General features: G+C 45.9%; 1 protein-coding gene across 2 annotated transcripts; it reads right to left on the bottom strand.

Annotated features, from left to right (window-relative positions):
- Positions 1-17,849: 17,849 nt before the first annotated feature.
- LOC141105085 (uncharacterized) lies at positions 17,850-59,110 on the bottom strand. 2 transcript variants are annotated; one of them, XM_073594928.1, is made up of 8 exons: positions 59,076-59,110; positions 58,924-58,986; positions 58,711-58,808; positions 32,867-33,073; positions 32,601-32,744; positions 32,416-32,490; positions 31,963-32,104; positions 17,850-21,151 (listed from the first exon to the last, which is right to left on the bottom strand). In XM_073594928.1, the coding sequence occupies exons 1-8, from the start codon at positions 59,095-59,097 to the stop codon at positions 19,752-19,754; spliced, it is 2,151 nt and encodes a 716-aa protein (XP_073451029.1). In that variant the 5' UTR covers positions 59,098-59,110; the 3' UTR covers positions 17,850-19,751. The 2 variants fall into 2 exon arrangements, with proteins under 2 accessions (XP_073451029.1, XP_073451030.1); XM_073594929.1 differs by lacking the exons at positions 58,711-58,808; positions 58,924-58,986; positions 59,076-59,110 and adding exons at positions 33,153-33,250; positions 33,367-33,563.
- Positions 59,111-59,833: the final 723 nt, after the last annotated feature.

The following is a 59,833-nucleotide window of genomic DNA, read 5'->3' on the forward strand; positions in this document are numbered from 1 at the left end:
GTTGCTCACAAGTTAAAATCAGTAATTTTTGCTTGAAAATTGCTTATGAACCCCAAATATATATATATATATATATATATATATATATATATATATATATATATATATATATGGTGTGTGGGCAGAGATAGATTGAGCTAGATTAGGCAGGCAGGTTAGTTAGTGGCGTTCAGGCAGTGTATTTGACATATGTATATATATATATATATATATATATATATATATATATATATATATATATATATATATACATACAGTATCTCACAAAAGTGAGTACACCCCTCACATTTTTGTAAATATTTTATTCTATCTTTTCATGTGACAACACTGAAGAAATGACACTTTGCTACAATGTAAAGTAGTGAGTGTACAGCTTGTATAACAGTGTAAATTTGCTGTCCCCTCAAAATAACTCAACACACAGCCATTAACATAGTTGCCAACATTGCAAAAAAAATATGTGGGACACTTTTTTGGCTGTAGGCGGAGCGTACAATAATTAGGGGGTGGGGCATTCGTTTGTAGGCGTGGCTTAGCAATAAAAATAAAACTGCGGCGCGCGAAGAGCGCTGCAGCAAAAATGGGCGTGGTTTACATAAAAAAGTGGGCGTGGCTCAAAGGGGTGTGGTTAGAGTCTGAGATGAATGAGGGATGGAGAGGGAAAGGGGGAGAGAGGAATGACGGGACAGCAGCCCCAGATCCTACACAACAATAGAAATATGTGTATTCTAGAAAGTTTAACAATCAGCAGATAAAGATACCCCCAACACTTGGTGTTAACGCTTCAATCATCCCGGCACCATGATTGTTATGGTGTCAGGATGATTGAAGCGCATTATTTCTATTATTACATTGTAATATAAAATTAAATCATTCAACTCACCATAATGCCGAATCAGTGGGATCCCTGAGCCTGTCACTAGCCACATCGCCTGCCACAAGCAGAGTCCATCCTTGCATCAGGTGCCACCAGCAGAGTCTGTCCTTGCATCAGGTGCCCCTAGCAGAGTCCGTCCTTGCATCAGGTGCCCCCAGCAGAGTCCGTCCTTGCATCAGGGGTCCCCAGCAGAGTCCATCCTTGCAGCAGGGGTCCCCAGCAGAGTCCGTCCTTGCATCAGGGGTCCCCAGCAGAGTCTGTCCTTGCATCAGGTGCCCCCAGCAGAGTCCGTCCTTGCATCAGGTGTCCCTAGCAGAGTCTGTCCTCGTATCAGGTGTCCCCAGCAGAGTCTGTCCTCGTACCAGGTGCCCCCGGCAGAGTCCCTCCTTGCATCAGGTGCCCTCAGCAGAGTCTGTCCTCGCATCAGGTGCCCCCAGCAGAGTTAGTATAGACCCCCTCAGTGCAGACCCCCTCAGTGCAGACCGCCCTCCCTCAGTGCAGACCCCCTCACTGCAGACCCCCTTAGTGCAGACCCCCTCCATCAGTGCAGACCCCCCTCCATCAGTGCAGACCCCCTCAGTGCAGACCCCCTCCATCAGTGCAGACCCCCTCAGTGCAGAACCCCCTCCATCAGTGCAGACCCCCTCAGTGCAGACCCCCCTTCATCAATGCAGATGCCCTCAGTGAAGACCCCCCTCCATCAGTGCAGACCCCCCTCCATCAATGCAGACGCCCTCAGTGCAGACCCTCCTCCATCAGTGCAGACCCCCCTCCATCAATGCAGACCCCCTCCTGTCCATTACAGCGGCAGCCGGCGCCGTGTGTTCAGTAGAGAGGGGAGGGGCCAATCCGTGCCAGAGGAGAAACCGATTCATTGGCTGCACGGATCAAGCCCCCTTCCTCTCTCTACTGAACACAAGGGGGAGCGTTCGGCGGGACCGGCCACCATTTTACTGAAGCCTGTTGCCATAAAAATGGAGAATGCAAACATTCCCGAATTACCCTGGGCAAATCCCGATTCGGGACAGCCTCTGATCGGGACGAGGGTCCCAAAATCGGGATTGTCCCGGGAAAATCGGGACTGTTGGCAACTATGCAATAATGTCTAAACCACTGGCAACAAAAGTGAGTAAACTGTGCTGCCCCAACGTGGCATAGAATTTATATGGATTGTTTTCCTAACCATTCTCTATGGACGTTTTATATTTAGTTCACATGCTGCCATCTAGTGACCTTTTGTGGTAATGCACTTGTTTTATTATGTTCTTTTTCCCTTAGGTTATGACACACTTCCTTTATATGTAATGCTCCACCCTTCTTCCTGTTATTGTACTTCCTGTGTCATGGATGCAACTACAAGCCACATGTAACATGGGCACATGTATTCTGCATTGTAAGCTACAGGCAATATCATCTTTTGACCGCATAAATACCACAACCTATTCATCTGTTTGTATCCTGTCATCTGCTGTAACCTGATGTTCGGAATAAAAGCATCTTGTGGATGGAATCAGTATTGGGTGAGTTCAAACTATCTGATGAGGATTGTCCTCAGTGATTATATCTTATACAGGCCAGGCATAGAGATCTCACAAGGGATAATCGCTTCACAACAATCAAAATCAGAATAGTCAAAATATATATAGAATTCCCACAGCCTACTGTGTATATGTGTGCGCCTGATCTGCAATCAAGCTCAGTGTCATCCGCCAACTTGTGAAGCACATGTTCGCACAAGTTTACTGCATCTCATATGAATGTTAAAAACGGTTTCTCTACATTGAACTGCGTTACCCCACCTGTCTAAGCTGCTGTTCGTCTTCTTAAAGAGACAGTACCAATTCTTGCAAAAACGTCAAAAATGTCTAGACAAGACTCTGAGCACCCTTTTGTGGCTGAACCAATGCAGATTCATCATGTCTCTGAACGCGCAGATCTACAGGGAGCAGATTCTGAAGATATTGCCAGAGTGTAAGACCCAAATGTACAATAAAACCTACACAGAAACTCAGAGAAAACTATGAAACCACTAGAGATGAGTTCTCTCCAGAAATCTGTCAGACTTATGGGACAGGACTTCACACTGCATATCAGTTTTGTCACACTTTAATGATCAACCAGCTGAACTAAGAGACTCTATAGATCGCTTATCTGCCGCTTACGAACGCTACCAGCGGTTGTTTGCAAAATACACAGCTTTCTTGCAGGACTGTAATATAGAGGACTCTTCAGCAGAACTGACCAGGGCTGATGCACTAAACCAACAAAGGGATCTCTTAGTGCAAAAAACCCAGTGTAAGGCAGAACTCCGCATTGCTCAACTGCAGGAGACCAGATCTCACAGATCCACATCAACCAAGCACACTGAACGTTCTTCTAGATCCTCTCGCGCCAGAAGTTCAACATTAAGCGACAAGCTAATAGAGGCCCGTGCTGATGCAGAATCAAAAAAAGTGCAAAGCTCCCTTGCCAGAAGGGAAGCAGAACTAGAAACACAAAAGGCAGCACAAAAGGCAAAGATGGAAGCTCAACAAGCAGAAATAGAGGCAAAGATGAAAGCTCAACAAGCAGAAATAGAAACACAAAAGGCAAAGATGAAAGCTCAACAAGCAGAAATAGAAACACAAAAGGCAAAGATGAAAGCTCCACAAGCTGAGTCAGATTCCCAATTAAAGATTCTGCAAATGGAAAGGGAGCTCTAGCAAAACTGCCCTAGCAAGGCTGAGAGTCCTCGAACAAGCGATGGGAGAAAGTGCTAACTCAGACTGGTCCATCCCAGCGGAACTGCAAGACCCAGTTGAACGCATCAGTGAATATGTACTAAAGCATAATGTTTGCAATGATACAGTTATCTCCTGTACATCTTACTAACAACACTTGTCTGACTCTCAACACAAAGACCTCTCAGCTGCAAATGCCTGAGCCTCTTCAAGTCTACAACCCAAGTGCATCTATGCAGCAAACCGCATCACCTCTTGCTGACCAGGTGACTTCCAGTGACAAGCCACAGCCAGCATAAGCCTTAGGGACTACACCACAGTTAAATGCTCTTGCAACATCATTTCATCCTGGTAAACCTCACCCTACTTCACCAGAGAACTTTCACACCCGAGGGGTTCCACAAGTTACTTTTACACCGAAGAGTGAGAGATCAGACTTGAATGACTTTGCCAGATATATGGTACGCTGTGAGCTCAAAAACACTACCCTCTCAAGGTTTGACTACTGTCCGGAGAGCTACAGGGCCTGGTGATCAACCTTCAAAGCTGCCATTGCGATCTCAACCTTACTACCAAGGAGGAACTTGATTTGCTCATAAAGTGGCTAGGGCCAGAATCTGCAGATCATGTTAAAAGACTGAGAACAGTGCATGTTGACCACCCAGATGCAGGTCTTGCTGCATGGGCAAGACTTGCGCAAGCCTATGGTAGATCTGAAGCCATAGAAAGCGCTCTATTCAAGAGACTGCAAAACTTCCCAAAAATAGGGAACAAAGACTATCGCAAGCTCCAAGATCTGAGTGATCTTCTCATGGACCTGGAGTTGGCAAAGACAGACCCACGTCTACCTGGACTAAGCTTCCTGGACACTGCTCATGGTGTCAATCCAGTGGTGTCTAAATACAGCCTTCAAGAGAAATGGGCACAACAAGGTACAAAAGAGACTATAACGTATCTTTTCCTCCATTCGCATATTTTTGCAGGTTCATCAGTAATCAAGCCTGGATGAGAAACAATCCTAGCTTCAGTGAACCCAACTTGCCTGCTTCCTCATCATCATCTTCATCAAGGTACAATAACATAGCAGCTAAACATAGAGACTTTAATAGAGCAATATCTGTTAAAAGGACAGACATCTCACCACCCGTATCCTCTCCTGCTCACCAGAGCAATTTGGGTGACAGAGATAAAGACCCTAATCGTCAGTGCCCTATTCACAAGAAGCCTCACTCCCTAAAGAAATGTCGTTGGCTTAGGGCAAAGACATTACAAGAGCGCAGGGAGATTCTTCAGAAACTTGGAATATGCTACAGGTGCTGTGCTTGTTATGGACATTTTGCTAAAGACTGTAAATTTGTCATCAAGTGCACAGAATGTAGTAGCGACAGACATGTTACAGCCATGCATCTGGGCCCACCCTCAGACAATTCACAGCAGCCTCCTACCTCTAGCCCTGCCTCAAGTCATGGCGGGGAGCAACAAGGTCATGCTCCAGCCACAGCAAACATTTCTTCTTCATGCACAGAAGTCTGTGGAGAAGGCTTAGATCACAAATGCTGTGCTAAGATATGCCTAATCAAGATATACCCAAAGGGTCAACCTGAGGAAGCTATTAGGATGTATGCCATAATAGATGAACAGAGCAACAGATCCCTGGTTAAGCCTAAATTCTTTGAGATCTTTGGTATAGAGGGACACGCATCACCGTATACTCTCAGAATCTGTTCTGGTCGTGAAGAGACCTTCGGTAGAAGGGCCAATGGGTTCATGGTCTCTCATATCAATAAGGGAGAGGGCATACTCCTACCAACATTAGTTGAGAGTGACCAGATACCTTATGGATTGCGTATCCAAAATCTTTCCAAATCTTTCCTCTGATCAATAACATCAGCCCTGATTTTAAGAAACAGTGGGAGGATAACTTGCAGGAGTGTACACGCAAGATGATGAGGATGCTCATAGAGGAATATAAGGTCCGCAGTTTGGCCCTTGACAAAGAGATTGATAGCGTATATTCAAAATTACAATCTTTTAAAAGTCTTCCCTCACTAAAGGAACATGAGGAAAGAATTAAGAATCATCTGGATCAAATCACCACTGAAACTCTCTGTAAAAAAGATAAAAAGTTCTGGCGCGACAAATTGTCCTTCCAGGAAGGGAGAGCATACAAGTGGACCCAAAATAACTATACCTCAAATCCTAAAAACAAAGGTCTAACCAAATCTATTTCGGAAAGAGGATCAGACTCCTCTATCAATTCCTCCGCTTCCGCTTCCTCCTCCTCTCGCAATCGTAATAGGAACAGGCATAACAAACCCAAACGTCCCCTATCCGGAGAAGAGGGTAATGCACACAAGAAATACATTCCCGAACATCCCACTCCCACTGCCCCAGCCACTCCACATACATCTGCATGCAATGAGGATCTCTATCCCCCTACAGGAATCTTGAGTACTAACACCGCCCCCTCCTCACTCACGACTGTCCAGCTCTCGCAATCATGTGCGAGCTCAGCATCGAAGAGGGAGGTGGGCCAAAGCCGATTTTTTCCCCAGGGCGCCTTTCCCAAACAAAAAACTTAAAAAGTATACAACCTAATACCATCAACGTGGATGATAGAAATATCATCAACCTATCCAATTACACGTTATCCGATGAAGAGAAATCCCTTTTGTCAAAAGGTCTGAGTTTCTGTCCTAGCTCCAATCTTGACACGTTTGAGGCTATCAAAGACCTAAACCTGTTTGCCCGTAAGTTGCTATTGAAGAGCATGTACTCCAAGGCAAAAACGAAACCCGAAATTATCGACGAACAATATGACAAGGACCTAGATGTCCTTTTGTCGTTACTGGAGAACGAGGACTCTCCTGACCTGATCGACACAATTGACTTAGATTCCCTTCTTCTTGATAAAACCACTGAACCGACCACTGCATCTTGTGCTAATAAGAAGCTTAAAAACAAATCTGATAAATTCCCTTCCCTGGGTTCCAACCCCAATCTGTCGTCTTTCGTTACTATGGTTACATCTGAAATTCAAAAACTCAAAATACACAAAAAGACTGGGAATGTATCCCCTTCTGAACTGCTCGCCTTAAACACCCTCAAAAAATGCCACTCCCTTGTCATCAAGCCTTCGGATAAGGGAGGCAACATTGTGATCATGTCGAACGAGCAATATAAAAACATGTGCCAAAAAGTCTTGTCCAATCTGGACTGGTATAGGCCTATTCCCAGGACCAGCATTGCCAAATTTGAGATCCAATTTTATGCCCTGGTTGATGGTGCCTTCTCACAGGGCATCATCAACCAGGACATTTGGGAATTCCTACGAATAAAATTTCCAAAAATTCCAACTTTCTATTGTCTACCGAAAGTTCATAAAAACTGTACAACACCACCAGGTAGACCCATAGTCTCCGGCAATGGGGCTATTACGGAACACTTGAGTCTTTTTGTAGATTCCTACCTTAAACCATTCGTCGAAAACCTGCCCTCATACGTGCGGGACACTATCCACCTATTACAATCCCTGGAAGGCCTACATGTCTCAGCACATTCCCTACTGGTAGCTATTGATGTCGAGGCTCTCTATAGCTCAATTCCCCATCATTTAGGGTTGACTGTGGTCAGACACTTTATCACTCAAACACACAGAGATGACAAAAAACTCTGTGAGTTTGTCATTATGGCCCTCGAATTTATCCTGCACCATAACATCTTTTCTTTTGATGGCTCTCACTTCCTCCAGGTACAGGGCGTTGCGATGGGGACCTCCTGTGCCCCGTCCTACGCAAACCTGTACCTGGGGGAGTGGGAGCAGTCCTTCCTTTCCGACGAGGCTTTTAGATCGCACACTCAACATATAGCCGCATGGTATCGTTACATAGACGACATTTTGGTGTTGTGGGAAGGCTCCGTAAGCCAACTAAACGAATGCATAGAAATGTTGCAGCATAACATTTTTAATTTAAAGTTCACTGTGACCCACAGTGCACATAGCATTACATTTTTGGATACAACCATTAGCAAGAATTCTGAGGGAACTCTCTCTAGCAGCCTCTTCCGGAAACCTACCGCGGGCAATACCATCTTGCACGCTTCCAGCTCCCACCCCCAACCGTTGATCCAAGCGATTCCCTACAGCCAATATTTAAAGCTGAGATGGAATTGCTCTGATCAACAGACATATCTGACGGAAGCTGCCACTCTTAGAGACAGACTCCTCCTGAGGGGCTACTCTTCCACGCTTTTAAAAAAAGCGTTCAAACGTGCTAACAGACATACTCAGCGGGAACTCCTCTTTGGTCCTCAAAAAAAGGTTGTGATGGATCCCACCACTAGGATCATCATGCGGTTTACAAACCAACATGAATCGATTAAAGCTATCTTCAACAAATATTGGCACCTTTTACACTCTGATTCCACCCTACGTCCACACTTACCCGCGCGGCCAGCGATCACCTATCGGCGTACCAACTCCCTGCGTGACCACTTGGTCCGCAGCGAATTTGTTAATGAATCACATGGGGACCCTTGTAAGAGGTTTGGAACATTCACATGTGGAGGATGTTCCATTTGCAGATTCATGAATACACAACAGAAAGTGACCCTTCCGAATGGGCATCCGTACAGACCATGCCACTTTGCAAACTGCAAGACAGAGGGTGTGATATACCTTCTAGTCTGCCAAAAATTCTCGTTGCGAGCCTCACGGCACATCACTGCCATGAAGAAAGCGAATCCCGAACTCCCACTGGGTAGACATGTGGTGAACGTGCATCATGGTACCTTCCCCAATATTTATTTTTTTATTTTGGATAGAGTTCACCCCAGCCCGAGGGGTGGGGATTGGAACAAGGTCTTGCTACAATGGGAAGCCCGCTGGATTGCAGACCTTGCTGCCACCTCACCTTCCTCTGGGGTTTGTGAGAAAGACTTATAAAGTGTTGATATGTAGAATGCTGTTATGTCTTTCCTGGCTGTCCTCATGTATGCAATTTTCATGCGTCACTATTTTATATTTTATATTTAATTTCTCATTTCTCCTTCCCTCATACAGGCATATCATCATTTGAGGCACACTGTCGGCGTCGCTTGGGAAACATCTCTTTACCACAGCTCTGACCCCTCTTTGTCCCGCCCGGCGCACGTGGGCCTCCCGGGAATTTTTGTCCCTTGGGGGGCCCCCCCTTGGGCACCCGGAACATACTCGCGGGGTGATTCGCGGCTTTTGGCTGCTTGTCTATGCCTGTGGATTTTGGTGCCCCCTTTTGCGTCGGTGGGCGTTTTCTGCATGACCCCCGTGGGGGGGTGCCGTGCAGTCATCGCCCAGGGTCCCACTGCCCTTGCGGTGCTTGGTCGGCGACCTTCCGAGGGCACTAATATAAGAGTTTGATACTCCACACACCATCCGAGGGCATTTATATATGAGGCTGATGACTCTATCACCAATTTATATATGAGGCTGATGACTCTATCGCCAATTCATTTAGGCGTATGTGTCTATTGATGGCCCCTGCCCCTTTAACTATTTACCCCCCCGCTAATTAATTAATTTTCTATGTGGTAATGCTCCCCTATCAGCCCCCCTGATGGATTGCTTTGCAACATTTTAGTTGGTGCACATCCTGCCTGCATATCAGCAGATGGGGCAGATCACCTTTGCGCAAGCCCCTTCCTTCCTTATGCCAGGGCTTACAATTTTCTTTTTTCTCCCCGCTATACTGAGCGGTGTCTCAGTGTGGAGCGGCTAGCGGCGCGAGATTGAGCGGCGTTGCCACGGGTCCCCCTTCTCAGCGTCATTGGCTGGATCGACGCTGTCTCCACGGCACCCTTACCATGATTGGAGCGGTAACGACGCCAAACTGAGCGGCGTCCTATTGTTGCCATGGTTTCCCTCTCCCAGCGTCCGTGAATTGACGCTGTGGGATCTCCATGGCACCCGCACCTTGATCTGAACTGCGGTATGATTGGCGGGATTCAAACGCCAATCATTACCGCACCTACCTCCTCTTCCCCTTTATATGCAGCCACCAGACGCTGTGTCGGATGTTACTGTCCGACTCGGCGGTGGTGGCTAGAGACGATTTAAACCCACTTTAGACACTGGAACACAATATTACAGACAAGGTAAGGCTTTTCTGCACCACTTGGCCAATACTGCTCCTCTTTTGGTTACCTTTGACCATGATGTGCTTTTCAGTGTGCCTGTCTTAGGAATATCCTGTTCAGGCACATTGGGCAGCACTATATACAGCTAATACCTCTCTCTTGCCTTTTTCCACAGAGTTCTTCTGTGGGAAGTCGCTATTCCTGACAATTCTCACAGCTAATCTTGCGCTCAGGGGATATCTGTTCCCCCAGCCTGCATTTTGGTGGCACCCACTTAGACCTAATCACCACATTCCTCATACACCAACACTGGGGTAAGTTACGATTTTTCAGATCATTTTTCCACACCCGGCCTGTATGCAGACCCGCATGACGTGCGGCGTTCATGCATCTTCAGCATATGGGTGCTTGCCGCTTAGACGTGCGGCTTTTATGCATTTTCAGTATTATGTAGATTCTGCTTCCTTATATTACCCCAGCAACTAAGGCTTCCTTTCCTTTGTACTTTCAGACAATTTTCCTCTTTTCCCTCCCCTCTGGTTCTTCGCTTGCTGGGCCCTCGTGGGTTAGCGCCGTCACCCTTGGGTGGCACTTTTGGACCAGTGTGGAGAAGGCGGGGCCAGAGACACGCCCGTTTCCTATTTCGGATTCCCGGCGTCCTGTGTGTTGTTGCCCCCGAGAATTTCTCCGACAGTTAGCCTCTCTTCTTGGTTATGCTTGGGTATGTGTCTTTTTTTTTTTTCAGAATAATGTCAGATGCAAAAGCATGTTCAATGCATTTGTTTCTAATTACGCTATTTCATGCTTTATTATGTAGTGTAAAGTCCGCCTACCATTTGCCCTTGATGAAGGGACCCCTGCAGTCCCGAAACGCGTAGGCTCAGGTGGAAGACTACATGAACATACATTTGGTTCGCTCACCAGCATAATCTTGTTTTTATTGTCAAATTGATCTTTCTATATGACTGTATTAGATTTTTTGTGATATGTATATTTTTGTATATTTGTGTTAATAAAACTGTTTTTGTTTTTACTCTGTTGCCTTCAAAGTCCCACCACTTCTTGAGGGGTTACTTTCTTTTCTCCAGATACCAGACAAAAGGGAAGAAATTCCTACTCCAGAGGCTGCATATCACCATCCTCACTTAAGGCACCTTGTTAATGAAATTCCTGTAATGGACATGAATGCTGAAATCTTGATCTTGCTAGGAAGAGACATTCTCAGAGTACACAAAGTACCAAGCAGTGCAATGGATCTGATGATGCCCCTTACGCACAAAAACTTGATCTAGGCTGGGTAATCGTAGGCAATGTATGCTTGGATCGAATGCGTACGTCATCCGACATCCACTCCTTCAAAACTTGCATGTTAGGAAACGGACGTGCGTCCCACTTCAAACAGTGCCCTCGCCATTATGAAGTAAAAGAGAAGCCTCTTGACATCATCCAAGTACCTGATGTCACTCCTAACCTTTGTGATGACAACCTAGGTACCACAGTGTTTTGTACTACAAGCGATGACAACAAAATGAAAGCCTTTCAACCTGGCGATCATGCCACAGGGTTTAAAGACCTGAATATGGGAATGAACATACCACCTGTACGGAGAAGTCTGGGCCTACGGTGGGACTTATTAAAAGACACCTTCGGCTTTCAAGTCAGCTTTGCAGACAAGCCATTTACCAAACGTGGTGTTCTGTCAGTAGTGAACAGCCTATACGATCCAATGGGATTCGTAGCTCCCATCGCCATACAAGGAAAATCCTTACTTAGACAGCTCTCAGAGACTATTAAAGATTGGGTTGCTCCACTACCAATAGACCAGCTTTCAAAGTTGGAATCCTGGAAACAATCTCTACATGCCTTAGATGGAATCCGTATACCACGCTGCTACACTTCTGCCTCCCTTGCCACAAATCAGAGGAAAGAGCTTCACATTTTCTCAGATGCATCTACTGAGGCCATAGCACCTGTCGCTTACCTCAAGGTAAGAGGTTCTTCTAATCAAGCCCACATAGGGTTTCTGTTTGGGAAAGCTAAGTTAGCACCTAAGCCTGAAAACATGATTCCCAGGCTTGAACTTTTTGGGACTTTACTAGCTGTAGAAATAGCAGATTTCTTACTGCGTGAGCTAGACATTCAGATAGATGACGTCAGATTCTACACAGACAGCAAAGTTGTTCTGGGTTACATATACAACCAGACTAAACATTTCTATGTCTATGTCAGCAACTGTCAGCAAATCCATCTGAAATTAACCCTGCAGATCATGCCACCAGGCCAGTGTCTGCAAGTGTCTTTGCAAAGTCTTCTTGGTTAACAGGGCCTGAATTCCTGCTGGGTCATTCAGAAGAAACCACAGCTGATGTCTTCAGTCTTCTAGAACTTGACAAGGATCCAGAGATTCGTCTTGAAGTTAAAACCCTCGTCACCAGAACTGAACAAAGACTCGTCTTGGGCTGTCAATGCTTTGAACATTTCTCGAAGTGGAGAAGGCTTGTATGCACCATCGCAAGGTTAGTTCATATTGCAGATTGTTTTCACACAAAGCTCACAGATGCTCACTGTCAAGGTTGGCACGTTTGCCAAAGGCTTCTTTCTGCAAAAGACATTTCTGAAGGTGAAGTGATCATAATATGCAGTGTACAACAGAGTGTCTTTGGCTCAGAAATTAAATGTATCCGTGATAAGAGGGACATTGCAAAAACAGTCCAATTGCCAACCTGAATCCATTCATTGACAATGATGGTATCTTAAGGGTTGGTGGACGTTTAAACAAGGCTGAGTTAAGTTAGCAAGAACAGAATCCTCTCATTATACCTGCTCGCCATCACATCGCCACTTTGCTCGTACGGCACTACCATGAAGGGGTTAAGCACCAAGGAAGACACTTCACAAAGGGTGCCATAAGAGCTGCAGGCCTTTGGATTATAGAAGCAAAAAGACAGATCACAGCTACACTGCACAGCTGTATTCAGTGCCGCAAACTGAGAGGAAAACATCAGCAACAGCAAATGTCAGATTTACAAGACTTACCCACGAGATTTTAACCACCTTCCTGGCAGAGGCATCTGCCATAATCAATTCAAGACCACTTGTTCCAGTGTCCAAAGACCCAGAGACCCCAACTATCCTTACCCCAGCTACTCTTCTTACCCAGAAGCTTGGGTCTGTTCCACCTAGAAACTTTAAAGCAGGAAATCTGTGCTATGACCAATGGAAACGAGTACAACACCTAGCCAACTGCTTCTGGAATCATTGGAAGATGGAGTATCTTTCTACTTTGCAAGGACGCAGAAAATGGCAACGGCTGAACCCTAACATACAAGTTAGAGATCTTGTTCTGCTTAAGGACCAGCAAGCTGAAAGAATCGAATGGCACATGGGACTTATTGTAAAGAGCGTTCCTAGTGATGACGGTAAGGTACGTAAGGTGGAGGTGAAGGCTTCAAGACAAGGGACTGTAAAGACTTTCATCAGACCTATCACGGAACTTATTCTGCTCTTACCCTTTGGAGAATGAACTTGTTTGCATAGGCTGATGGATCCTACCTGTGACTTCAAGAAGAAAGTCTCTTGAACTTTAGTTGACATAACTTGAAGCCTTGAATTAAGAGTTATTGTTATTGCATTATGTGAATGTTCTTTTTATGTCTTTCAGGTCATTAAGACATCTAGCAAATTACACTGTTTGTTATTTGCAGTTGCATAACTACCATTCTGATGTATATAGTGACATTTACCATGCCAGACGGGGAGTGTGTTGCCCTAACGGGGCATAGAATTTATATAAATTGTTTTCTATGGATGTTTTATATTTAGTTTTAGTTCATATGCTGCCATCTAGTGACCTTTTGTGGTAATGCACTTGTTTTATTATGTTCTTTTTCCCTTAGGTTATGACACACTTCCTTTATATGTAATGCTCCACCCTTCTTCCTGTTATTGTACTTCCTGTGTCATGGATGCAGCTACAAGCCACATGTAGCAGGGCACATGTATTCTGCATTGTAAGGTACTGACAGTATCATCTTTTGACCGCATAAATACCACAACCTATTCATCTGTTTGTATCCTGTCATCTGCTGTAACCTAATGTTCAGAATAAAAGCATCTCGTGGATGGAATCGGTATTTGGTGAGTTCAAATCTGTCTGATGAGGATTGTCCTTGGTGATTATATCGTATACAGGCCAGGCATAGAGGTCTCACAAGGGATAATCGCTTCACAACAATCAGAGTCAGAATATACACCCTAAGTGAAAATGTCCAAATTGGGCCCAATTAGCCATTTTCCCTCCCCGGTGTCATGTGACTCATTAGTGTTGCAAGGTCTCAGGTGTGAATGGGGAGCAGGTGTGTTAAATTTGGTGTTATCGCTCTCACTCTCTCATATTGGTCACTGGAATTTCAACATGGCATCTCCTGACAAAGAACTCTCTGAGGATCTGAAAAAAAGAATTGTTGCTCTACATAAAGATGGCCTAGGCTATAAGAAGATTGCCAAGATCCTGAAACTGAGCTGCAGCACGGTGGCCAAGACCATACAGCGGTTTAACAGGACAGGTTCCACTCAGAATAGGCCTCGTCATGGTCGACCAAAGAAGTTGAGTGCACGTGCTCAGCGTCATATTTAGTGGTTGTCTTTGGGACAAAAAAAAAACATATGAGTGCTGCCAGCATTGCTGCAGAGGTTGAAGGGGTGGGGGGTCAGCCTGTCAGTGCTCAGACCATAAAATTGGACTGCATGGCTGTCATCCCAGAAGGAAGCCTCTTCTAATGATGATGCACAAGAAAGCCCACAAACAGTTTGCTGAAGACAAGCAGACTAAGGACATGGATTACTGGAACCATGTCCTGTGGTCTGATGAGACCAAGATAAGCTTATTTGGTTCAGATGGTGTCAAGTGTGTGTGGCAGCAACCAGGTAAGGAGTACAAAGACAAGTGTGTCTTGCTTACAGTCAAGCATGGTGGTGGGAGTGTCATGGTCTGGGGCTGCATGAGTGCTGCCGGCACTGGGGAGCTACAGTTCATTGAGGGAACCATGAATGCCAAAATGTACTGTGACATACTGAAGCAGAGCATGATCCCCTCCCTTCAGACTGGGCTGCAGGGCAGTATTCCAACATGATAACGACCCAAAACACACCTTCAAGGACGACCACTGCCTTGCTAAAGAAGCTGAAGATAAAGGTGATGGATTGGCCAAGCATGTCTCCAGACCTAAACCCTATTGAGCATCTGTAGGGCATCCTCAAACAGAAGGTGGGGGAGCGCAAGGTCTCTAACATCCACCAGCTCCGTGATGTTATCATGGATGAGTGGAAGAGGACTCTGGTGGCAACCTGTGAAGCTCTGGTGACCTCCATGTCCAAGAGGGTTAAGACAGTGCTGGAAAATAATGGTGGCCACACAAAATATTAACAATTTGGGCACAATTTGGACATTTTCACTTAGGGGTGTACTCACTTTTGTTGCCAGTGGTTTAGACATTAATGGCTGTGTGTTGAGTTATTTTGAGGGGACAGCAAATTTACACTGTTATACAAGCTGTACACTCACTACTTTACATTGTAGCAAAGTGTCATTTCTTCAGTGTTGTCACATGAAAACATAGAATAAAATATTTACAAAAATGTGAGGGGTGTACTTACGTTTGGGAGATACTGTATTTATATATATATATATATATATATATATATATATATATATATATATATATATATTGTTGTGGAAATTTTATTAAGATGTATTTAATATGTATTATCACAGTGTCTCCCACTGTTAGTTCTCCTGCAGCGGACTGGGGCAGACTGACGATGGTTGAGACCCGTTTTGATAGCGGAAAGCTTGAGGATGCAGAGAAGTGTTTGCAGAGTGGGGATATGTCCGCCAGCGAAGGGCCCCTGTGCAATGCACAGACGATCGTCTGGGGGGATGGGTTCACTCTGCAAAGACATTATCGGTTATGGGGAATGTACGCTCGTGTGTCTCATCAACACGTAGGGAGGCTATGGCGTGTTCCTGCAGATAATCTCCCATCCTCAGGAATGGTAGTATAATCCGGGTATGGGTTGTTCTCTGAACAATGCAGAATAAGGATTCACGTCAATGGTGAAAACGGCAGTCTTTGAGTGCGTTATGGTCGGGGACAGCATCCATGATTTCAAGGCCAGCCATGCGGCTTCCTTTGTCTTACTGGAGATCATGGCTTACAGGTACAGGGGGCAGGAAATCATACACACTGCCCCTGCCCAGACACACCCATAGACTCCCCTAGTTATTGTTCATTGGTTGAGATTTGTATAACTCCTCCTGTTTGAAAGAATGCCTGTGCTTGATTGGCCGATTGTGAGGTTAACAAGCTCTATTGTTATATAAATAAAGATTTCTTCCATTATTGGCAAGTCTGCCTGTGGAGCTAAGGATGTGAGGATGGTGGTCATGTCTGTTTACTTTGAAAGATACAAGAAACAGGGTTGTACACAGATGCATTATACCAAAAGGCTGAAAGGGCGCTTTATTTGGAGACATGGATTACGCGCAGCGTATAGTGGAAGTTCCACGACAATGTATATATACTCTGCATTTAGTGTAGACTAGATATTCAGTGTAGACTCTATATTCAGTCAGTGCAGGCAGTGTAGTATATATAACACAGTGTATTGAAGTGGTTAAGGGGAACCATGGGCCAAAATGTAAAAAAAAAATGGCGCTGGGCCCCCCCAAAATCCATACCAGACCCTTCAGGTCTGGTTTGGATTTTAAGGGGAATCCTGCACCAATTTTTTTTTTAAATGGCGTGGGGGTCCCCCCAATATCCATACCAGACCCTTATCCGAGCAAGCAGCCTGGCAGGCCAGGAAAGGGGAGGTTGACGAGCGAGCGCCCCCCTACATGAACCATACCAGTCCATTTGCCCTCAACATGGGAAGGGTCCTTTGGGGTCCCCCCAAAGCACCTTGTCCTCAGGTTGATGTTGTTTGCCCTCAACAAGAGACAAACTGCTTACTGGTTGAACAGACAGTGGGGTTTACAGAGGGCAGTGACCCATCAGCCTGGGAAATGGCTCCGGTGTGAAGCAGTGCAGTGGACCATGTTTAAGATGACAGCCACGGATAATGTCAAAGCTTCTATCTGAGTGGATTGCAACAAGGGTGTCAAGAACCATGAATCAGACTGAGACAGAAAATGCAGTAAAAAAAAAATCACACCTTTAATGTAATAGAAAAAAATAGTACAGATCAGGAACATAGTTAAATAAAGTGTAAATACCGCGCTAAGACAAAAGCAAAATCAGCAAAAAAGCAGCAACAATAAACCATCTAATACCTAATGGTGCTAATAAATGTCAAAGTAAGAAAAGTTGCGCTACATTAAATATTTCTTATGTAAGAAATAGTGTGAACCAATACCATACAGAAAACCAGGACACACCCGAATCAAGAGTGCATCCTGAGCATCTTAAACTCCTTCAGGTGATGTGTACATAAATGAATTGTGAAATAAACAAAATAGCGACAGCGGAAAAAAAATCATGTGCACATCAATCAATAAATGAAAAAACAATGTCCATAAGACCATTAGTGTCCATATACAAATAAAATAAAATGAGCAGCGTTTTCTTTAGATGTGATAGAAAAAATATGTGAGTTATAATCCACAGCAGGTATCAAGGCCCAGATATTCAGCCTTAAAATGTCCACAAATGAAAGACAGCTCGATGTAAACTCTGAATGTGATAACCCTTACCGGAAACCGGTGGACCCCCTAAAGAGCAGGGTCATACGAGCAGACAGATATAGCCCTCTGCGGGGACACTTGAATCCTCTGGTATCTCGAGTTCTTTGGTTGCCTTGAGCGGACCGCTCAAGGCTGTGGATTATAACTCACATATTTTTTGTATCACATCCAAAGAAAACGCTGCTCATTTTATTTTATTTGTATTTGGACACTAATGGTCTTATGGACATTGTTTTTTCATTTGTTGATTGACGTGCACATGATTTTTTTTCAGCTGTCGCTATTTTGTTTATTTCACAATTCATTTATGTACACATCACCTGAAGGAGTTTAGGATGCTCAGGATGCACTCTTGATTCGGGTGTGTCCTGGTTTTCTGTATGGTATTGGTTCACACTATTTCTTACATAAGAAATATTTAATGTAGCGCAACTTTTCTTACTTTGAGATCAGGAACATAATCAAAACATAAGCCAGGGTTTGTAATCAGGAAGCCAGAGATCAGCGTAGTTGGAAGCCAAAGATCAGGAACCAGAAGGGACGTCAGTCGGGCAAAGTCTTTATCAGGAACTCAGAAACACTCAGGATATGTTAAATAGGGCGAAGGCACGAAAGACATGAACAAGGCAGTTTAAACAGCCAGAAGGGGTTGGCTGTAGGCTGGACTGATGAGGCAGATAATGGTAACCAGGTGAGCCACTGTGGAAACAATGAGTGGCTGGTAATTAACCGACAGCTGAGCAGCCTTGAGCACTGAGAAGAGAGCTTCTAGAAGCCCAGCCCTGACAAAGGGAAGGTCTGCCTGAGAAAGAATGGGTGGATGTACTGGCCCCTTTCCTGACTGCAGATCCTCAACTGGTGAATTGTGATTTGGTCTCAGAGTCAGCATGGGACTATACTAGGGTTGCCACCTCATCCCTTTAAACCCGAACACATATGAATTACACAGTTGCTGAGGTTAATTTAATGCAAATAAGGCACAAAGTGAGTTTAATTACCTCCTTAATTAGCCACAGAGCCTGTGTCATTAATATGTGTTCCATTTTAAAGGGATGAGGTGGCAACCCTAGATTATACATTGCTAAAGGCAGAAATACTAGCCAGGTTGGGAGTGACTGTTGCTTTGAGGGTGAGCCGAGTTCATGGCTGATGCTTTGACAGGGCTAAGCCTGCCTGTGTGCAGCTCTATCATCTAATGCAGGGGGTCTCCAAACTTTTCAAAGGGCCAGTTTTATTGTCCTACTAAGGCTAGCAAAGGGCCACATTTGTCCCTCGGACTGCAGTTTGGAGACCCCTGATCTAATGCACCTGTTCCAGCAGGACAGGACTCTGTGCAGGCCAGTAAAGTTCCTCCACCCCAAACTTGCTCATCCATGTCTTTATGGACCTTGCTTTGTGCACTGGTCCAAATCATTTGGTGGAGGGGGGATTATGGTGTTTTGTTGTTTTCCAGGGTTTGGCCCCTTAGTTCCAGTGAAGGGAACTCGGAAGACATCAGCATACCAAGACATTTTGGACAGTTTCATGCTCCCAACGTTGTGGGAACAGTTTAGGGATGGCCCCACAAGACTGCCCACCAGTGCACAAAGCAAGGTCCATAAAGACATAGATGAGGGAGTTTGGGGTGGAGGAACTTGTCTGGCCTGTGCAGAGTCCTGACCTCAACCCGATAGGACACCTTTGGGATGAATTAGAGCAGAGATTGCAAGCCAGGCCTTCTCGTCCAACATCAGTGCCTGACCTCACAAATGCTCTTTTGGAAGAATGGTCAAACATTCCCATAGACACACTCCTAAACCTTGTGGACAGCCTTCCCAGAAGAGTTGAAGCTGTTGTAACTGCAAAGGATGGGCCAACTCAATATTGAACAGACATCCACCAGCCTCTCTGACCAGCTGCTTAATAAACAAGTACCCGCCCTCTACTATTAACCCGCTCCTAAACCTGCACCAGGCTGACTCGTCTACAACAGAACTCTTCATACTATGGCCCTCCAGATGTTCAGGAACTACAATTCCCACCATGCCTGGTCATGTCTGTGAATGTCCGAGTATTACAATGCCTCATGGGACGTGTAGTTCTGCAACAGCTGGAGGACCGAAGTTTGGAGATCCCTGATCTACAACATCAATAAGGAAGCTCACTCATATGAATTCTCTGGTGTTGCAAAAGGTTTCCTTTCCTAGTGAAAGATTTCCCACACTCTGAACATGAATAAGGCTATTCACCCGTATGAATTTTCTGATGTTCAACAAGATTATTTTTCCTAATCAAAGATTTCCTACACTGAACATGATTATGGACGCTCACCTGTGTGAAAACTCTGATGTATAACAAGATGTCCTTTCCTAGTGAAAGATTTCCCGCACTCTGAACATGAATAAGGACGTTCACCTGTGTGAATTCTCTGGTGTTCATCAAGTCCTCCTTTCTGAGTGAAAGATTTCCCGCACTCTGAACATGAATAAGGACGCTCACCTGTGTGAATTCTAAGATGTTTAACTGGGCTTCTTTTTTCAGGGAAAGATTTCCCGCACTCTGAACATGAGTAAGGATGCTCACCTGTGTGAATTCTAAGATGTTTAACAAGGTCTGCTTTGTCAGTGAAAGATTTCCCGCACTCTGAACATGAATAAGGAAGCTCACCAGTGTGAATTCTCTGATGTTTACCAAAGTATGCTTTGTCAGTGAAAGATTTCCCGCACTCTGAACATGAATAAGGACGCTCACCTGTGTGAATTCTAAGATGTCTAACAAGAGGTCCTTTATGATTGAAAGATTTCCCGCACTCTGAACACGAATAAGGACGCTCACCTGTGTGAACTCTCTGGTGCTGAATAAGTTTTCCTTTCTGAGTCAAAGATTTCCCGCACTCTGAACACGAATAAGGACGTTCACCTGTGTGAATTCTCTGGTGCTGAATAAGATTTATTTTCCGAGGGAAAGATTTCCCGCACTCTGAACATGAGAAGGGACGCTCACCCGTGTGGGTTCTCTGGTGTTGAATAAGATTTCCTTTCTGAGCGAAAGATTTCCCGCACTCTGAACATGAAAAGTGATGCTCACCTGTGTGAATTTTCTGATGTGTAAAAAGGTCTGCTTTGCCAGTGAAAGATTTCCCGCACTCTGAACATGAATGGGGACGCTCACCTGTGTGAATTCTAAGATGTCTAACAAGAGGTCCTTTATGATTGAAAGATTTCCCGCACTCTGAACACGAATAAGGACGTTCACCTGTGTGAATTCTCTGGTGCTGAATAAGATTTCCCTTCAAAGTGAAAGATTTCCCGCACTCTGAACATGAGAAGGGACGCTCACCCGTGTGGGTTCTCTGGTGTTGAATAAGATTTCCCTTCAAAGTGAAAGATTTCCCGCACTCTGAACATGAGAATAGATTGTCACCTCGGTGATCTCCTTCATGGGGTGAGGAAGATTCCTCGGGATTAGAAGGATCTGTTGATCGATCTGCAGTGTGAGATCTTACATGGATATTTACAATCATAGTATGTGATTGATGAGAAGATTCCCCCTGATCAGAGGGATCCATTGATGTCTCCGGACAGGAAGGTCTGTAATGTATATTTTGTGTATTTGGATTTTCTCCTGGAGGATCCTGTGTGATGACATTATCTTCTGACTTACAATCAGCAGATAATAGAAGATGTCTCTCCGAGGAATTCCTGACATCACATCCATCTGTTGGAAAGAAGTAAAAAAATATAATAAATCTCAGTAGATGACAAATAACTGGAGTTTTAGCTCCTCCTCCCCGTCGGTGGAATAAGTGGAAATGCCGATCTCACAGCTGGGCTCCTGTTCTCCCTCCAAAATCAATCAGAAAAGTCTTCACACCGAGTCCATATATGATCTGCTAATTCTATTATAATAAATAGCTATGACTGAGGCTTCATTATCCAAAATGCGTTAGTGGATTGTTACTACATCGGATTGGCTGGATTTTATATGATGAAGAGTTTGCAGATCATATATGGACTCCAAGCTGAGTCAGCAAGAAAAAAAAGTCACGTTGGTCTAACAGTCAACACTTTCACAGAGCTCTGGCATGGAACTGGGTACAACTGTAACATCAAAATATGGAAAAAAAACCTTCCTCCAAGATTTACAATGCTGGTGTCCTGGGGTGGCTCCATCCCTTCTCCATCAGTGTGGAGACAACCTAAGCTGTTAGTGCAATGGTTTATTAAAGGGTTAGATCACCTCCACAGAAGAACTGTAAAGCTGAACTAACACCAGATCCCCTCCCCACCCTCCAGGACCCCGCTTTACATGTGATGGCTCTGACCAATCAGAATCCATCTGGTCCATCCTGGCAGCTCAGTATGGAGAAGACAGAGCAGTGGGGTATTTCATATCCCCTGACAATTGGAGTGGTATATATATATATATATACACTGTATTCAGTAGAGCTAGATCCGTTCCTCTTATTCTCTTCCTACTGACAGGCAGGCAGGTGTTTTTACAGTATTTACAGCTACCTGAAAAAAATTGCTGGTGTTCTTTTGATCCTATTAGTACCACACGCAGGCAGCTACAGTATTTACAGTTAGTGTAGTGCAGCCTCTGCACAGTGTGCACCTAAAGCTACCTAAAGACAATTGCTGTTGTTCTGATCCTATTAATACCTCAGGCAGGCAGCTGCAGTATTTACAGTTAGTGTAGTGCGTCCTCTGCACAGTGTGCACCTAAAGCTACCTGAAGACAATTGCTGTTGTTCTGATCCTATTAGTACCACAGGCAAACCGCTGCAGTATTTACAGTTAGTGTACTGTGTCCCCTGCACAGTGTGCACCTAAAGCTACCTGAAGCAAATTGGTGGTGTTCTTCTGATCCTATTACTACCACAGGCAGGCAGCTGCAGTATTTACAGTTAGTGTACTGTGTCCTCTGCACAGTGTGCACCTAAAGCTACCTGAAGACAATTGCTGTTGTTCTGATCCTATTAATACCACAGGCAGGCAGCTGCAGTATTTACAGTTAGTGTAGTGCGTCCTCTGCACAGTGTGCACCTAAAGCTACCTGAAGACAATTGTTGGTGTTCTACTAATAATATTAGAGGCAGGCAGTTGATTCTGCTAGCTGCAGTATCAGTATATATATATATATATATATATATATATATATATATATATATATATATACACACATTATTATTATTATACGAGATTTATATAGCGCCAACAGTTTACTCAGCACTTTACAATGTATAAGGGGGACAACACAATTACAGTACAGTTCAATACAAAAGGTACAGGAGGGCCCTGCTCGTAGAGCTTACATTCTAAAGGGAGGGGGTGGTGGTACAAAAGGTAATAGCTGCAGGCCATTAGTATGTCTGGAAGGCCAACAAGGAGAGGCAGACAGTCACAAACCCATAAAAGAGGGTAAGCAGGCTCTGTGTCTAGAGGCAACAGTGCTGGTCATGGAGACGGTGCATCCTCATCAGCACATGGCCGTGGGACACGCTTGTCCTTTTTTTCAGCAGCTTGCCGTGTTGAGCCGCAACATGCGGAAGACATGGTAGAGTGGATGACCAAGCCGTCCTCATCCTTCTCATCCTCTCTCACCCAGGCTCAGGGTACTTTGTCTCGCAAAGCAGCTGCCAACGCGGCCTCTTCCCTTGGCTCAATGGCATCAGTCACTCCTTCCCTAGCCCCACCATGTTCTCCTGAGGAGTCCCCCGAACTGTTTGACCACAGTGTTGGGTACATGCTAGAGGAGGATGCCCAGCGTTTTGAAGGCTCTGATGATAGTACCCAGCTAGAGGAAGGCAGTACCGTGAGCCCAGAGAGAGGGTGTGCCCAAGAAGGACAGCAATTTGGCAGTCATGTTCCCCCAGCTGCAGCATACTGCCACGTTTGCTCCAGTGATGAAGAGTGAGGGGATGATGAGGTCACTGACTCCACCTGGGTGCCTGATAGGAGAGAGGAGGAGGAGGAGGCACATCTCCAACGAGGCAGGATGCCCTCCAGTGGCCAGCTTAAGGGCAGCACACCAACTGCATCACTATGCAGAGCTCCGCATGTGCAGGGCGCTGCCGTCTCTGCACGTTATTCCAAAAGTTCTTTGGTGTGGGCCTTTTTTGAGACGAGTGCATCAGATCCTACCGCTGCTATTTGCAACATATGTCTCAAGCGTATCTCGCGTGGCAAAAACATCACCTGCTTGGGCACCACATGCTTGACCAGACATATGTTGACTTGCCATGCAGTTCGTTGGCAAGCGTACCTAAAACACCCACACCAAAGAACAAAGCGGACCTCTCCTTGCTCCTCATCAGCTGGGATCTCCAGCCCCACTATACCTTCAGTCCTCTCTGAAACCTGCACTGAGAGGAATGAAGGTATAGATTTAGGTGTGTCACAGCCAAGTACTTGCAGGCAATCTGCTATCGGTACACCGACGTCAGATTGTACCAGGCAAATTTCCCTGCCCCAGCTGCTGCACCACCAAAAGAAGTTTGCTCCCAGCCATCCACATGTCCAGCCGTTGAATGCTAGCATTTCAACTGCTGCCTTTTCAGTTGGTAGACTCTGCCCCCTTCTGTGAGTTTGTGGAATGTGCGGTTCCTCAGTGGCAGGTTCCCAAATGCCACTTTTTCTCACGGAAGGCGATTCCGGCTCTCTATCGGCATGTGGAAGGCAATGTCTTGGCCTCGCTTGACAGGGCAGTCAACAGTAAGGGGCATATTACCGCTGACTCATGGTCCAGCAGGCATGGACAGGGACGTTACCTATCTTTCACCGCGCACTGGGTGACTCTTTTGGCAGCTGGGAAGGATGCAGGACAGGGTGCAGTAGTGTTGGAGGTTGTTCCGCCTCCACGCCTCCAAAATACTACTAGTGGTGACTAGTGGGCTATGATCAGGGATGCATGCACTGTCCTGTCACCATTTGAGGAGGCCACGAGGATGGTGAGCAGTGAAAGTGCATGCATCAGTGACACTGTCCCTCTTGTCCACCTGTTGGAGCACACGCTGCGTGGAATAATGGACAGGGCACTTGAGGCAGAACAGAGGGAGGAAGAGGAGGACTTCCTTACCTCTCAAGTCCCCCTTTATCCAGACAGTGTTCCTGTGTGGCCGCCGATCACACAGGAAGAGAATGAGGAGGAGGATTGTGTCAGCATGGAGGTGGAGCCTGGCACTCAGCAGCAGTTTTCAAGGAATCATTTACAGTCTGAAGAAACCCATGGACTTGTACGTGGCTGGGAGGAGGTGGCTGCGGATCATGTCATCCTTAGTGACCCAGATGACTCTGGCCCAAATGCCTCAGCAAACCTACTCTGCATAGCCTCCCCGATCCTGCAAAGCCTGCGGAAGGATCCTCGTATTCGTGGTATCAAGGGGAGGGATGATTACTGGCTAGCAACCCTCCTTGATCCATGTTACAAGGGTAAGGTTGCGGACCTTAGCTTGCCATCGCAGAGGGAGCAGAGGATGAAACATCTTTGGGAGGCCTTGCAGAAAGGTTTGTGCAATTTCCTGGTCCTCCTGGACAACGTGTTGCTGAGGCTTCGGTCAGTCACAGAAGAAGCGGTGGAGAAGGTGGCCATCTGACCGATGCATTCTGTAGCCGTATTCCGTAACCGATTGATTTTTTTTTAATGTGAGATCCCTTCAAGACTGCCTATGCTGATGCTGAGTGACAATCCTCTTCCTCCTCAATGTTCATGCTGATAGCTTGTAAGAGCATTTTTGGTTCTGGGCACCGCCACCAGTGGCCAAGGCCCAATTTTTATGCCCTTTTTTAACAGGGGAGTGTAATTACAATTTTTGATGCAATACTTTGCAGCAGGGCTCATTCCTGCACTCCAACTAGAGTATCCATGAGGGGTTGCAGTGTTGTGGCACCAGCACCAGTGCCCAAGGGCCAATTTTTCAGCCCCTGTTTAACAGGGGCGCTTAATTACAATTTTTGATGCCATTCTTTGCAGCAGGGCTCATTCCTTCGCTCCAACTATAGCATCTGTGAGGGGTTGCAGTGTTGTGGCACCAGTGCCTAAGGCCCAATTTTTCTGCCCCTGTTCAACAAGGACATGTAATTACAATTCTTGATCTAATATTTCACAGCAGGGCCCATTCCTGCGCCCACCAAGAGTAATGCCCTTTATACACGGTCACACAAAGTTGTCAGAAAATCCAATCGTTCTGAAAGCGGTGACGTAAGACATGTACGTCGGGACTATAAACGGGGCAGTAGCCAATAGCTTTCGTCTCTTAATTTATTCTGAGCATGCGTGGCACTTTGTGCGTCGGATTTGTGTACACACGATCGGAATTTCCGACAACGGATTTTGTTGTCAGAAAATTTTATAGCAAGCTCTCAAACTTTGTGTGTCGGAAATTCCTATGGAAAATGTGTGATGAAGCCTGCACACGGTCGGAATTTCCGACAACAAGGTCCTATCACACATTTTCCATCGGAAAATCCTATTGTGTGTACATGGCATAACTGTGAGGGCTTACAGTGTTGTGGCAACACCACCACCACCAAAAGGCCCAATTTTTCTGCCCCTGTTCATCAGGTGCATGTAATTACAATTCTTGATCTAATATTTCACAGCAGGGCCCTGTGAGGGCTTACAGTGTTGTGGCAACACCAACACCTATGGCCCCAATTTCTGCAGAGTATATAGGGCAGGCCCGTACTTTCAATCATCCAACTTACAAACGACTCCTACTTGCAAACGGAAGGAGACAACAGGAAGTGAGATGAAATCTACCCCTAGGAAGGGAAATTCTCTCCTGTAAGAGTTAATATGGGAAAAACGTGTCTCCTCTTCACTGATGCTTTATCACCAATGCTTGTTTCACTAAAAACCCCAAATTTAAAAAAAACATTTGTCATTGGGACAGAAAGTGAGGTGAAATCTTCTGAAGAGGAGCCCAGACAGCAAAACAAATGTCACAGGGGTGATAAGCACGGGAGACACGTGCTACTTTACAGGCATACTATAGACACCCCCCAGTTATGATATTTAAAGGAATATTTCACTTTAAGCATCATTAAAATCACTGCTCCCGAAAAAATGGCCGTTTTTGAAACTTTTTTTTGCATTGATACATGTCCCCTGGGGCAGGACCCGGGTCCCCAAACCCTATTTAGGACAATAACTTGCATATTAGCCTTTAAAATTAGCACTTTTGATTTCGAACGTTCGAGTCCCATAGACTTTAATGGGGGTTCTAAAGTTTGCGCAAACTTTTAGTGCGTTCGCAGGTTCTGGTGCAAACCGAACTGGGGGGTGTTCGGCTCATCCCTAATGAACACTGACAGGAGCCACTAATGGGCACTGATAGGCTGCATTAATGGGCACTGATAGGTGGCACTAATGAGCATTGAGCACTGATAGGCAGCATTGATGGCCACTGATAGGCTGCACTGATGAGGAGGCACTGAGAGGTGGCATTGATGAGCAATTGTTGGTGGCACTAATAGGCGGCATTGATGAGCACTGATAGGCAGATCTCATAGGCTGCACTGGTGGACACTGATAGGTGGCATTGATGAGCACTGATAGGCAGCAATGATGAGCACTTATAGGCTGCACTAATCGGAGGCACTAATGGGCACTGATAGGTGGCATTGACAGGCAGCACTGATGGGCACTGATATGCTGCACTGATAGGCGGCACTGATGGGCATTGAGCACTGATAGGCAGCATTGATGAGGAGGCACTGATAGGTCGCATTAATGAGCAATGATTGGTGGTGCTGATAGGCGGCATTGATGAGTACTGACAGGCAGCAATCATAGACTGCACTGGTGGGCACTGATAGGCAGCATTGATGAGCAATCATAGGCGGCACTGATGGGCATTGATAGGCAGCATTGATGGGTACTGATAGACAGCACTGATAAGCTGCACTGGTAGGGGGCATTGATGAGCATGTATGTTAGCCCAACCTTGAAAGAACAATTACACGCTTTGAATCTAAGTGGTCGCCTGCAGCTGCAATGTTCAGCTAACATCTCTCTTTCTACCAAGACCTCTGGAGTGCATTCTATTCTTGAAATATATATATATAAATTGTGTTTTATAGTTTGCCCCCCTACTTTTGTCCCTGTCCCCCCATGTGCCCCCCTAAATATGAAAGCTGGAGACACCACTGCTTACAGGTACTGAAAGTGTCCAAAGGATGGAGATGGCCAGCTTGGTACGGATCACAACTCAGCACTAGGGATGAGCTTCGAGTTCGAGTCGAACTCATGTTCGACTCGAACATTGGCTGTTCGCAAGTTCGCCGAACAGCGAACAATTTGGGGTGTTCGCGGCAAATTCGAATGCTGCGGAACACCCTTTAAAAGTCTATGGGAGAAATCAAAAGTGCTAATTTTAAAGGCTAATATGCAAGTTATTGTCATAAAAAGTGTTTGGGGACCTGGGTCCTGCCCCAGGGGACATGGATCAATGCAAAAAAAAGTTTTAAAAACGGCCGTTTTTTCAGGAGCAGTGATTTTAATAATGCTTGAAGTCAATCAATAAAAGTGTAATATCCCTTTAAATTTCGTACCTGGGGGGTGTCTATAGTATGCCTGTAAAGGGGCTCATGTTTCCTGTGTTTAGAACAGTCTGACAGCAAAATGACATTTTGAAGGAAAAAACTCATTTAAAACTACCCGCGGCTATTGCATTGCCGACAATACACATAGAAGTTCATTGATAAAAACGGCATGGGAATTCCCCAAAAGGGGAACCCCGAACGAAAATAAAAAAAAAAAATGACGTGGGAGTCCCCCTAAATTCCATACCAGGCCCTTCAGGTCTGGTATGAATTTTAAGGGGAACCCCGCGCCAAAAAAAAAAAAAAAAACGGCGTGGGGTCCCCCCAAAAATCCATACCAGACCCTTATCCGAGCACGCAAACCTGGCAGGCCGCAGGAAAAGAGGGGGGACGAGAGTGCGGCCCCCCCTCCCTCCTGAACCGTACCAGGCCACATGCCCTCAACATTGGGAGGGTGCTTTGGGGTAGCCCCCCAAAACACCTTGTCCCCATGTTGATGAGGACAAGGGCCTCATCCCCACAACCCTGGCTGGTGGTTGTGGGGGTCTGCGGGCGGGGGGCTTATCGGAATCTGGAAGCCCCCTTTAACAAGGTGACCCCCAGATCCCGCCCCCCCCCGTGTGAAATGGTAAGGGGGTACTTATACCCCTACCATTTCACGAAAAAAGTGTCAAAAATGTTAAAAATGACAAGAGACAGTTTTTGACAATTCCTTTATTTAAATGCTTCTTCTTTCTTCTATCTTCCTTCATCTTCTGGTTCTTCTGGTTCTTCTGGTTCTTCTGGCTCTTCTGGTTCTTCCTCCGGCGTTCTCGTCCAGCATCTCCTCCGCGGCGTCTTCTATCTTCTTCTCCTCGGGCCGCTCCGCACCCATGGCATGGGGGGGGCTCCCGCTCTTCTCTTCTTCTTTTCTTCTCTTCTTCATTTTCTTCTCCGGGCCGCTCCGCAATCCATGCTGGCATCATGGAGGGAGGCTCCCGCTGTGTGACGGCGCTCCTCGTCTGACAGTTCTTAAATAACGGGGGGGCGAGGCCACCCGGTGACCCCGCCCCCTCTGACGCACGGGACATGACGGGACTTCCCTGTGGCATTCCCCGTGACGTCACAGGGAAGTCCCGTCAAGTCACCGTGCGTCAGAGTGGGGCGGGGTCACCGGGTGGCCCCGCCCCCCGTTATTTAAGAACTATCAGACGAGGAGCGCCGTCACACAGCGGGAGCCTCCCTCCATGCCAGCATGGATTGCGGAGCGGCCCGGAGAAGAAAATGAAGAAGAGGAGAAAAGAAGAAGAGAAGAGCGGGAGCCTCCCCCCCATGCCATGGGTGCGGAGCGGCCTGAGGAGAAGAAGATAGAAGACGCCGTGGAGGAGATGCTGGACGAGAATGCCGGAGGAAGAACCAGAAGAGCCAGAAGAATCAGACGAACCAGAAGATGAAGGAAGATAGAAGAAAGAAGAAGCATTTAAATAAAGGAATTGTCAAAAACTGTCTCTTGTCATTTTTAACATTTTTGACACTTTTTTCGTGAAATGGTAGGGGTACTTATGTACCCCCTTACCATTTCACACAGGGGGGGGCCGGGATCTGGGGGTCACCTTGTGAAAGGGGGCTTCCAGATTCCGATAAGCCCCCCGCCCGCAGACCCCCACAACCACCGGCCAGGGTTGTGGGGATGAGGCCCTTGTCCTCATCAACATGGGGACAAGGTGTTTTGGGGGGCTACCCCAAAGCACCCTCCCAATGTTGAGGGCATGTGGCCTGGTACGGTTCAGGAGGGAGGGGGGCCGCACTCTCGTCCCCCCCTCTTTTCCTGCGGCCTGCCAGGTTGCGTGCTCGGATAAGGGTCTGGTATGGATTTTTGGGGGGACCCCACGCCGTTTTTTTTTTTTTTTTGGCGCGGGGTTCCCCTTAAAATCCATACCAGACCTGAAGGGTCTGGTATGGAATTTAGGGGGAACCCCACGTCATTTTTTTTTTTTAATTTTGGCCGGGGTTCCCCTTAATATCCATACCAGACCTGAAGGGCCTGGTATGGAATTTAGGAGGACTCCCACGTCATTTTTTTTTTAAATTTTGGTTCGGGGTTCCCCTTTGGGGAATTCCCATGCCGTTTTTATCAATGAACTTCTATGTGTATTGTCGGCAATGCAATAGCCGCGGGTAGTTTTAAATGAGTTTTTTCCTTCAAAATGTCATTTTGCTGTCAGACTGTTCTAAACACAGGAAACATGCGCCCCTTTACAGGCATACTATAGACACCCCCCAGGTACGAAATTTAAAGGGATATTACACTTTTATTGTTTGACTTTAAGCATTATTAAAATCACTGCTCCTGAAAAAACGGCCGTTTTTAAAACTTTTTTTTGCATTGATCCATGTCCCCTGGGGCAGGACCCAGGTCCCCAAACACTTTTTATGACAATAACTTGCATATAAGCCTTTAAAATTAGCACTTTTGTTTATTCATGTTCGTGTCCCATAGACTTTAACGGTGTTCGCGTGTTCGAACGAACTTTTTTCCTGTTCGCATGTTCTGGTGCGAACCGAACAGGGGGGTGTTCGGCTCATCCCTACTCAGCACATGGAAAAGATAGAAACTACCACACTCACTTTGCAAGGCCTTGCACACCGTGGTTCTAAGCATAGCCCCTAGGAGGGTTCTGGTCTGCAGTGGGCCCAAACATAGGAGCCCAGCCAGGTGCCAAGCTTCCCTTATCTACAGAACCTCTGTCACCCGTCACCACCATTCTCTCTGCCCCGAACTGGAGGCTCCTTCTTATCACTTTTCACTCCATGACATCAAGACTTAATTGAATTGTACATTCTGTTCCCCAGTTCTCCCCAACAAACTGTAAAGTTTCTTCTCTTCCAAATTAACACAGACAGTTACTCTTACACAATAGGTTCTTTAATTCAATGATTCTCAACCTCAGTCCTCAAGTACCCCCAATGGGCCATGTTTGGGGAACTTCCCTTAGATAAAATAGCTCTTATCAATTCCATGTCATTGATATTGATTTAAAGCAGCTGTGCAAAGTAAACAAAAAAACCTGAAAACATGGCCCATTGGGGGTACTTGAGGACTGAGGTTGAGAACCATACATACAACATACAGGGATATACAATGTAATACTGACATAAAATCACACACATAGGTTGGACTTGTGTTTTTTTTCAACCTCGCCTACTATGTAACTATGTAAATACTGCTTTAGTGAATAAAGTTATATTTACCGTTCTGTCCAGGTTCCATAGAAGTACATTTGAGCGATATACAGAATCACAATTGCATTTCCTCTCTCTCTAATAATAATGTACCGGATTTGGCTGTGCGGCGTTGTCCAAACTTTTTATAGCTTAGTTGCATCCCAGTAAATAGCATCAAAAGTCCAGTCCTTGGAACCAGTACTGGGGCAAGGTCTTCCAGTGCCCAGGGCAAAGATGCCAAACTGCACCCACTAATCATTCATTATGTGCAAGTTTAGGGGATCCTACACTGATCAGTCACTCCCTTGTCTCACTATCACTACTCCTATCAGCCTTGTAACAGAAGGAAGGCGCCCCCATCTCTACAGTAAACCATTGCGCCCAGGGCAGCCACACCCCCTGCCCACCCCTTGTCCCGGCCCTGCTTGGAACCCATCCAGGGGTACTGCTAAGGGGAAACTTCACCACAAAGTTCAGTTCTTTACAGCGTCCTCACTGATCACCTCCCATACAGGAACAGACCACGAGGTCCGATCCGGTTCAGAATCAGGAAGTGACACATGCAGGGGAAGGAACATCACAGCACCAAGTGTTAACTCTTACCACACCACACATTAACACTTTAGTAGGCAAACAAATATTTAACCTTTTAGAACCTGCCTATAGGATGATGTGAAGATCTGATAATTATCTAACTTTTTTTTTACACTACAATCCTTATACTTAGAAGTAAAATGAGACTTTGACCTGTTTTTTTCCACAATGTCTGTTACCTACCTGTGTCAAAAGGTAGAGAAATGTCCTCCTGTTCACTTTTCGTAATCATCCCAACCTCCTCCGTGAATGGCTGATCACCCCCCACATACGTCTCTACTTCTTCTTCTTTAACCTCAGCTTTTATATTAATCCGTTCTTCACCCTACACCAAAAACAATAGAAAACATCTATTAAATTCAACTCAAGGCAGACATAAAGGACACACATTCAGTATGTAACTTCCATTGGAAGAACACAAGGATGAAGAGGACCTGCAACGTGTCTGGGCTTAAGACCCACAGAGGAAAAGAATGGGGGGTGAAAAATGTAGGCCGCTCAAAGTAGCTAGGGATGGGGGGTGTAGGTAACAAAGGCTGCACTTCAGATGTTGAAGTAAAACAAGAGACTACACAGAAGAACGTCATCTCATGGCTTAGAATATATATTTAGGTCAAGATGCCCAGCCCCACCTACCTGATGATGGTGAGGGATGGTGTGATCCTCCTGTATGGAATCCCAGGAACACAGAAGAGGGGGAAATCTCTCACCCTAAACCCCAAAGATGAACAATATATAAATAGAGAAAGAGATTTAATAGAAAAATATCATCTCGTAGCTTAGAATACTTTTATGTTGTAATTGCTCAGTCCCATCTCTACCTGATGATGGTGAGGGATGGTGTGATCCTCCTGTGTGGAATCCTGGGAATAAAGAGTATCACCCTCTACCATAGACTGCTGATCCCCGGATTTCTCTTCTTTTTCTACTTTAACCTCAACTTTGATGTCTTTCAGTTGTTCACCCTAAACCCCAAATATGATAAAACGGATTTATAAAAGGAAACAAGAGATGAAATAAAAGAATGTTATTTTGAAGCGTAGAATTCTACACTGTATTTGAGTTCTAATTGCTCAGTCCCACCTACCTGATGATGGTGAGGGATGGTGTAACCTTCCTGTGTGGAATCCCGGGAATACAGAGGACGGGGACATCTCTCTGGTGGGTTCCTGGTATTAGGTGGCTCCACCATATTCTTGTGTCCTTCTGAAAACTCCTCCATCACTCCATGCATTTCATCCTCCTCTTTATACTCTTCTTTAACATCAATATTATCATCCCCGAGGTTTCCACTCTGAATATATAATAAAACATTCATTGTAACAAACATGCTGTGTATAAATCAGAACTACCAATAATTGTCAATCATCTACCTGATGATGGTGGGGGATGGTGTGATCTTCCTGTGTGGAATCCCGGGAATACAGAGGACGGGGACATCTCTCTGGTGGGTTCCCATTACTGGATCCATCTGTAGGAAACACACACACTGACTGAATACATTGTTTCTATGTGTTTATCAGATGATGGGGGATCTAGGTGGACCCTCCGTACTGCTCTCTCCTTTACAATAAAGTCTCCTCTTACCCGGTGATGTGAGGGGCGGCTGATTCTCCAACATGACGTCCTTGTAGAGATCCTTGTGTTCTTCTAAATAAATTAATATTATTACTTCCTCTGCTGCCAGTTCCAACAATGTTTTCTTTTTACTTCCTCACCCCTCTCCCAGGAGTAAGGATGAGCTCCGGCGTGTTCGCATGGCGCACGTGCCGAGCCCGCCAGGAAGTCGGCACGGCGCAGCGCTAATCACAGGCAGGGAGACATTTCCCGATCTCTGCAGCCGCACATCGGGAAATGTCTCACTGCTTGTGATTAGCGCTGCCCCGTGCCGACTTCCTGGCGGGCTCGGCACGTGCGCCATGCGAACACGCCGGAGCTCATCCCTACCCAGGAGTAATGTCTAGTTCCTATCCTGTAGATTCACCTTGTGATGTCACAGGAAACATGTGACCAGGAAGCAGGAAATGGGGGGCGGGAAAGTGAAGTGAATAGGAGGAGCTGCAAGCAGATCACACGTTATTACCCTGAAGAGATCTCCCTCCCTCTGTCCATCTTCTTTTATATTATATCCTCTCTGTATAACTCCCTGTATACCTCTCTCTCTCTGTATATCTCCCTGTATACCCCTCTCTCTCTCTCTGTATATCTCCCTGTATACCCCTCTCTCTGTGTATCTCCCTGTATACCCCTCTCTCTGTGTATCTCCCTGTATACCCCTCTCTCTCTGTATATCGCCCTGTACACTAGTGGCGGCTGGTGCTCAAAATTTTTGGGGGGCGCAAACAAACTGAAAACATTTTGGAAAAAAAACATCAATTGCACCCACTGTGCCCATCAATTGCAGCCACTGTGCCCATCAAACGCAGCCACTGTGCCCATCAATTGCAGCCACTGTGTCATCAAATGCTGCCACTGTGCTTATCAAATGCTGCCAGTGTGCCCATTAAATGCTGCCAGTGTGCCCATCATATGCTGCCACTGTGCCAAATCCTGCCAGTGTGCCCATTAAATGCTGCCAATGTGCCCATTAAATGCTGCCAGTGTGACCCCTGCCCGCTCGCTGTTTGCCCTGCACTCACCCTGTCTTGGTGGGGCAGCGGGTGACGGCGACGAGCGGGTCCTTCATGGCTCCTGCGGGCACTTCTCGACACCGTTCTCATCTCTGACTCTCGTCCCGTCAGGCGTCCAATAGCGGCACCTGTTGTTTCAGCCAATCAGGTGACAGGTAGCCAGACCCGGTGCACCTGATTGGCTGAGAGGCGGGTCAGTGTTAGGGAAGCGATATATTCACTTTCCTAACATAACAATGAGTAATCAGCGAACGCACAGCAGTGCGCCCGCTGTTTACTCTTGTGGAAGCCTATTAGAGCCCACGGCTCTAATCAGCAAGCCTATTAGAGCCTATGGCTCTAATCAGGCGCTTCCAAAAGAAAAAAAACGCTGCTGTAATTCATATGCCCGTCGCCACATGAATAGGGGGCGGCAGCGGCGACCATAGATAGATTCCTGCAATGCAATAATCTATCTATGTGAGAGAGCAGGAGGGGGGAGGGAGGCGCTCCTGCGCCCTTTATGAACTCTCTGTATATCTTCTTGTATACCCCTCTCTCTGTATATCTCCCTGTACACCCCTCTCTCTGTATATCTCCCTGTACACCCCTCTCTCTGTATATCTCCCTGTACACCCCTCTCTCTGTATATCTCCCTGTACACCCCTCTCTCTGTATATCTCCCTGTATACCCCTCTCTCTGTATATCTCCCTGTACACCCCTCTCTCTGTATATCTCCCTGTATACCCCTCTCTCTCTGTATATCTCCCTGTATACTCCTCTCTCTCTGTATATATTCCTGTATACCCCTCTCTCTCTGTATATCTCCCTGTATACCCCTCTCTCTCTGTATATCTCCCTGTATACTCCTCTCTCTGTATATCTCCCTGTATACTCCTCTCTGTATATCTCCCTGTATACCCCTCTCTCTATATATCTCCCTGTATACCCCTCTCTCTGTATATCTCCCTGTATACCCCTCTCTCTGTATATCTCCCTGTATACTCCTCTCTCTGTGTATATCTCCCTGTATACCCCTCTCTCTCTGTATATCTCCCTGTATACCCATCTCTATCTCTCCCCTCCCCCTCTCTCTCCTCTCTCCCGCCTTCTATCTCTATCCCCTCTCTCTCCCCTCTCTCTCTCCCCCTGTCTCTCTCTCCTCTCTCTCCCCCTTTCTCTCTCTCTCCACCTTCTCTCCCCTTTCTCTCTCTCCCCTCTACCCCTCTCTCCCCTTTCTCTCTCTCCCCTTTCTCTCTCTCCCCTCTATCTCTCTCCCCCTCTCTCCCCTTTCTCTCTCTCCCCTCTATCTCTCTCCCCCCCTCTCTCTACCCCCTCTTTCTCTACCTTGATTGGGGGGGTGGGGGCTCTGCCACTGTGCATCAGCGTCGCGCATCCTATCTGGACGTGCGGCGTTCTATGAACGCTGTTGCGTCCACTTGTGTGGAAAACACGCTCGCGAGCAGACTCGGGGTTTCGGGGCCGGCTGGCCGGAAATTGGTTCCCGACCCACCTTGCCCCTCCCCCCTCTCCTGCTACGCGGCGTGACGTCGGTGGGTGGTCCCGTAGCGGCGCTCATAAGGGCGTCTTTCGGGCGGCATTTGGTCCATGAGGCTTCCCTCCACACACCTGTTTGCACCCGGCCTGGATTCACTTTTTCTCCCTCGTTGTTCCTTCTACACAAGTACATCATCACCATGTCCCTGGTCTTATATTCCCACTTCCCTACTGGCTTTGGCGGGTATTTCTTTCCTCTTGTCTTGTTCTTCATTCACTTGTCATTTCCATCACTTTGGTTGCTACCTCCACCACTCACTTTATTCTTCATCACGGATCCCCTTTTTTCACCCATGCACGTCACCACCTTTCATTGTGAACACCTTGGTTAACCCTCTTTTTATTTTACATTCAGGTTGCCTCCTGCGCCTATGCCTGCCCTGATTGATGCCCGTTGGGCGCCCCTGCTGAGATACCCACCCCAGCTCCTGGTTGAGAGTACTTTCGGTTGGCTTGTGCTACCCGACACTGCATCTCCACCACATGAACCTGAGTGAGTTTAGCTACAATTGGTTTGGGGGTTCTTAACTTTGCCCCATCCATCTCTATATCAGTTTTATCTTTTAACTTTATATCAATTCTATTACTCGTAGTTACATCAAGTGCTTGCTCCTGACGAGTGGCCCTTCAGCCACGAAACGCGTAGAGCTGCCATATATTATGCTTCTGATGAATTTATACAATATCGTACCAGCCAACACTTAATATCATATTCCTGGTTCAACGAGGCCAGAGGTCCTTGCAGGTCTTACCCTTGATTACATACCTATCCGAAATGTGTTATTGGTGCACTCTGGAGGCTATTGTTTGCCATACCGATGTGATATCCTATTATGATTAAGATGTACTGTATTACCCCTTGTATCATTTTATTATATTTATGCAACTTTTGTATCATTCTATCATGTTTATGTAATTTTACAAAATGCATTCCAATTGTTTTGTATGGCAACTAATAAATTCCAATTATGTTCACATATTTTACTCCCTTGCAACCACGTACTTCATTTAAAGTGCCCCCCCCCCGTCCTTTCCCTTTCTTGATTACAATAGGGATGGAAAATCAAAATAAAAATACTGAATCCCGGTTTTTGAAAGGCATGAGTAGGTAAAATCTGAGAAATAATTAAACAAAAGGGGGCATGTAACCTAGTAAGTGGCTGATTCAAAACGCATGGTTTTAAAAGTGTGCTGTATAAATCGAGCTTACCTCTAATTGGAAATCCCCTCCTATGGGACAAGAGGAGAGATGTATCCTCTCACTCTCACCGAGCATCTGGCAGAGAATGGTGGCTTCTGCCACATTCATATCTGTCTCCCGTTCCGGCGGCATCTAACGTCACCGCCGGAGCCCCGACGTCACTTTGGATGCTCGTGCGCATGCGCCCAATCCAAGAAAGGTGGAAGTGCCACGACACAAGTGCGTCATCACACAATTTGGAATTGGCCTCCACTGGGTGTTTCAGTTTTGCAGATAATAAACAAGTAATAATGGCTAGGAATTTCACAATTATCGTTGCCTAACTGACTAATGAGCTTCCTATATTGTTTATGTTCTTTGCTCCACTGTTTGTGATATGTATGCACAAACCTGTATTTACTATGACAATTACGAACGACTCTTTGTTGTATCATCCTTGTCTTTTCCATAATAAAACAAAATTTTTAACCGTGAAAAAAAAAAAAAATCACACCTTTAATTTAATAGAAAAAAATAGTACAGATCAGGAATATAGTCAAAACATAAGCCAGGGTTCAGAAGCCAAAACCGGTAATCAGAAGAGCCGGTAATCAGGAAGACAGAGATCAGCGTAGTCGGAAGCCAAAGATCAGGAACCAGAAGGGACGTCAGCCGGATCAACTTGCCACCTGGGCATGGTTCTCTGCTTCCGGGAGCTGTGATGCACCTGGCGGGCCCCCTCCCACCCCCCCTTTATTGGGGGGGTGGGGGCTCCGCCACTGTGCATCAGCGTCACGCATCCCATCTGGATGTGTGGCGTTCTATGAACGCTGTTGCGTCCACCTGTGTGGAAAACACACTCGCAAGCAGACTCGGGGTTTCAGGGCCGGCTGGCCGGAAATTGGTTCCCGACCCGCCTTGCCCCTCCCCCCTCTCCTGCTACGTGGCGTGACGTCAGTGGGTGGTCCCATAGCGGCGCTCATAAGGGCGTCTTTCGGGCGGCATTTGGTCCACAAGGCTTCCCTCCACACACCTGTTTGCACCCGGCCTGGATTCACTTTTTCTCCCTCGTTGTTCCTTCTCCACAGGTATGTCATCACCATGTCCCTGGTCTTATATTCCCACTTCCCTACTGGCTTTGGCGGGTATTTCTTTCCTCTTGACCTTACCAGGTCATGTCTTCAATTAAAGTCCCTAATATTTTTGCCCCATTCTTTACTGGGTTAGGCTTTGTTAGGATTGGATCAATAAAGAACCCTGCTTGCCCACAATATTTTAGTGGAGAGAGACAAGTGGTAAACCCACCACGATACGCTGGATGTCCCACTGAATATGAATTAACACATACAGAGGAATTTCTTAGCAGCTAAGATTTTAATACTGAATCCCAGTTTTTGAAAGGCATGAGTAGGTAAAATCTGAAAAATAATTAAACAAAAGGGTGCATGTAACCTAGTAAGTGGCTGATTCAAAAACCATGGTTTTAAAAGTGTGCTGTATAAATCGAGCTTACCTCTAATTGGAAATCCCCTCGTATGGGACAAGAGGAGAGGAGAGATGTATCCTCTCTCACTCTCACCGACCATCTGGCAGAGAATGGCGGCTTCTGCCACATTCATATCTGTCTCCTGTTCCGGCGGCGTCTGACATCACCGCCGGAGCCCCAACGTCACATGCGCCCAATCCAAGAAGGGTGGACGTGCCACGACACAGGTGTGTCATCACACAATTTGGAATTGGCCTCCATTGGGTGTTTCAGTTTTGCAGATAATAAACAAGTAATAATGGCTAGGAATTTCACAATTATCGTTGCCTAACTGACTAATGAGCTTCCTATATTGTTTATGTTCTTTGCTCCACTGTTTGTGATATGTTTGCACAAACCTGTATTTACTATGACAATTACCAACGACTCTTTGTTGTATCATCCTCGTCTTTTCCATAATAAAACAAAATTTTTAACCGTGAAAAAAAAAAAAAAATCACACCTTTAATGTAATAGAAAAAAATAGTACAGATCAGAAATATAGTCAAAACATAAGCCAGGGTTCAGAAGCCAAAACCGGTAATCAGAAGAGCCAGTAATCAGGAAGCCAGAGATCAGCGTAGTCGGAAGCCAAAGATCAGGAACCAGAAGGGACGTCGCCGGGCAAAGTCTTTAACAGGAACTCAGCAGAGACACTCAGGATATGTTAAATAAGGACGAAGGCATGAAAGACATGAACAAGGCAGTTTAAATAGCCAGAAGGGGCTGGCTGTAGGCTGGACTGATGAGGCAGGTAATGGTAACCAGGTGAGCCACTGTGGAAGCAATGAGTGGCTGGTAATTAACCGACAGCTGAGCAGCCTTGAGCACTGAGAAGAGAGCTTCTAGAAGCCCAGCCCTGACAAAGGGAAGGTCTGCCTGAGAAAGAATGGGTGGATGTACTGGCCCCTTTCCTGACTGCAGATCCTCAACTGGCGAATTGTGATTTGGCCTCAGAGTCAGCATGGCATTATAAATTGCTAAAGGCAGAAATACTAGCCAGGCTGGGAGTGACTGTTGCTTTGAGGGCGAGCCGAGTTCATGGCTGGCGCTTTGACAGGGCTAAGCCTGCCTGTGTACCACTGTATCATCTAATGCAGGGGGTCTCCAAACTTTTCAAAGGGCCAGTTTTATTGTCCTACAGACTTTAGGGGGGCCGGATTGTGGCCGACAGGAGCAGAAAATGTCCCAGGCCTGGCATCAGTGAGAATAAATATGGCCTCAGGGTTGGTGGTCAATAGGAGGAGGCGTACTGACCCCATTAGTAGGAAGAATGACCCCAATGTTGGTGTCAGTGGGAGGAATAGTCCCCCAAGGGATGGAGAAAGGCTAGCAAAGGGCCTTATTTGTCCCACGGACCGCAGTTTGGAGACCTCCTGATCTAATGCATCTGTTCCAGGAGGTCAGGACTGTGCAGGCCAGTCAAGTTCCTCCACCCCAAACTCACTTATCTGTGTCTTCATGGACCTTGCTTTGTGCATTGGTCCGAATCATTTGGTGGAGGGGGGATTATGGTGTATGGTTGATTTCAGGGGTTGGGTTTGGCCCCTTAGTTCCAGTTTAGGAAACTCTTAAGACATCAGCCTACCAAGACATTTTGGACAATTTCATGCTCCCAACTTTGTGGGAACAGTTTGGGGAAGGCCCCTTCCTGTTCCAACATGACTGCCCACCAGTGCACAAAGCAAGGTCCATAAAGACATGGATGAGAGAGTTTGGGGTGGAGGAACTTGACTGACCTGCACAGAGTTCTCATATGAATTCTCTGGAGTTGCAAAAGGTTTCCTTTCCTAGTGAAAGATTTCCCACACTCTGAACATGAATAAGGATGCTCACCTGTGTGAATTTTCTGATGTTCAATAAGATTATTTTTCCTATTCAAAGATTTCCTACACTGAACATGATTATGGATGCTCACCTGTGTGAATTCTCTGATGTATAACAAGATTTCCTTTTTGTTTGAAAGATTTCCCGCACTCTGAACATGAATAAGGATGCTCACCTGTGTGAATTCTAAGATGTTTAACAAGGTCTCCTTTCTGAGTGAAAGATTTCCCGCACTCTCAACACGAGTAAGGATGCTCACCTGTATGAATTCTCTGATGTGTAGCAAGGTGTGCTTTTTTAATGAATGATTTCCCGCACTCTGAACATGAGAATAGATTGTCACCTCAGTGATCTCCTTCATGGGGTGAGGAAGATTCCTCGGGATTAGAAAGATCTGTTGATCGATCTGCAGTGTGAGATCTTACATGGATATTTACAATCATAGTATGTGATTGATGAGAAGATTCCCCCTGATCAGAGGGATCCATTGATGTCTCCGGACAGGAAGGTCTGTGATGTATATTTTGTGTATTTGGATTTCCTCCTGGAGGATCCTGTGTGATGACATTATCTTCTGACTTACAATCAGCAGATAATAGAAGATGTCTCTCCGAGGAATTCCTGACATCACATCCATCTGTTGGAAAGAAGTAAAAAAAAATATAATAAATCTCAGTAGATGACAAATAACTGGAGTTTTAGCTCCTCCTCCCCGTCGGTGGAATAAGTGGAAATGCCGATCTCACAGCTGGACTCCTGTTCTCCCTCCAAAATCAATCAGAAAAGTCTTCACACCGAGTCCATATATGATCTGCTAATTCTATAATACTAAATAGCTATAACTAAGTCTTCATTATCCAAAACGCGTTAGTGGATTGTTACTACATCGGATTGGCTGGATTTTATATTATGAAGAGTTTGCAGATCATATATGGAGTCAGCAAGAAAAAAAAAGTCACATTGGTATAACAGTCAACACTTTCACAGAGCTCTGGCATGGAACTGGGTACAACTGTAACATTAAAATATGAAAAAAAAACCTTCCTCCAAGATTTACAATGCTGGTGTCCTAGGGTGGCTCCATCCCTCCTCCATCAGTGGGGAGACAACCTAAGCTGTTAGTGCAATGGTTTATTAAAGGGTTAGATCACCTCTACAGAAGAACTGTAAAGCTGAACTAACACCAGATCCCCTCCCCACCCTCCAGGACCCCGCTTTACATGTGATGGCTCTGACCAATCAGAATCCATCTGGTCCATCCTGGCAGCTCAGTATGGAGAAGACAGAGCAGTGGGGTATTTCATATCCCCTGACCATTGGAGTGGTGAGAGAGCCCTGATAGTAGAGGATGGCTAACGGTAAGTACAGTGAGGACCGGGAGTGGGGGGTGAAGGGGTCCGGTGTTAGGTCACCTTTACAGTTTTCCTGTATTAGGCAAACTAACCCTTTAATGTGATTTTAGGGGTCCGAACCCACCTTCCTGTACATAACGCACGCCAGAACCCACCCTCCTTCCTGTACATAACGCACGCCAGAACCCACCTTCCTTCCTGTACATAACGCACGCCAGAACCCACCTTCCTGTACATAACGCACTCCAGAACCCTCCATCCTGTACATAATGCACGCCAGAACCCACCTTCCTGTACATAACATACACCAGAACCCACCTTCCTGTACATAACGCACGCCAGAACCCACCTTTCTGTACATCACGCACGCCAGAACCCACCTTCCTGTACATAACATACACCAGAACCCACCTTCCTGTACATAACGCATGCCAGAACCCACCTTCCTTCCTGTACATAACGCACGCCAGAACCCACCTTCCTGTACATAACGCATGCCAGAACCCACCTTCCTTCCTGTACATAACGCACGCCAGAACCCACCTTCCTGTACATAACGCACACCAGAACCCACCTTCCTATACATAACGCACGCCAGAACCCACCTTCCTGTACATAACGCACTCCAGAACCCACCTTCCTTCCTGTACATAACGCACGCCATTACCCACCTTTCTGTACATAATGCATGCCAGAACCCACCTTCCTTCCTGTACATAACGCATGCCAGAACCCACCTTCCTGTGCATAACGCACGCCAGAACCCACCTTCCTTCCTGTACATAACGCACGCCAGAACCCACCTTCCTGTACATAACGCATGCCAGAACCCACCTTCCTGTACAAAACGCATGCCAGAACCCACCTTCCAGTACATAACGCACTCCAGAACCCACCTTCCTGTACATAACACATGCCAGAACCCACCTTCCTGTACATAACGCACACCAAAACCCACCTTCCTGTACATAATGCATGCCAGAACCCACCTTCCTTCCTGTACATAACATACACCAGAACCCACCTTCCTGTACATAACGCATGCCAAAACCCACCTTCCTTCCTGTACATAACGCACGCCAGAACCCACCTTTCTGTACATAACGCACGTCAGAACCCACCTTTCTGTACATAACGCACTGCAGAACCCACCTTCCTTCCTGGACATAACGCACGCCAGAACCCACCTTCCTGTACATAACGCACGCCAGAACCCACCTTCCTGTACATAACGCACGCCAGAACCCACCTTCCTGTACATAACGCATGCCAGAACCCACCTTCCTGTACATAACATACACCAGAACCCACCTTCCTGTACATAACGCACTCCAGAACCCTCCATCCTGTACATAACGCATGCCAGAACCTACCTTCCTTCCTGTACATAACGCACGCCAGAACCCACCTTCCTGTACATAACGCACGCCAGAACCCACCTTCCTGTACATAACGCATGCCAGAACCTACCTTCCTGTACACAACATACACCAGAACCCACCTTCCTGTACATAACGCACGCCAGAACCCACCCTCCTTCCTGTACATAACGCACGCCAGAACCCACCTTCCTTCCTGTACATAACACACGCCAGAACCCACCTTCCTTCCTGTACATAACGCACGCCAGAACCCACCTTCCTGTACATAACGCACTCCAGAACCCTCCATCCTGTACATAATGCACGCCAGAACCCACCTTCCTGTACATAACATACACCAGAACCCACCTTCCTGTACATAACGCACGCCAGAACCCACCTTCCTGTACATCACGCACGCCAGAACCCACCTTCCTGTACATAACATACACCAGAACCCACCTTCCTGTACATAACGCATGCCAGAACCCACCTTCCTTCCTGTACATAACGCACGCCAGAACCCACCTTCCTGTACATAACGCATGCCAGAACCCACCTTCCTTCCTGTACATAACGCACGCCAGAACCCACCTTCCTGTACATAACGCATGCCAGAACCCACCTTCCTGTACAAAACGCATGCCAGAACCCACCTTCCTGTACATAACGCACTCCAGAACCCACCTTCCTTCCTGTACATAACGCACACCAAAACCCACCTTCCTGTACATAACGCATGCCAGAACCCACCTTCCTTCCTGTACATAACATACACCAGAACCCACCTTCCTGTACATAACGCATGCCAAAACCCACCTTCCTTCCTGTACATAACGCACGCCAGAACTCACCTTTCTGTACATAACGCACGCCAGAACCCACCTTCCTGTACATAACGCACTCCAGAACCCACCTTCCTTCCTGTACATAACGCACGTCAGAACCCACCTTCCTGTACATAACGCACTCCAGAACCCTCCATCCTGTACATAACGCATGCCAGAACCCACCTTTCTTCCTGTACATAACGCACGCCAGAACCCACCTTCCTGTACATAACGCACGCCAGAACCCACCTTCCTTCCTGTACATAACGCATGCCAGAACCCACCTTCCTGTACATAACTCACGCCAGAACCCACCTTCCTGTACATAACGCACTCCAGAACCCTCCATCCTGTACATAATGCATGCCAGAACCCACCTTCCTTCCTGTACATAACATACACCAGAACCCACCTTCCTGTACATAACGCACTCCAGAACCCTCCATCCTGTACATAACGCATGCCAGAACCTACCTTCCTTCCTGTACATAACGCACGCCAGAACCCACCTTCCTGTACATAACGCACGCCAGAACCCACCTTCCTGTACATAACGCATGCCAGAACCTACCTTCCTGTACACAACATACACCAGAACCCACCTTCCTGTACATAACGCACGCCAGAACCCACCCTCCTTCCTGTACATAACGCACGCCAGAACCCACCTTCCTTCCTGTACATAACACACGCCAGAACCCACCTTCCTTCCTGTACATAACGCACGCCAGAACCCACCTTCCTGTACATAACGCACTCCAGAACCCTCCATCCTGTACATAATGCACGCCAGAACCCACCTTCCTGTACATAACATACACCAGAACCCACCTTCCTGTACATAACGCACGCCAGAACCCACCTTCCTGTACATCACGCACGCCAGAACCCACCTTCCTGTACATAACATACACCAGAACCCACCTTCCTGTACATAACGCATGCCAGAACCCACCTTCCTTCCTGTACATAACGCACGCCAGAACCCACCTTCCTGTACATAACGCATGCCAGAACCCACCTTCCTTCCTGTACATAACGCACGCCAGAACCCACCTTCCTGTACATAACGCATGCCAGAACCCACCTTCCTGTACAAAACGCATGCCAGAACCCACCTTCCTGTACATAACGCACTCCAGAACCCACCTTCCTTCCTGTACATAACGCACACCAAAACCCACCTTCCTGTACATAACGCATGCCAGAACCCACCTTCCTTCCTGTACATAACATACACCAGAACCCACCTTCCTGTACATAACGCATGCCAAAACCCAGCTTCCTTCCTGTACATAACGCACACCTGAACCCACCTTTCTGTACATAACGCACGCCAGAACCCACCTTCCTATACATAAAGCATGCCAGAACCCACCTTCCTTCCTGTACATAACATACACCAGAACCCACCTTCCTGTACATAACGCATGCCAAAACCCACCTTCCTTCCTGTACATAACGCACGCCAGAACTCACCTTTCTGTACATAACGCACGCCAGAACCCACCTTCCTGTACATAACGCACTCCAGAACCCACCTTCCTTCCTGTACATAACGCACGTCAGAACCCACCTTCCTGTACATAACGCACTCCAGAACCCTCCATCCTGTACATAACGCATGCCAGAACCCACCTTTCTTCCTGTACATAACGCACGCCAGAACCCACCTTCCTGTACATAACGCACGCCAGAACCCACCTTCCTTCCTGTACATAACGCATGCCAGAACCCACCTTCCTGTACATAACGCACGCCAGAACCCACCTTCCTGTACATAACGCATGCCAGAACCCACCTTCCTGTACATAACGCACGCCAGAACCCACTTTCCTGTACATAACGCACTCCAGAACCCACCTTCCTTCCTGTACATAACGCACGCCAGAACCCACCTTCCTGTACATAACGCACTCCAGAACCCTCCATCCTGTACATAACGCATGCCAGAACCCACCTTTCTTCCTGTACATAACGCACGCCAAAACCCACCTTCCTGTACATAACGCACGCCAGAACCCACCTTCCTTCCTGTACATAACGCATGCCAGAACCCACCTTCCTGTACATAACGCACGCCAGAACCCACCTTACTGTACATAACGCATGCCAGAACCCACCTTCCTGTACATAACGCACGCCAGAACCCACCTTCCTGTACATAACGCACGCCAGAACCCACCTTCCTTCCTGTACATAACGCATGCCAGAACCCACCTTCCTGTACATAACGCACTCCAGAACCTACCTTCCTTCCTGTACATAACGCACGCCAGAACCCACCTTCCTGTACATAACGCACTCCAGAACCCTCTATCCTGTACATAACCCATGCCAGAACCCACCTTCCTTCCTGTACATAACGCACGCCAGAATCCACCTTCCTGTACATAACGCACGCCAGAACCCACCTTCCTGTACATAACATACACCAGAACCCACCTTCCTGTACATAACGCACGCCAGAACCCACCTTCCTTCTGTACATAATGCACACCAGAACCCACCTTCCTGTACATAACTCACGCCAGAACCCACCTTCCTGTACATAACGCACTCCAGAACCCTCCATCCTGTACATAATGCATGCCAGAACCCACCTTCCTTCCTGTACATAACGCACGCCAGAATCCACCTTCCTGTACATAACGCACGCCAGAACCCACGTTCCTGTACATAACATACACCAGAACCCACCTTCCTGTACATAACGCATGCCAGAACCCACCTTCCTTCCTGTACATAATGCACACCAGAACCCACCTTCCTGTACATAACGCACGCCAGAACCCAGCTTCCTGTACATAACGCACTCCAGAACCCTCTATCCTGTACATAACGCATGCCAGAACCCACCTTCCTTCCTGTACATAACGCACGCCAGAATCCACCTTCCTGTACATAACGCACGCCAGAACCCACCTTCCTGTACATAACATACACCAGAACCCACCTTCCTGTACATAACGCATGCCAGAACCCACCTTCCTTCCTGTACATAATGCACACCAGAACCCACCTTCCTGTACATAACGCACGCCAGAACCCACCTTCCTGTACATAACGCACTCCAGAACCCTCCATTGTGTACATAATGCATGCCAGAACCCACCTTCCTTCCTGTACATAACGCATGCCAGAACCCACCTTCCTGTACATAATGCACGCCAGAACCCACCTTCCTTCCTGTACATAACGCACGGCAGAACACACTTTCCTGTACATAATGCACGCCAGAGCCCACCTTCCTTCCTGTACATAACGTACTCCAGAATCCCGCACTATGTATCTAACACTCGCCTGAACCCTACACTCTGTACCTCACACTTTCCTGAACCCTGCACTCTCTACGTAAGTGTCAGCAGTATACAGACTGGTCTGCATATAATGTACAGTACAGTGTCAGTGTATAAGACCAGTCTGTATTGTATAATGACACTGTACTGTATTGAAGTGGGGGTTTGCATTGTGGATGGTAGGGTTTGGTAGGAGGACACCAAAATGCATACTCGCCTAAGTAGACAAAATTCCTTGCACCGGCCCTGTCTATCCACATCCACACACAGCATCATCCATCCCTCCAGTCTCCACAATGTACCCACATCCATGCCCAGCACCAACCATCTATCCAATCCTCCACTCTTCACAATGTGGGTGGATTCCGTGGGATGGCCAGTGGGCAGGCCCAGGGGAATGTTGGTGATCAGGCCTAAAGCTGTGTAAGGGGCCCCAAAATTTCTGATGGCTGCCCTGACCGGAATACAAGGTAATGAATCTGATAAAAAATATGCAATCATGTGAAGCGTACAGTACAAGAAGCATGTGTTCAGTGAAAAATGACATACGCAGATCAATACTCCAGATGTGTCAACTCCAGTGCACCACCAATGAGGTCATACACGCTTACAGGTACTGAAAGTGTCCAAAGGATGGAGATGGCCAGCTTGGCACAGATCACAACCCAGCACATGGAAAAGATGGGAACCACCACATTCACTTTGCAAGGCCTTGCACACCGTGGTTCTAAGCATAGCCCCTAGGAGGGTTCTGGTCTGCAGTGGTCCCAAACATAGGAGTCCAGCCAGGTGCCAAGCTACCCTTACCTACAGAACCTCTGTCACCGGTCACCACCATTCTCTCTGCCCCTAACTGGAGGCTCCTTCTTATCACTTTTCACTCCACGACATCAAGACTTAACTGAATTGTACATTCTGTTCCCCAGTTCTCCCCAATACACTGTAAAGTCCCTTCTCTTCCAAAGTAACACAGATGGTTACTCTTAAACAATAGGTTCTTTAATGCAATGGTTCTCAACTTCAGTCCTCAAGTACCCCCAATGGGCCATGTTTTGGGAACTTCCCTTAGATAAAATAGATCTTATCAATACCATGTCATTGATATTGATTTAAAGCAGCTGTGCAAAGTAAACAAAAAAACCTGAAAACATGGCCCGTTGGGGGTACATGAGGACTGAGGTTGAGAACCATACATACAACATACAGGGATATACAATGTAATACTGACATAAAAACACACACATAGGTTGGACTTGTGTCTTTTTTCAACCTCGCCTACTATGTAACTATTGTTAGGTGCAATTCTCAACTAAATTGCCTCTAGTTTATATTGCTTTGCCAAATTTAGCTCTTAAAGAAGCAAGACACAGAATCAGGAGTATCTGTATATCAGTTCCGAGCATAAAAGGTCCCGTATTGAACTGTTGCTGCCCTTCTTTATTGAAGCATTTATAGGGCTGGTTACACAAACATAGGTTTCAGCAAAATTTCCATATAAGGTAACAAACAGTATATTTCAACATATAATGTAACAAGCAGTTTATTTCAACATACACCACGCGCTGGACACTCATTTAGGCGAAAACCTCAGGCTACGTCTTGCAACATATACTGACACGTACACATAATGCAGAGAAATGACAAACAACTTAAGAAGAACTCTAATCCATTATTTCCAACCTTATCAATTTCCCCCTTTGACATCATCCCCTCCACGATTCTGGGTCCTTGCAAACAAGTGAACAGCCGATACTTCAAAGAGTACTATCCCTGACCGCGGGTTGTCAGAGGAGGATAAGTCTTCTCTATTTACCCTCATCCCTCAAATCCATACCTGCATCTTATAACTAAAGAGAATAGAAAAGGGGTGATGTCAAGTTACCCTTTTTGTCATTAGAGTTCCTAATACCTTTCTCTTTCTATTCTGTCTGTTCGTGCCTTAATCTTCCTATATAAGCAACAGTTTATCACGGTAAGCAGTACAAAAGCTAAAATTAGAATAAGTATCGGATTAAGCATCCAGTTAAGAATTGCCGTAGCAGTGGGTGACCATCCAGCAAATACATCATACCAGTGATGTGTTGTTTCATCTCTTATTTGTGAGGATAAATGTATTAATTTCCCTTTATCTATAACCGCAGATATTAGATTATTTTGAAGGGTATGTTCTTGTGTCTCTATGTGTTTTCTAAGTATTTCAGACTCATTTAAGATTTGCCGTAAGGGCTCTAATGATATTATAAAAGGTGTAGTATCAGTAAGATTATCTACCGTCCATTCTAGATTAAATATTCTATGTGCATCTGGTTCAAAAAGGAAAGTGTCATTCTGCCATTTAAGCATTTTAACATTCTTTACGCATCCTGAAAAAGGGGCCGTTTTATTTAAACTTTCCATAGTTTCCTGATCATTTGTGACTAAACAAATATGTTGTGGTCCTATCTCCATAAATCTGTTTCCTACACCTACTGGTAATCTCTGAAACTTACATATGTTAGATTGATGTTTCAATAAGCAAGGTTCATAGACTGGAGAACTTCTTCCACAGACTATTCCCTTATTAGTTTTAGCACATAGACTTAGATCATGAGTCATGTTTTGTGTATCTACATAGTGTCCATAAATCTCAGGGTACCAAAATTCAGGTAGATCCTTTCCTATCAGGAGTGGCATCACTATTAACTTACACATTACCTGGACCTCCTCCACTTTGTATACATCAAACCTTCCAGCACACCATCTTTCCTCACATTCAACTTCTTTTCCTAGTACTTCAAACCATGTACTTTCTAAATTTAAACCCTAATCGTAGCTCATCTCGAGCTCTATTAATTTGAATGTGATAAGATAGTGTAGAAAAAGCACATTGAGTAATGTTTATGAACTTCTGATTTGCTTTCCACAACTCCAGACTGGCTAGTGCTGTGTGATTAACCATAATATTGAGATATTTAGTTAATTGTACCTGGCTAATTTGTGTTTCGAATGTTGTAGGTAACCATTTGCTTGTGATTATTAAACTATCAGCTATGTGACTTCCTGCACGTTTCCACTTATTTTGTATCATTTCCATCTGTATCCCATTCATTATTCCCATTCCGGTTCCTGCAGCCCCGAGAACTGTATCATACCATTCTCGGCGATACCTACATTCTGGTAGCTGGGGAAAAGTTACATTAAATTTGATTTTTGTTTTCTGTTGTGATACCGAAACATTTATGCAAAATCTAGGAATAGGAGTTAATACAGAGGATTCGAAGATGGTGGGTAGAGCGTCCTCTATCTTTATATTGAAACCATAATGTTGCCATTGTATATATCCTCCTGTTGTGTTTTCCCATTTCCTTACTGGTACAAAATACCATTCGTAGTAAGGATATTGCGTTATACTCTTATCCTGATTTACCCATCTAAGATCAGTACTATTTTCATGAACTGTTACATTGATACCGGGAGTCCAAGTATAAACAAACATTTGAAAACATTCAAGCACTATTATCATAGTTAGAAGGATCTTCATTCTGTTTCTCTCGGTTCAAAACTCTTTTTGCAGTGTGATGCGTGGATCCAGGCTGCTTTTCCTTCCAATTTCACTGAAGTGGCTGTGGTCAAAAGCACTTGATAAGGACCTTCAAATCTAGGTTCCAATGTCTTTCTGGTGTGTTTCTTAACATATACATAATCTCCTGGTAGCAGTGTATGTGTACCTGCTATTGAGTTAGGGTCTGGAAGAGAAGAATACACACTTTTGTGGATCTTAGTTAGACGTTGTTGTAATTGTATCACATATGCAGTCAAACTATCACATTGCAATTGCATACTCTGTGGAAAGTATAGACCTAATCTAGGTGCATTCCCAAAAAGTATTTCATATGGGGACAATCCTGTTTTCCCTGTTGGAGTGTATCTTATGGAGAACAAAGCCAAAGGCAGGCATTCTGGCCATGGCTTGTTTAACTCTTGCATGGCTTTTTGTATTTTCAACTTTATTGTCCCATTTACTCTTTCCACTGATCCTGAACTCTGTGGATGATAAGTGGTGTGGAAACTTTGTTGAACCCCTAACATGGTCATCACATTCTGCATGATTTCTCCTGTAAAGTGTGTCCCCCTATCTGATTCTATAGTTTCAGGAAGACCAAACCTAGGTATTAACTCAGTGATCAGTTTCTTGGCTGTGGCTTTTGCTGTAGCTGATTTTACTGGATAGCTTTCGGGCCAACCTGAGAATAAATCGATACACACGAGGACAAATTCAAAGGGGGCGCTTTTAGGCATTTGTATGTAGTCAATTTGCAGTCTCTGGAAGGGGTATTGGGCCAGAACCTGGTGTTTTCGTGGGGTTTTTACTCTCTGTCCTCGGTTATTAAGGAGACAGATTTGGCAGGCTGCACAGTAGTTTCTCACAGTACTACTGAATCCAGGGGCGAGCCATCCTTGGTTCACAATCCTATACATGGAATTGGAACTCACATGTGTGGGTAGGTGAACTGCCGCTGCCATTGCTGGGTACAGAGAGGCAGTTAGGCATACTTTGCCTCCTTCCCTCCATACATTGTCAAGGTCTGGTGCTGCTCCCATCCTGACCCACTTATCTTTCTCGCTCTCCCCTGCTTGCTCCTGTAATTTACTCAGCTGCTGCCATGTTGGTTCTGGGATACTCACCTCTACCGCTGCTAAAGTCTCAGGGCTTCCTTCCCCTAGAGCTGCCTGTTTTGCAGTCAAATCTGCAAATGCATTTCCTTTTGCCTCAATTGTTTTTGCGCTCATGTGTGCCGCTATCTTCATAATGGCCACTCGTTTAACCTTTTGAAGATTGTTCAGGACTCTCTTAATCCCTTCTCCATGTTTTACAGGTGTACCTGCTGCTGTCAGATAACCTCTAGCCCTCCATATGTGGCCATAATCGTGCGCTACACCATAAACGTAGGCAGAGTCAGTGTAAATATTCCCTTCTCGTCCTTTTAAGTATTCTAGGGCTTGTTCTAAAGCTTTTAATTCTGCTTCTTGTGCTGACATGTGGGCTGGTAAGGGCTGTGCTTCAAGCACCTGTGTATCAGTCACTACAGCATACCCTGTGTGATATTTACCCTTGTCATCAGCAAACCTACTGCCATCTATGTACAAAGTGTGCTCAGCGTTTAAGATTGGTGTATCTGTAACATGTGGGAATCCCATTGTCTCCTGTTCCATGAACTGAAAACAATCGTGCTATCTCTTTAAACAGAAGGGTGTCAGTTTCCTCATCTCCTTCCTTATTAGCACTATTATTCCCCCTTGCCAAATCTGGTGACTGAAGAGGCAAAAAGGTGGCCAAATTCAAGGTTGTACAGCGCTGAAAAGTGACATTTGGAGGTAAAAGTAAAGTACACTGTAACCTTAATTGCCTAGCCATTGAAATGTGTTTGGGCTGAACTTGAGACAAGATTGCATGTATGTCATGTGTGGTGTGCACTACGTAAGCATATACGGTACAATTTTCAAACAATTGTATAATGGCTGCATCAAAGCGCTAGGGTGTGGTATCCATTGTCTACAATATGACACAATACCTAAAAACATATGCAATTGTTTGAAATTCCGTGGGGGTAACATTTCCTTTATCACTTGAACCCTCTCCTCAGTAGTAGGGATGAGCCGAACACCCCCCTGTTCGGTTCGCACCAGAACATGCGAACAGGAAAAAAGTTCTTTCGAACACGCGAACACCGTTAAAGTCTATGGGACACGAACATGAATAATCAAAAGTGCTAATTTTAAAGGCTAATATGCAAGTTATTGTCATAAAAAGTGTTTGGGGACCTGGGTCCTGCCCCAGGGGACATGGATCAATGCAAAAAAAAGTTTTAAAAACGGCCGTTTTTTCAGGAGCAGTGATTTTAATAATGCTTAAAGTCAAACAATAAAAGTGTAATATCCCTTTAAATTTCGTACCTGGGGGGTGTCTATAGTATGCCTGTAAAGGGGCATGTTTCCTGTGTTTAGAACAGTCTGACAGCAAAATGACATTTTGAAGGAAAAAACTCATTTAAAACTACCCGCGGCTATTGCATTGCCGACAATACACATAGAAGTTCATTGATAAAAACGGCATGGGAATTCCCCAAAGGGGAACCCCGAACCAAAATTTAAAAAAAAATGATGTGGGAGTCCCCCTAAATTCCATACCAGGCCCTTCAGGTCTGGTATGGATATTAAGGGGAACCCCGGCCAAAATTAAAAAAAAAAAAATGACGTGGGGTTCCCCCTAAATTCCATACCAGACCCTTCAGGTCTGGTATGGATTTTAAGGGGAACCCCGCGCCAAAAAAAAAAAAAAAAAAACGGCGTGGGGTCCCCCCAAAAATCCATACCAGCCCCTAATCCGAGCACGCAACCTGGCAGGCCGCAGGAAAAGAGGGGGGGACGAGAGTGCGGCCCCCCCCTCCTGAACCGTACCAGGCCACATGCCCTCAACATTGGGAGGGTGCTTTGGGGTAGCCCCCCAAAACACCTTGTCCCCATGTTGATGAGGACAAGGGCCTCATCCCCACAACCCTGGCCGGTGGTTGTGGGGGTCTGCGGGCGGGGGGCTTATCGGAATCTGGAAGCCCCCTTTAACAAGGGGACCCCCAGATCCCGGCCCCCCCCTGTGTGAAATGGTAAGGGGGTACTTACCCCTACCATTTCACTAAAAAACTGTCAAAAATGTTAAAAATGACAAGAGACAGTTTTTCACAATTCCTTTATTTAAATACTTCTTCTTTCTTCTATCTTCCTTCATCTTCTGGTTCTTCTGGTTCTTCTGGCTCTTCTGGTTCTTCCTCCGGCGTTCTCGTCCAGCATCTCCTCCGCGGCGTCTTCTATCTTCTTCTCCTCGGGCCGCTCCGCACCCATGGCATGGGGGGAGGCTCCCGCTCTTCTCTTCATCTTCTTCATCTTCTTCTCTTCTTCTTTTCTTCTCTTCTTCTCTTCTTCTCTTCTTCATTTTCTTCTCCGGCCGCTCCGCATCCATGCTGGCATGGAGGGAGGCTCCCGCTGTGTGATGGCGCTCCTCGTCTGACAGTTCTTAAATAATGGGGGGCGGGGTCATGACGGGGTCATGACGGGACTTCCCTGTGGCATTCCCCGTGACGTCACAGGGAAGTCCCGTCAAGTCACAGTGCGTCAGAGGGGGGCGGGGTCACCGGGTGGCCCCGCCCCCCGTTATTTAAGAACTGTCAGACGAGGAGACGCCGTCACACAGCGGGAGCCTCCCTCCATGCCAGCATGGGTGCGGAGCGGCCCGGAGAAGAAAATGAAGAAGAGAAGAAAAGAAGAAGAGAAGAAGAGAAGAAGATGAAGAAGATGAAGAGAAGAGCGGGAGCCTCCCCCCATGCCATGGGTGCGGAGCGGCCCGAGGAGAAGAAGATAGAAGACGCCGCGGAGGAGATGCTGGACGAGAACGCCGGAGGAAGAACCAGAAGAGCCAGAAGAACCAGAAGAACCAGAAGATGAAGGAAGATAGAAGAAAGAAGAAGTATTTAAATAAAGGAATTGTCAAAAACTGTCTCTTGTCATTTTTAACATTTTTGACAGTTTTTTAGTGAAATGGTAGGGGTACTTTTGTACCCCCTTACCATTTCACACGGGGGGGGGCCGGGATCTGGGGGTCCCCTTGTTAAAGGGGGCTTCCAGATTCCAATAAGCCCCCTGCCCGCAGACCCCCACAACCACCGGCCAGAGTTGTGGGGATGAGGCCCTTGTCCTCATCAACATGGGGACAAGGTGTTTTGGGGGGCTACCCCAAAGCACCCTCCCAATGTTGAGGGCATGTGGCCTGGTACGGTTCAGGAGGGGGGGGGCGCACTCTCATCCCCCCCTCTTTTCCTGCGGCCTGCCAGGTTGCGTGCTCGGATAAGGGTCTGGTATGGATTTTTGGGGGGACCCCACGCCGTTTTTTTTTGGCACGGGGTTCCCCTTAAAATCCATACCAGACCTGAAGGGTCTGGTATGGAATTTAGGGGGAACCCCACATCATTTTTTAAAAAAAATTTTGGCCGGGGTTCCCCTTAATATCCATATCAGACCTGAAGGGCCTGGTATGGAATTTAGGGGGACTCCCATGTCATTTTTTTTTTTTAATTTTGGTTCGGGGTTCCCCTTTGGGGAATTCCCATGCCGTTTTTATCAATGAACTTCTATGTGTATTGTCGGCAATGCAATAGCCGCGGGTAGTTTTAAATGAGTTTTTTCCTTCAAAATGTCATTTTGCTGTCAGACTGTTCTAAACACAGGAAACATGCGCCCCTTTACAGGCATACTATAGACACCCCCCAGGTACGAAATTTAAAGGGATATTACACTTTTATTGTTTGACTTTAAGCATTATTAAAATCACTGCTCCTGAAAAAACGTCCGTTTTTAAAACTTTTTTTTGCATTGATCCATGTCCCCTGGGGCAGGACCTGGGTCCCCAAACACTTTTTATGACAATAACTTGCATATTAGCCTTTAAAATGAGCACTTTTGATTTCTCCCATAGACTTTTAAAGGGTGTTCCGCGGCATTCGAATTTGCCGCGAACACCCCAAATTGTTCGCTGTTCGGCGAACTTGCGAACAGCCAATGTTCGAGTCGAACATGAGTTGGACTCGAACTCGAAGCTCATCCCTATCAGTGAGATGTCTTGTACCCTGTGATATACAATGTCCCAAAAAGATAACTTTTTTCTGACACACTTGCAACTTTTTCTTATTAACCTTGCAACCTTTTTCTGCCAAAAATCGCAACAAATTAAGGGTGGTGTGCAGGCTTTCAGTCTTTCACTTATCTGTGGAATTAATCCTTCCATAAACTGTCTATTGAAGGCTCAGATCTTGACTGGCAGAGCCAAATCCAATCCCTCATCTGCCATCATACTTTCCATAGATAAGTAAAATTCCGATACAGTCTGTCCTGGCATTTGTTTCATGGGTGATATTGACCCCCTCTCCTGTTGTTTTGCCTGACAGAAAGCTTCTAATCTAGCAATAAAAGGGGCCCTTGAGTCTATGTGTCTGACATGTCCTGCCTCTAGATTGCCATCCCCCTCAGCTCGGTCTGCAGGTCGGTCATAAACTGGTTAAACAGGGTCAGAGTCATTTTATGTCTGCATAAATCCTCCCCATCCTGCCAGGTTGATTCATGTGTATTCATTAACTGTGTCACAAATCTACAGAAAGCAGCTGGCTTTGCTACCGGGTCTGGGGCGCTCTGTATTAATGCCATAAGAGTGTCTGCTGACCAAGGCTTCCAAGTCCTTATTTGCATCCTACGAGTAATAGTAGGTGGGGCGTTTGGATGGGCTGCTTGTCCAAATTCTGGATTATTTACCTGTACAATACGTGTATCAGTGCGTACGGGGACTACAGTTTCTGAATGAGGTTTTTGTGCTCCACAAACCTGACAAACCCATCCTCTCCCCTCAAGTACAGGATATATCTTGTGTGGTTTACGTTCTATGTCAGTATATGGGGGTGGGATGGTTGAACTAAGATTATTTAAAATTTCAACATTTTTTGTTCTTCTGTCTTTCATATCCCAACCATCACAATCTGGATTATATTTCCACCCCTCTTCTTTCGCTCTATTTGAGACCTTAATTAAGCATTGAACCTGACGCATCCATTGCTTCTCTAACACCTTTCCTTGTCTTTCCCTTTTTATTTCACTCCATACATCCGGGTCTAAACCCGCTGCTCCTTTCACCTTAAATTTACGAAGGACATCCTTTAAGTCCTATGCTTCATCTTTCCCATAGATGTTCTTAATTATCTGTGGCACCGTATAATGCGCCACAATTCCCTGATGGGGTTTCGTGTTCTGCTGGCCCATTCTGACAGTCCGTGCCTAGGTAGCGTGTGGGACACTTAGTGTACAATACAAAGCACTAAAAAAGCTACACTAGTTCCTCGTTGCCTTCCTCCTAGGGTGCCAGAATACTAAAAACCTCTCCGGATGAGATTTCTGAAATCAAATTACTTTATATGCTAGCCAACTGACAAATATTATGACCAGACTGACGGCTACAACATATACAAGCATTCCTTTAAGTGACCAGGTATCCGACTAGATCTCCGGGCTTATGGAGACCTTATTCCCCCCCGTATCTGGGATCCCTCTCATACACTCTTATCCCTGCTTTATGGAGCAGACAGGGCTTATACTCTCAACCCGTCTATGGTTTATGAATTAAATTGAATATCAAACTTAAGTGTCAGACCCCCCGGAAGGGCGCATTCCGTTGCTCATTGGGATGATATTCTTTCAATTCATACCAACCTTGGCAAGGCTCATTCACTTTCTCAACAAGACAGACAACAAACAACAAATAATTCCAGCAATATAAACCAAAATATGCAGTAATTCTAGACTCACCACTACAGAGGCTGGTGTTTTAAAACCAGGAGAACCGTAACTGACAGAACGGATAGGCACAAATCAGGGGAGCACAGAATATAAGAAAAATAAAGCTTTTTCTTACCTGTGCAGGTTTTCAATCTGTGGTTCCCGGAATGCCTGTCCTTTTGTTCCGTCAGTACTCATTCATCCACCTCTTGAAGTATCATCGGTAAGTCCCTTTGTTCGGGCGCCAGAAATGTTAAGTGCAGTTCTCAACTGAATTGCCTCTAGTTTATATTGCTTTGCCAAATTTAGCTCTATTAGAAATAAGACACAGAATCAGGAGTTTCTGTATATCAATTCCGAGCCTTAAAGGTCCCGTACTGAACTGAACTAAACTGCTTTATTGGGGCTTTTTATAGGCTTGGTTACACAAGCATCAGTTTCAGCAAATTTCCATATAAGGTAACAAGCAGTATATTTCAACATACATCACGCTGGACTTACACATCTGGAAAAACTTAAGCTAGTCTTGCAACATATGCTGACATGCACACATAATGCAGAGAAATGAAAAACAACTTAAGTAGAACTCTAGCCCATTATTTTCAACCTTATCAGGTGAAAAATGTAGGGCGCTCAAAGGAGCTAGAAACGGGGATGGGGGGTGTAGGTAACAAAGGCTGCACTTCAGATGTTGAAGTAAAACAAGAGACTACACAGAAGAACGTCATCTCATGGCTTACAATAAATATTTAGGTCTAGATGCCCAGCCCCATCTACCTGGAGATGGTGAGGGATGGTGTGATCTTCCTGTATGGAATCCCAGGAACACAGAGGATCACCCTCTACCATTGACTGCTGATCCCCGGACTTCTCTTCTTTTTCTACTTTAACCTCAACTTTGATGTCTTTCAGTTGTTCACCCTAAACCCCAAATGTGATAAAACGGATTTATAAAAGGAAACAAGAGATGAAATAAAAGAATGTTATTTTGAAGCGTAGAATTCTACAACGTATTTGAGTTATATTTGCTCAGTCCCACCTACCTGATGATGGTGAGGGATGGTGTGATCTTCCTGTGTGGAATCCCGGGAATACAGAGGACGGGGACATCTCTCTGGTGGTTTCCCATTACTGGATCCATCTGTAGGAAACACACACACTGACTGAATACATTGTTTCTATGTGTTTATCAGATGATGGGGGATCTAGGTGGACCCTCGTACTGCTCTCTCCTTTACAATAAAGTCTCTTCTTACCCGGTGATGTGAGGGGCGGCTGATTCTCCATCATGACGTCCTTGTAGAGATCCTTGTATCCTTCTAAATAAATTAATATCATTACTTCCTCTGCTGCCAGTTCCAACAATGTTTTCTTTTGGTAACGGCTAGTTCCTATCGTGCAGATTCACCTTGTGATGTCACAGGAAACATGTGCCCAGGAAGCAGGAAATGGAGGGCGGGAAAGTGAAGTGAATAGGAGGAGCTGCAAGCAGATCACACGTTATTACCCTGAAGAGATCTCCCTCCCTCTGTCCATCTTCTTTTATATTATATCCTCTCTGTATATCTCCCTGTATACTCCTCTCTGTATATCCCCCTGTATACCCCTCTCTGTATATCTCCCTGTATACTCCTCTCTGTATATCCCCCTGTATACCCCTCTCTGTATATCTCCCTGTATACTCCTCTCTGTATATCCCCCTGTATACCCCTCTCTGTATATCTCCCTGTATACTCCTCTCTGTATATCTCCCTGTATACCCCTCTCTGTATATCTCCCTGTACATCCCTCTCTGTATATCTCCCTGTATACCCCTCTCTCTGTATATCTCCCTGTATACCCCTCTCTGTATATCTCCCTGTATACCCCTCTCTGTATATCTCCCTGTATATCCCTCTCTGTATATCTCCCTGTATACCCCTCTCTGTATATCTCCCTGTATACCCCTGTCTCTGTATATCTCTCTGTATATACCCCTTCTCTCTGTATATCTCCCTGTATACCCCTCTCTCTGTATATCTCCCTGTATACCCCTCTCTTTATATATCTCCCTGTATACCCCTCTCTTTGTATATCTCCCTGTATACCCCTCTCTGTATATCTCCCTTTATACCCCTCTCTGTATATCTCCCTGTATACCCCTCTCTCTGTATATCTCCCTGTATA

Source organism: Aquarana catesbeiana, linkage group LG08, assembly GCF_042186555.1.
Source record: "Aquarana catesbeiana isolate 2022-GZ linkage group LG08, ASM4218655v1, whole genome shotgun sequence".
Lineage (NCBI taxonomy): Eukaryota > Metazoa > Chordata > Amphibia > Anura > Ranidae > Aquarana > Aquarana catesbeiana.

Bases quoted from the DNA above. Each gene is read 5' to 3' on its own strand.
- LOC141105085 (XM_073594928.1), bottom strand. From the start codon at position 59,097: ATGTTTCCTGTGACATCACAAG. The intron at 32,105-32,415 runs GTAGGTGGGGCT...TTTTTGGTGTAG, and splicing joins CCATCCCTCACCATCATCAG to GGTGAAGAACGGATTAATAT. The intron at 21,152-31,962 runs GTAGGTAACAGA...TCTTTCCAACAG, and splicing joins TTCTCTACCTTTTGACACAG to ATGGATGTGATGTCAGGAAT.